The sequence below is a fragment of the Delphinus delphis genome, chromosome 20, assembly GCF_949987515.2.
Source record: "Delphinus delphis chromosome 20, mDelDel1.2, whole genome shotgun sequence".
NCBI classification, from domain to species: Eukaryota; Metazoa; Chordata; class Mammalia; order Artiodactyla; family Delphinidae; genus Delphinus; species Delphinus delphis.
Genome location: NC_082702.1, coordinates 14,759,623 through 14,831,711, shown reverse-complemented (window position 1 = coordinate 14,831,711; position 72,089 = coordinate 14,759,623). Strand labels below are relative to the sequence as shown.

General features: G+C 40.0%; 2 protein-coding genes across 2 annotated transcripts in view; one reads left to right on the top strand and one right to left on the bottom strand.

Moving 5' to 3' along the window:
• The window catches only part of LOC138413845 (zinc finger protein 585A), a 19,243-nt gene extending 13,691 nt beyond the window's left edge, over positions 1-5,552 (bottom strand). Inside the window, exons 1-3 of the mRNA XM_059999348.2 lie at positions 5,482-5,552; positions 3,708-4,085; positions 2,678-2,875 (exon numbers count right to left, since the gene is read on the bottom strand). Of these exons, the coding sequence (XP_059855331.1) occupies positions 2,678-2,755 (78 nt within the window). The 5' untranslated portion in view covers positions 2,756-2,875; positions 3,708-4,085; positions 5,482-5,552. The remainder of the gene's footprint in view (positions 1-2,677; positions 2,876-3,707; positions 4,086-5,481) is intronic.
• A 12,100-nt stretch (positions 5,553-17,652) lies between these two features.
• On the top strand, positions 17,653-57,091 carry LOC132417057 (zinc finger protein 383). Its single transcript, XM_060000661.1, has 11 exons — positions 17,653-17,916; positions 21,872-22,049; positions 23,246-23,334; positions 25,520-25,646; positions 25,955-26,050; positions 30,853-32,046; positions 42,760-42,837; positions 43,114-43,172; positions 45,596-45,722; positions 46,781-46,873; positions 55,285-57,091. Exons 3-11 carry the CDS (start codon positions 23,326-23,328, stop codon positions 56,142-56,144), a joined length of 2,643 nt encoding a protein of 880 aa, XP_059856644.1. The 5' UTR covers positions 17,653-17,916; positions 21,872-22,049; positions 23,246-23,325; the 3' UTR covers positions 56,145-57,091.
• The last annotated feature ends 14,998 nt before the right edge of the window (positions 57,092-72,089 follow it).

Genomic DNA, 72,089 nt, shown 5'->3' with positions numbered 1-72,089 from the left:
TTGAAATGGGCAAGACCAGAAAATAAGTCACGAGAACCACTGCACAATTCAGGTGAGAGAATACAAATTTCTTACTTATCTAAAGTAAGGCTGTAGTAAGGCTATAGAAGAGATTGATACTAATTATCAAGGAGGTAAAAGTGATACCGAGTGTGAAGGTGAGAAAAAAGGACTCAGATAACTCTCAGTCATCAGTTTTGTGTTGCTGTAGATTCTGAGGTCACAGATGAATTTAAGGACTAGAGGAGGGGGCTGGGGGAAAAAGATAAATAATATATTTTGTACATACTAAGGTTTAAGTGATAAAACATATACAAGGATGGACTCTAGGCAGGTGGATAGAGAGCTAGTAGGGAGATGATGATTCAGGAGTTGAATATACAGAGCAGGTCACTGAATTCAGGGTAGGGAATGAGCATGCAGGAAGGACAGGACAGAGAAAGTATTAAGGATAAGTATTAAAGATACTTGTGTTTTTAATGTCTAAAATTTTGATGCTTGAAAGCTATCTTTTTTTTTTTTGCGGTACGCGGGCCTCTCATTTTCGTGGCCTCTCCTGTTGCGGAGCACAGGCTCCGGACGCGCAGGCTCAGCGGCCATGGCTCACAGGCCCAGCCGCTCTGCGGCATGTGGCATCTTCCCCGACTGGGACACGAATCCGTGTCCCCTGCATCAGCAGGCGGACTCTCAACCACTGCAGCACCAGGGAAGCCCAAAAGCTATCTTTTTTATTTCTTCATTTAACTATGTTCAGAGATTACAGTTTGCTTCTTTGTGATGTGTTGATTCTGTTTATGGGGCTTAGAACATTGCCATTTCTTTGAAAATGTTCCTTATATACTTGAAAAGAATACATATACTCTAATTTTTCTCTTTCATACACTTGCATATTCACAACCTACTCACATCAAAACCCTGGCCCCTAAACCCTATGTCATCAAGAATTAAATGGGGAATCAAGAAGATGTCATATTCGTAGCTTTGACTCCGCACCAAATGAGGTTCTTATAAACAATCTGTCCAGGAAAAATCTCCTTACTCAAAAATAACAATAAAAATCTCCTAATGTACAAAGATACTATAAGCAAAAAGAATGAAAAAAAAAGAGAGAGATTAAAAGGAACATGCTAGAAATAAATTGCCACACAATAAAACACATTCACCATGAATTCAAGGAATTCACTAAAACAATCAACTACTTAATGAAATAAATAGGGATATGAGTCCAAAGAAGAAATAATGAAAAAACAGGTTAAGAAAATGGTTATTTGAATTTTTGAAAAAAAAAAAGGCAGAACTCAGTAAAGAAGTAAAAAAGAAAGAAAAAGTAGCACAGAAATGAAGTTCTCTCTGAAAGCAATAAAAACATTCTATGAAAACACAAAAAGTGGCAAGAGCAGATTAAGACAAGTAAGCAACATGAAATGGAAATAAGGACTTTTAAAGTAAAATAGAAAAAAAAACAAAAATAGAGTTTAATAAAAATATCCAACAAACAAAAGAATCCTTTAAGTAGTAGTATAGAACTTTTATCATTATTCACAGTACAAATTTAATAGATATTGTCTAAAAGAGTAAAAGATTTAGTTCAAAAAGTTAATGCGATAAGGGTGACACTAAGAGAACTAACCAAACAAAAAAGAATCTAAACCCTCCTAATTACCAGACTGACACAGAAACAAAAGCAAAAAATACAGAGTATACAGTGAAAGATACATAAAAGAAACATCCACATCAGAAGTGTAACATAAAAAGCATCTTTCCACTGCTGTACAGAGAAATTGCACAAGGACTCCAAAGGCTGACAGTAAAAGGATAAGCAAAAGGCATATTTGGATATGCCAACATAAAGGAAATAACAGCCTCCATCTTAATATCAGACAGAGCTGAATTCTAAGAAAAGATATTAAACAGGACAAGGACACAATCCAAAATGAACTTGAGATGTCATTACTATCACTGCAACAAATTACATAGCATCAAAATTTATAAACAGAAACTATAGGCAATACAGATAGAAATATACTCATGGTGGGAAACTTTAAATAATATCTCTCAGCTCCAGGAGATAAAGAGGAAAAAACAAGCCACATTGTAAAAACCTCCTAACTACATATTTTATTGATAACAAAGTCCATATCTGGAAATATTCTTTTCAAGTGACTCTGTAACATTTAGAAATATTAAACATAAAATTTGCACACATACACAAAGTTAACATTCCAAAAGCAGAATAAAATCAATGCAAACAAATCTCTCCAAAGGTGCAATCCTAATTTTATTAAAAGGAGAATTTTTTAAGTAAAAATCTTAACAACTACAAGTGAAAACATGGTAAATGGTAATTAAAGATTTGATGGGAAATTTAGTATGTTCCTAGAAATCCACCCTTTCATCTAGATTTTAAATTGAGATAAGTTATTTTTCTAGATTATTTTTGAACATTGTTTTGCTGTGAGTAGTTAATACATTTGATGTCTGAATCTATGTTTATAATTTTCAGTTCTTTTACTGTCATCGATGGGTTTAGACATCAAGGTTAATATGGTAAACAAAATAAAACAAACACCAAAAACAACGTTGGGAATAATTTTAGATATCTTTACACAAAACTTTGTTGTAAAGATCAAACTACTCCCAGAATGAATTTCCACCCCCTGGAATTCCTCCTCCTCACCTCACATGAGCTGCCATGTTCCTCTGGAGCCAGGCCCAGGGATTTCTGGTGAGAGGTCCAATTAGCTGGCATGGTCATGCTGGGTCTCAACCTTTATTCTCTCAGGAGCCTAAAGTTTGGTGGACATCTGTAAACTCAAGCAGAGCTGCTAAGAAGAGGTGAGGTGGAATCTGGAGGAAGATCTGACCCAGGGGCTCCCTGGAAAGATAATGTCCACATGGTCAGTCATCATATAAACATCTCCAGTGAACTCCAAGGTATAGTTTCCTGAGCTAGACACCACAGGACAGTGGTTCTCAAGCTTGAGTGTGCATTCGAATCACCTGGAAGATTTGTTAAAATACAGTTAAAAATCCCCACACTCCCACCGTTTCTGATTCAGTAGGTCTAAGGTAGGGTCTGTCTCAGACTATTCGGGTTGCTCTAACAAAATACCACAGACTGGGCAGCTTATAAACAACAGAAATTTATTGCTCACAGCTCTGGAAGCTAGGAAGTCCAAGATCAAGTCCATAATCACGTTTTGATGAAGGCTCTCTTCCTGGTTCATAGCCAGCACCTTCTAGCTGTGTCTTCACATGGTGGAAGGGGCTATGAAGCTTTGTGGGGTATCTTTTATAAGAGCACTAATCCCATTCATCAGGTTTCTACTTTCATGACCTAATCATCCCCCAAAGGCCCCATCTTCTAATACCATACTTTTGGGTATTAGAATTTCAACATATGAATTTGGGGGGAAGAAACATTAAGATCATAGCAGGGCCCAAGAATGTGCATTTCTAACTAGTACCCAGGTGATGCTAATGCTACTGTTCCAGGAACCATACTTTAAGAACCAGTGCTGTGGAGAACATGAAGTTTAACAAAACCTGTGATAGGTTATTAGTCATGGTAAAATATGGGAAAAAAACATGAGATATGGAGTGACATTACTGAAGATCTGAATTGCAGCTCTGCTACTTTTTGGCTATGAGAAAATGAATAAGTTATTTTTAGCTTCAGTTTCAAAAATAAGAATGAAAGTGCCTACCTCATAGAGTTATGAAAATGAAATGAGATGATGCTTACAAAATACTCAACACTTCCCTGGAATACAAAAAGCATCCAATAAATATCTGCAATTACTATGCACTATTAGATATTAAAAGTTAATATAAAAAAAATATAATCAAAGCAAGTAAAACAACAGACAATACTGATTTAGGTATGTGACAAAAGTGACATTCAGGGCTTCCCTGGTGGCGCAGTGGTTGAGAGTCCGCCTGCCGATGCAGGGGACGCGGGATCGTGCCCCGGTCTGGGAGGATCCCACATGCCGCGGAGCGGCTGGGCCTGTGAGCCGTGGCCGCTGAGCCTGCGCGTCCGGAGCCTGTGCTCCGCGACGGGAGAGGCCACAGCAGTGAGAGGCCTGCGTACCGGAAAAAAAAAAAAGTGACATTCAATTGAGTGTACACAAGACATTCATTGCATAAATGCTGCTGACATAACTGGCCTTCCACCTGGAACAAAACAAACTAGATCTCCATTGCACACTATACATTAGACTGAATTCCAACATGAGTAAATATTTTAAGTATATGTATTTTAAAAATCTCAAAGAATATTAAAATAAATTTTAGGAGTATACGTTTGTACAACACTCTGTTGGAGTCAGAGTGATCTTATTGTACATGAGAGAAAACCCAGAAACTATAAAAGAAAAACCAAATATTTCTGATTCGATATTTCCTAATTATATGTTAAAATACACCTAATAAAAATAAAAATGAAGATATATATACACAAAAGTTTCAATATGTGATGACAGGTTATCCTTATTGTTAAAAAAAAAAAAAATCTAGCAATCAAGTGGAAAACAAATAAAAGCCCAGGGGAAAAAAAAGACAAAGGACATGAAAATTCACAGAAAAGTAAATTTAGATGGCAATTAACCCAAAAGGTGCCAACATTACTGACGGGAAAGTGCATTAGACCAATCAGATATAATTTTCCCTCAGAACTGTAAAAACTTTTTTTTAAATGCTGGAAAGCATTTTGGAAAATGAGCTCTTTTATAAATTGCTGGTGGGTGCTTAAATTGCTATAATATCTTTTGAGTTATTTAGTTATATCTATTATTGAAAATACACATAACTGCTCCTAATAATAGTTCCAAATATATAAAGCAGAAACTGGTTGAAGGAAGGGCAAGAGGATAAATAACCTTTCCAGTGTGAGTTTACCTTTCTCGGTAATTAATTAAGCAGACAAAATAATATATATAATGCAATCTATATGAAACAATACAATACAATTAATAAAGAATACAATTATTTTTATGTAATAGATGTGACATTTATGAAAACTGACCCTGAACTGGGCCATAAGCAATTTTTACACTCGAGCGTCACCCAGAGGCATTATTTGAAATAGAGAATGCCCTTCTAAATAATTCATGGGTCAAAGAAAACATTAACTGAAATTCAAAAAACAAAAACCCAAACACTGAAATGGGAGCAATAAAGAAAATGCTTGTATTTAAAAAGCAAGCTCATCACAGACCCCATAGATTCCCCATGCTGACGCCCCAGGCCCTATCACTGACCACAGACTCCCATCACTGGGCCCCCAAATCCCAATCACTCATCTCAAAGATATTCACCATTGCCCAGGACCCCATCACTGACCTCTCTCTGACACCCAATAACGGATGCCACAGACCCCACCCCCCACCACTGAATCCCCAAACCACCATCACTAACTCCACGGACAAGCCTTCCATCATTGACCCCACAGAATTCCTAATTAAGAGCAACCAAAATCACCTCAGAGACCTCTCGGCATTAGCGTATGAAGATGCTCCTGACACAAGCCGCAAAAACGCCTCCGAGAGCCACTTCCGCTTCCAGTCGGGCCTCTAGCACCATACGGACTGTTGGTATTGCGCATGCTCTGAATTACCCTGGAAGCCGCATTCCGCCAACAGTCAACACGGCGAACAGACTTTGTTAGGGACCTTGCGCGGTTTCCCTGAGAGGCGCTGTTGGGCAGGGAACATGGCTGCACCCAGTGTGCTTCTGCGCGCGGGCCGCCATCTTGGAAGCGTATCCGTTCCGTACAGCGAAGGAAGAGGCCTCCTGCGGGTTTTTAGAGCGAGGCAGGGGTTGCCACAGAGCATGTGGGAGTGTGGCCCTGGACTAGGTGGGCTTCCGGGAGGAGGAAGGTATTGGAGATGGGGTCCCGAGCTCCATGTTATGTTTAGAAAAACCTAAATTGCCCCTCAGGAATCAGCACCACGCGGAGAGCAATTACCTGCTTGGAGAAACCACCAGGAATGTGGAGGGCCTGAAAGAAAAATGTCACCAAGGGAGAAGGACAAACGTCTTACGTACCAAGGCTGGATCCTGGGAGAAACCACCAGGAGACGAGGCGGGGAAAGTCAGGGTGCTACAATCCACTTTTCGGAGAATGGAGAGGTCTGCCCCTGGACAAAAACACTTGGCAACAGAGAAATGTCAGAACGGGCAATTAGCTGCAGGAAAGGTGGTACAGCCCTTAACGTGAGAAAGAACTGGGGGAAATAGGGTAGAACTCAGAGTAGTCCTATCCTTTCCAGAGAGATACAGCCGTAGGAAGTTGTCACCTTCTAAAGGGCTGGTGGGGCGAATGGAGACTTGATAAATCCCCATTAATCTTCGTTAGCCTTCACCTTAACTACTGCAAGTAAAACAATAGTAGGCAGCAATAATAAAAAATAATAACGGTTTTTAAGATGGTCAACATGTGACTAAAAGCACTTAAGGAAAACTGCTATTTTTATTTGTAAATTAAAATCTAAGTAATAACAATGTCCTTACTATATAAATGAAGCCTTAAGTCCAGTCTGACTGCTCCCTTAGCTTCTCCTATATGGAAATTCTGGAGCAGCTAACACTCTCCCTGTTACCATAGCACAAGTCGTGTGCTGACGCACCGTGAGGCCACATAATACCAAAACGTCAGAGTTTGGAACAGAGAAAAGGTTACTGCAGGGCCGTGCAAGGAGATAGGTGGCTCATGCCTTTAAAAACACCCCAAACTCTCTAAAAGCTTTCAGCAAAGCCCTTTTATAGGATAGGTGAAGGAGGGGCATGCTTAGTTGTTGGAAGCTTCTTGGTGTCAGATCCTCTATTCTTGAGATGAGGTCAAAGTCAGGTAACGATGTTCCTGTAAATCTCCACCAAACAAATGTTACTCTCTGTTCTGACAAGAAAGGGAAAGGTCCCAAGGCACAACTTTCAGCCTTCGGGGTCCAGGCCTGGCTAAGAGAAGGGGGTCCCTGTGTGTGTGTGGGGGGGGAAATTACCCTGCCCTGGAGTGTTCGTCCAGCACCCAGTCTGGGTCCTCCCGCCAGTGCCCAGGCCTGGCTGAAAAGGCAGTTCTCAGTTGGTGGCTCCGTCAGGGCGAGCTCCTCAGACCCTGTCTAGCTGCTGTCATCGCTGAGGGAGCCAGGCCCCCAGGACCCAGCTGGCCCTCAGGCTCCTCAGGCCGCCCTAACAGTGGGGGCTAGGTCCCACAGACCGTCTCCCATGCAGACTGCCTGTGCCATTAGGTCGCAGAGGCAGGGACGCAGGAGAGGTTCGCCACCACCTCAGGGTCTGGGCCCGGCCAGTGGGTGGTCTTGGCAAGGGCTCTGGAGCCCTGTAGGACACAGCCCCAGCCTGTTCCCTGGGCCCCCAACTCACCCGCCAGCTCGAGGCCGGATGAGCTGGAAGGCGCCCGGCAGAGGACCTGGATTTCCCTCTTACCTCACTCTCCACCTGACGACCCCGACTCCCGCAACGTTTGGCTCAGTGCCCCTCTAATGGTCACCTGTGGACAGTTCCTTGCTTGGGGGAGGGGCCCACTGCGGCGCCGACCAGTGGCTGAGCAGGACCTCTTATGGTGCTCTAACCTTCTGCATTATTGGTCTCGGGGTAACTGTTGCCTGGTAACGGGGTGCGGGGTAACAGAGGGCTGCACACTTCAGCACTGTATTACATCCCCACCCCCATCCCCTGCTTTTGGGGGACCATGGGTGGGAGTTGTAAAGACAGTAGTTAACAATACTGTATCGTATACTTGTAATTTGCTAAGAGAGTAGATCTTAAATATTCTTACCACACACACATTAAAAAAAAGGTAATTATGTGAGGTGATGGATGTGTTAACTAACCTTATCATGGAAATCATTTCTCAATATATCCATGTATCAAATCATCACGTTGTACATCTTAAATTTACACAATGTTATATGTCAATTATATCTCAATAAGGCTGGAAAAAATACATAAATTATCTGAATTATAATAACTCCTATATGGTTTACTTAATTTCAATCCCACCACCTGTGGCAGAGACAGCTACATGCTACCCAATATACTATCTTTTTTATCTTAAATAACAGAATTCAGATTTTAATTGAAGCAGCAATGTGCTCAGCTGAAGGATTATCCTGCCTCTCTTGAAGCTGGGTGTGTCCATGTGATTAAGTTTGGGTCCCTGAGATGGAAGCAAAAGTGTTGTGTACTACTTTCTGTGATATTTCCTGAGAAGACTGCTTGAAGAGAGGGGATCCAAGTGAGAGGTCAACACTTTTTATCCTCTACAACCTTTTTCTTCCTTCCTCCTTCCCAGAATGCGTATGTGTTTGCTGTAGTGGCAGTAGGCATTTCAGATCATGAGGTGACCTTGAGGATGGAAGGGTCAAAGAAAAATTGCACTGAACAATTTAAACAGGCAAGGAAGACTTTATCCAGACTATTGCAATAGGGGTCGAGTCTATTCTAGTAGGAGAGAGAATGAACCCAACTCCAAATACAATAGGGACAGCTTGGGATTTATAGCTAATAGGCAGGTCGAGGGAGTCAGTGGATGGAAAATTACTAAGAGGAACTTGGTTAGGTATCAAGAGTTGGGGAGATTCTTGTTAAACTGGTTTGGCAGTCGGCCAAGGACAGAAGGCCAAGGATAAGGTCTACTCCAGAAGAGGGCTCAGAGAAGCCTCGTTAAATTGTAACAAGGAAGAGTTGGACTACAGGTTGGTTCTGTTTCTTTTGCTTTAATCTTTGCTTTCTGCTGCTTTTGTTCACTAAAAGGATACTGTCTGTGCATAATGGCCTGCCCTGGGGAACACTGCCTTTGTTCAGGGAAACATCCGGAACCTGTTCCACCTGTGGATGGCTGCAAGAAAGAAGAAATTAACACATCCCCTCCCTGAGGCTGGCCATTCTGGGTGATATTTGCAAAACGTATGGCCTTTTTACTTTACTTCCTCATCTCCCCCTCCTCTCTGTGCTATAAAAGAAACTGGCACCCAAACCCCAATAAGATGGTTATTTTGAGACTTTAGTCTGCCACGGGCCTAAAATAGTAATTCTATGTTTAACATTTTGAGTTCTGTCAAACAGATTTCTAAAAAAACTGCCCCACTTGACATACTCACCAGCAGTGTATAAGGTTTCCAACTTTTCCATGTCCTTGCTAACACTTGCTATTATCTTCTTTATTATAGCCATCCTAGTGGGTGTGAAGTGGTGAGGTTTTATTCTTAACAGCAAAAATTTTTTGAGACAATCTCGATGTTTATCATTGGGATTTTGGTTAAATAAATGATAGCAAATCCATACAACAGAATACTATGAAACTAAAAATTTGTGATCCAGACTTATATTTACAAACAAGAAAAGTTGTCCATGATACAGTAAAGTATGCACATTGCAAACCTGCAATTTTCTCTAGTTGGTACAAGTTTGCATTTTCTTATATTTTACTAAGTATTTATTAATTTTAAAAGTAAAAAAGAATAATGCTATAGTATTTCCGTAAAGAACAGGGATTTACTTCTACCAAATTAACTGATGGTAAAAAAGAACAGAATTTTTTTTTGCGGGCAGAGAGGAAAGAGGTAAAAGCTAACAGACCAGAGGAACAGGAAACTTGACTCTGAAAAGTTAATCTGTTTAAGAATAAATGCTTAAAGCACTAGTCCATAATAATGGTAAAGGAAGAATTAGTCTATAAATGTTGCTTGATAAGAAGGTAATTTGTTTTATTTTGCTTTTTTTTTTTTTTTTTTTTTGGCTGCGCTGGGTCTTCGTTGCTGTGCCCCGAGGCAGCGGGATCTTAGTTCCCCGACCAGGGATCGAACTCGTGTCCCCTGCATTGGAAGGTGGATTCTTAACCACTGGACCACCAGGGAAGTCCCAAGAAGGCAATTTGGACTAACCTCATACCGTATGCTATTTCAAGAAAATAATTTATTAAAATTAACTTTCAAACAAATGTGACCATGTTCTAATAAAAATAGAGAATGGCTGGTGAGAGTATCTGAGCACATATGCTAAAAACTTCGTTTTTTTTCAACATGTTTTTTCAAGTTGATAATAAAAGTAAATCCTTGGATAAATGCTTAAAGATTATGAAAAACCCATGACCCTCCTCTGCTGCAGCTGTAGAGAACATCAATAGCCTTTTAAGCCATAAAACAGTCTTGGCCATTGTTAGTTTTCACAAGTGAGTCCTAAAGGACATTGGGTCTTACCTTCTGAGATCATTGCTATATCCTCTGGATGTTACCTATAACCGCTAAAACGTTTATGTTTCTGATTCACTGCTTTAATAATGTTATGCCCTGATAATTATAGTTCCATTCATTCTCTTTAAGCTCTTCTCCCAGAGGCAGGGAGATAAAATAATATTTTAGTTCATAGAAGACTACACTGTTGCAACAGAAAAGCCTCAATTAAATGGAACATGCTTACCACTCATTTGCCTTATCACCAGAAAAGTTATTACAAGCACTAATATTGAGGATTACATAAGTATAGATATGCATAAGTGTGGGTATACAACTAGACTGAGTTGTGGTTGAAATAATTCATCTCTATAAATTGATTCTTGTAAACCTCAGGCAATAGTGCAAATTATATGAATCTATAGAGTTATAGTTACACTATCTATGTATCTAAGTTTTAAAGTGCTATTTTCTTTGATATATTCTTATATCAACAATGACTGTGTTCTTTACTATGATATCCTAAATATATTTTCAAAAATTCCTAATTATCTTTGGGATGTTAGACTAATACAATATTGAGTTCTAGAGAAATTAAAATTCAGAGAGAGGAGATAGTTACCACAAAAACCTCAGCTGCCAGGCTTCCCTGGTGGTGCAGTGGTTGAGAGTCCGCCTGCCGATGCAGGGGACATGGGTTCGTGCCCCGGTCCGGGAGGATCCCACATGCTGCGGAGCGGCTGGATCCATGATCCATGAGCCATGGCCGCAGAGCCTGCGCGCCCGGAGCCTGTGCTCCGCAACGGGAGAGGCCACAACCGTGAGAGGCCGGCGTACCGAAAAAAAAAAAAACACCTCAGCTGTGTCAGTACTTATTTATTTCTATCTATGTATAACTCTACAACCGTGATGGTAAAATAAATATTTACAAATACAAAAATTCAATAAGATGAATTTATTATTAAAAACTAGAGTTTTAAAGCTTTAATTACATTGTCATTGAAACATTGTTTGTACTTAAAAACTTATTTGTAGTGTCTGGAATATGCTTTAAAAATACTACAGAAAAAAAAATTCAGACAGGGCTAGTTGAAACAAGGTTGGCAAAAGTTTGATAACTGTTAAAGCTGAATGGTACATGGGTTGGGTGGGTGAGAGGGGGATGTTCATACTATTCAGTCTACTTTTGTGTATGTCTAAAAATGTTTAAGATAAAAAGTAAATGTTTAAGATAAAAAGTAAAAATGTTTAAGATAAAAAGTATGTTATGTTGCTTGATAAGAAGGCAATTTATTTGTAATAAATGTTTTGTTTGGCTAGATTATATATGGACATGTGTGGAAGACATGGCTGTCTCACCAGAGTGTGAATTTCTATGTCTCAAAAGCCTGCTATTATTCACATGGTCTCTTTTTAGGTCTTGGGGCTCTTCATGTCTATAAGCAACTGAAAAACCAAGATTAGGCTCCAACAAGTACAGAAATTCTGTACTCTTGTCAGTTTCCTCACTTCTGTAGGAGCTAAAAAAATTGAATGGTCCCTGGGTTGCCTTCAACACAGCTAAGGCTGCAGCCATTTGTCATTCTCAGTTATTTTTCCTTGTATTCTTGTCAATTGATCAGTATTCTCTGGGATTTTATTTATTGATTTTTTTTAATGTTTCTTTTCTCCAAGGCTAGATTCCAAATCCATAAACTTTGGGGTCTACAGGGCATCTTTCCACCAGACCATCTTTATTGCTTCCCAGGTGACCACTTGATAACCCCAAAGTCTTGCTCCCTCACTTTCTTGGTATAACTCAGGAGGTAAGGAAAAAAACAAAAAAAAAGAACGCTGAGAATTTATCAGGCATGATTGATGAGTTCCAAAAAGTTCAAGGTGGTTAAGGGATGTCCTAATTGTCAGGTCCACAATGTGGGGAAAAGCTGTTGAAAATGAGAAAAGTTTATTCTTTCTACGTGGGAGCCCTTTTAAAAAATTACATTGTTAATTGATTTGACTCTTCAGATATTCTGTAAACCTTTTCAGGATGGTGGAAGGGTTAAAATGACGACTGGCAACAAAAAGACTTCCAAATACTAGGTTTGATGCTGATGAATCTCTAGAGTTTTACAAACTTTTTATTTTTAGTCCTCTGAGTGTGGGTGAGATACTATCTCATCTTGGTTTTGATTTGCATTTTCCTAATACAAATAACACCTAACGGTGTTGAGCATCTTTTAATGTGGTGATTGGTCATTTGCATGTTTGACTATTCAAATACTTTGACCATTTAAAAATTGGGGTTATTTGTTTTTTTATTGAGTTGTAACTGTTCTTCATATATCATGAATAAAAATTACTTATCAGATATACGATTTGAAAATATTTTCTGTGGGTTGTCTTTTCACTTTCTTACTGGTGTCCTTTGAAGTACAATATTGTTTGAGTTTGATGAAATCAATTTACCTGTTTTTGTTTGTCATGTGTGCTTTTGGTTGCATATAAAAGAAGCCATGTACAACCCAAAGGTGACAAAGATTTAGTCCTATGTTTTCTTCTGGGAGTTTTATAGATTTAGCTCTGACGTTTCGATCTATGATCCATGATCCATTTGAGTCCATTTTTATACATGGTGTGAGGTAAAAGTCTTCATTCTTTTGTGTGTGCCTATCCAGTTGTCCCAGCATCATTTGTTGAAAAGACTATTCTTTCCCCCATTAAATTGTTTTGGCACTCTTGTTGAAAAATCAGTTGACTGTAAATATAAGGGCTTGTTTCTGCATTCTCAATGCTAGATGTCTATATTTTGTGCCAAGAATATGCTGTCTTGATTACTGTAGCTTTGTAGTAAGTTTTGAAATCAGAAAATGTGAGTCCTTCAACTTTGTTTTGCTTTTCTGGGTCCCTTTCAATCCATATGAATGTTAGGGTCAGCTTATCAATTCTTACCAAAATCAGGCTGGGATTTTGATAATGTGCTGAATTTGTATGTCAGTTTGGGGAGTATTGCTTTCTTAACAATATTCAATCTTCCAATATATGAATATGGGAAAGCTTTCTCATTTTAAGGTCTTCTTTAATTTCCTTCAACTAAGTTTTACAGTTTCTAGTAAACACCATCTTGCACTTCTTCTACTAAGTTTATCCGTAACTAATTTTTGAATAAAATGAAATTGTATTCTTAATTTCATTTTTGGATTGTTCATTGTTTGCATATAGAAACACAATTGATTTTTGAATATTGATCGTGTAACCTGAAACCTTGGTGCATTCACTTGTGTGGATCCCTTAAGATTCTCTATGAATAAGACCATGGCATCTGTGAACAGAGTTTTACTTCTTCCTTCCCAATCTGGATCCGTTTTATTTCTTTTTCTTGCCTAATTGCCCTGTCTAAAATCTCCAGTACAACGTTGAGTAGAAATGGGGAGAATGGGGGCTTCCCTGGTGGCACAGTGGTTGAGAGTCCGCCTGCCGATGCAGGTGACACGGGTTCGTGCCCCTGTCCGGGAAGATCCCACATGCCGCAGAGTGGCTGGGCCCGTGAGCCATGGCTGCTGAGCCTGCGCGTCCGGAGCCTGTGCTCCGCAACAGGAGAGGCCACAACAGTGAGAGGCCGCATACTGCAAAAAAAAAAAAAAAAAAGAAAGAAAGAAATGGGGAGAATGGACATTCTTGAACAGGCTTGTTCCTGACTGTCTTAGTCCTTCTGGACTGCTATAACAAAAATACCATAGACTGGGTGACCCAAACAGCAAACATTTATTTCTCACAGTTCTGGAAGCTGGGAAGTCCAAGATTAAGGTGCTGTCAAATTCCACATCTGGTGAGAGCCCACTTCCTGGTTCACAGACAGCTATCTTCTTGCTGTGTCCTCACATGGTAGGGGGGCAAGGGAGATCCCTGAAGTCTCTTTCTTAAGGGCACCAATCCCATTCATGATGGTTCTATTCTCATAATCTAATTAACCCTAAAGGACCCACCTCCACATACCACCACATGAGGATTAGGTTTCAACATATGAATTCTGGGGGGACACATTCAATGTATCGCACTTAGCACAAGAGAAAAATTTCTGCCCTTTACCATCAACTATGATGTTAGCTGTGCATTTTTCACAGGTGTCATTATTAGTTTGAAGAAGTTCTCTTCTATTCCCAGTTTGTTGAGTTGTTTTGTTTTTTATCATGAAATGTTATTGGGTTTATCAAATGCTTTTCTGGATCTACTGAGATGATCATATGGCTTTTGTTTTTATTCTGTTAATATGATGTATTATTTTGATTGGTCTTCATATATTGGACCATCGTTGTATTCTTGGAATAAATCCTAGTTGGTTATTTATGGCATATAATCTTTTAAAAATTAATTTATTTTATTTGGCTGTGTTGGGTCTTTGTTGCTGCACGCAGGCTTTTCTCTAGTTGCAGCGAGCGGGGGCTACTCTTCGTTGTGGTGCGCGGGCTTCTCATTGCGTTGGCTTCTCTTGTTGTAGAACACAGGCTCTAGGTGAGTGGGCTTCAGTAGCTGTGGCATGAGGGCTCTAGAGCACAGGCTCTGTAGTTGTGGCACACGGGCTTAGTTGCTCCGTGGCATGTGGGATCTTCCCAGACCAGGGCTCGAACCTGTGTCCCCTGCATTGGCAGGCAGATTCTTAGCCACTGTGCAACCAGGGAAGCCCTATGGCATATAATCTTTTTTATATGTTGCTAGATTCCATTTACTAGTAATTTTTGAGAATTTTTGTGTCTGTCTTCATAAAGTATATTTGCCTCTAGTTTTCTTTTCTCCTAATTTCTTTGTCTGATTTTGGCATCAGGGCGATACTGGCTTCAAAGAATTAGTTGAGAAGTGTTCAATAGCTTTTGAGCATTTATTTTGTATAAACTAATCCACACGTTTTCCCTGATCCATATGATGTTCATGAGAAAAAGATACTTTTATCAAGATTTTTGATGATGTTGTGCATAGAACACAAGTCATTTGCTCAAGGTCACAAATAGTTAATTTTCAGAACTGGGATTTGAATCTCAGGCCTGTCATAATCTGAAGCATACAATCTTCCTAACAAGCCATTTTTTTTCACATTTTACTCTGTTCCCCACAGTTCTTTTCTTCCCTCACCTCTGTAATTGCTGCATCCATACTCTTCTTTCTTGTCTAAGAATTTCTCCTGCAAACTTTGCTCCATCAGGTCCTACTCATTCTATCTACTTCCTCCATCTTCTTCCACTCATAACATTTTAGTGTCTTTTTTATTCATTTGTTTTGTTTTTAGCTATTTTTACATATTAATCATCATCCTGTTTATTCTACTAAAGTAAACCACCCTATCCTTTATATTACTGTCCCTGGCTCTCAAGCCACCCTAATTCACATCCTCATTTTAGGGTGACCCTAAATTATATCTATACCTGAATTGCAGCTTGTGAACAAAAATAATTGGCATTCACTCTCTTGATTATCCTTTTGGCTTTGTTCCACTGATTTCTGGTGCTAAATATTATTGAGTAGAAACTTGACACTAATCTAAGTTTCTCTCCTTTAAGCAACTGTAGGTTTTCTCTGATACTGGAGTCTTCTTCTAGCTTACAGACCGATAACTTCAGTCAAAACTGAGACATATTTTAGTTTTCTGGATCAATTTCCCTTAAACTTGACTCCTGATCTTGGCACATGGCTTCCATCTGTTACTCTGCTTGCCCTCTACTCTCTTCATGGCAGTTCCCTCTCCAAAGTTTATCTTTCAAGATAAGCACCTAGTCTTCCTGAAATGATTTTTCCCCCTATGTCTGGAGTCTTCTCTAATAGGATTTACTAGCTCCTAAGCATCACTCTCACTTCTGTTCACCAGTCCTCATTCTTTAGCGTGCTTTTACCTAATATCAACTGTATTGGGAAGTGCTCATGTGTATTTTGGAGTTCATGGGCTTTTCCTTTCTCCAAACTTCACAGAAACTGGAGTTTTCTGTTTTGGTCCCTTTTTGTGACTTTTAATTGTTTCCAAGAGGTGAAAGGGATAAGATTCATATCTAAGGGCTTCTCTGGTGGCGCAGTGGTTGAGAGTCCGCCTGCCGATGCAGGGGACGCGGGTTCATGCCCCGGTACGGGAAGATCCCACATGCCGCGGAGCTGCTGGGCCCGTGAGCCATGGCCGCTGAGCCTGCGCGTCCGGAGCCTGTGCTCCGCAATGGGAGAGGCCACAACAGTGAGAGGCCCGCATACCGCAAAAAAAAAAAAAAAAAAAAGATTCATATCTAAGCTGTTGTACTACTGTAATGAACCCTTCCTCCCCCTCTCTCCCGCCCCCCCGAGTTTGGGGAGTCAGGGATCAAACCATGGAAGACTGGAGAGGAATAAAATATAACTCTAAACTCTGCAAAGGGAGGTAGAAATTTGTGAAAGGAAAATCAAAATGGAGTCGGTATTATGAAGAGAGCTCTCTAAAACGTAGCTGGGAGGCCATGGAGGAAGTATGACATGCGTGCCTCAGCCTAGATGGAATCTCAACTTCCAGAAACTCAAGGTGCTTGGAAGACACTTCCCCTAAAATAACTCAGTGACAGCCTATCCCTTAAGGACAAGCATTTCCTTTCCTGCGGTTAGAGTTAATCGTAATTCCTTCCAGACAACTTTAATAACTTTGTGGGGTTTGCCTTCATAAGCCCCTGACTCTCTTCTGGAACACTCTTTCGGTTTTACCCAAATCTGTCTCCAGAAGCGCAATTCCTAACACCCCACCAAATAAACTCTTTTCTTATTTGCAACCTTCTGCGTTGTCTTGGAAGACAAACTGTACCCATGAAAACAAGATCCCTAAGGCATGGAAGGGTGTGGGATCCACAGCCATACAAGGAACAGAGATATGATTTATAAAACACAAGTTTGAAACTGTGTCAGACGAATTGGTTTGCTTTTCCAAAAGGCAAATAAAACTGATGGTACCAGAACATGCACCCTGAAGTACCACTGTTTTCCAGATGAAGAAAATGAGGTAACTCATCCAATTTCACCTATGGACTTAACACAGTGGGGCCATCATCAGAGTCAACACTACCATCCCCAGCAAACACACTGCTGGACGCTCCTGATAACCCGTCCCCATCAGCCCCATTCCAGGCTGTCTGATTACTCTCCTTTAGTTTCTCTGGCGCGGTTCGGGTCTGAGACCCCTAGGTTACCGCTCCCCGATCAGCATAGGTCCCACACCACGGTAATCCACGGAGGAAGGCAAAAATGACGCCTTCCTCAGTCCGGAATATTCTCAGAGTGAGGTACAACTCTTAGAATAGTCCTGGCCGCCACTCTGTCCTTCACTGCGGAAAGCTCTGTGCAAGCAGACAACCAAGACAATCTTCTACGTGGGCGAGCGCCTCACCTTTCCAGCTCTAGACTACATTTCCCAGAAGCTCTTGCGGCTCCAATCAACTTCCGGCGCGAATCCAGCGACATTTTTCTATTTCTCAGGGAATTTATGGCTCCCTGAGATTGGCCGGGCCCTAGGAGGAAGCTTGTCTCCGGGGTGTGGGGACTGTATCTGGATCTCCAGCCTCCTGGCAGCAATTCCGAGAGGCGAGAAGAAGTGTGGCTTGGCCCAGGCTGTGCAGAAAATCCGAGGGTCGAGTGACAACTTGTTCGAGCGGATCTGGCTCCGGACTACATTTCCCAGACACCCTGGCGGGTATAGGGCTGACCCTTCACTCGCCTGCGGGACCCTAGGCCTCCGGGGAAGGGGAAGTGCAAGGTGAGCAACCTAGGTCCCGGGTGCTCGACTAGGTTCCGGAGGTGCACCCCTAGTAGTCTGAAGGGACGGTCCAGGCGGGTCCGGACTCTCGGGCCTGTATGATTTGATAAGACTGGGGGAGGGTGAAGTGTGGGATTCCATGTGTGCGATTGTGACCTTATGTGACTGTGCGCGCTGTGTGCGCGTGTGATTGTATATCCCTGTGGTGGGTGTGTCACTGTGACTGACCATGCGCGCAGAGCTCTGTGTGCAGGTGTGACTGTGGATATCCTCGTTGTGGTGTGTGACTGTGAAAGTGTGCGACTCTGTGTGTGTAGGTGTGACTGTGCCTCCGTAGTGGGACTGAGATTGTGTGTGTCCATACAACTTTGTATCATTGTGTGTGTTGGGGCGGCGGGGAGTGCTGAGAATCTGTGATTATGTTGCTATGGCTGTGTTATCAGAGGGCTGCGTGTGATTGTGGTTTTATGAATGTTAGCAGTACTAAGTGTACTGATGTCTGACTGTGTGAGGATGTGTGAGTGTGATCATGTAACTTTTTGTGGCACTGAGTGTGCGGTTGGAGGGTGCCTGTAATTGTGCCAGGCTAACAGTGTGTATGTCCCAGTGGTTGATGTGTTAGGTCAGGACAGATTTTGGTCGTGGGCCGCAGACTTTTCCCCTTCTGAAACCAGGAATGCTCAGGACAGCCTAGACTCCTCTGACCTTTCTCCATCCTTCCTCTCCATGGGTGGCAGGTGTGGGTCCAGGGTAACCTCTGATCTGATCAGTCTGAGCCACGAGAAGGGCCTGGCATTTCATGATTCCCTTCTCCTTCCTCAGCTCTGCTTTTCTCAGAGAGGTCCCCAGGGAGAAGGAGGAATGGCTGTTGACCAAGCCAAATACAAGGTGCGCTGGGGTTTCCTTGTTGCTTTATAAGTACCCTGGTGCACCTATGCATGCTTTCCTAGGGTATAAACATACCAATGGAATTGCTGGGCCATAAGATACGTGTGTATTTTCAAATTTCCTAGATAATGCCGGACTGATTTTCAATATGGTTGTACCAGTTAAATTCTTACCAGCAGATTATAAGCACAGTCATCCTGTATTCTAATACTTGGTCACTTGGTATTTTAATTTTTGATGACTCTTCTCATATATCACGTGGTTTTAAAAGTATAACATACATTCCAAAAAGTACAGAAATGAAAGTATATGACTTGATGAATTTTAGAAAATGAGCATATTTGCTTAACCAGAGCTCAAATCAGATCAGGAAGTAGAACATTACCAGCATTCTAGAAGCCCGATTCTTGTTCCATCCACTCACTATCCACCTCTCCCAAAGATAACAATTATTCTGTTTTCTATAGCCATAGATTAATTTTACCTGTTCTTGAATTTTATATAAGTAGAATCACACAATATCCACTCTTTTGTGCTTGACTTCTTTTTATTCATCATTACATTTTACATGTAATATGAATGTACTACTTAATAATATTATGTAGTATGAATATGTGAGACTCATCCATGTTGCTTCATGTAGTATAGGTCATTTATTATTGTTGTTGCTTAAAATTCCATTGTATGAACATACCACAATTTATTTATCCTTTCCATTATCTATTGGTATTTAAGCTGTTTTCAGATTGGACCTATTATGAGCAAGGCTGCTATGAACATTCTTGCACATGTCTTTTGGTGCACATATGAATGCATTTCTGTTGGGTATATCCCTAGGAGTAAAATTTCTGTGGCATAGGTTATGCAAATATTCAGCTTTAATATATACTGACAGTTTTTCTAAATAGTTGTATCAATTTACACTCCTGACTCACTCTCATTGTATGGGAATTAGACTGTGGGACAAGAAGCTTTACTAGAGATAAAGAACAATAGTTCATAATAAAAAGGTTAGACTACTAGTAAGATATTACAGTTCTAAATACATAGACCTTCATAAAATGACTTCAAGTATATTTGACGGAAGTAAAAGAAGTAGTAGACAAATCACAATCATAGTGGGGGATTTTTAGCACTTGTTTCAATAGCTGATAGAACAATCAGTAGAAACTGAGTAAAGCTATATAATATTTGGGCAGTGTGATTGACAAACTTGACTTAAATGATATATGTAGAACAGTGTACCTTACAACTACAGTATATATCCTTTTCAGATGCATATGAGACATTTATCCAAATTGATCATGTGCTGGACCATAAAAGAAATCTCAGTAACTTTCAAAGGATTGAAATAATACTGTATGTTTTCTGTCCACAGTGGAATTCAGCAGAAGTCAATAACGGAATGATATTTAGAAATATCCCAATGTTTGGGATTTAAGCAATTGTATTTATAAATAACTGGTGAATCAAAGAAGAAATTGCAATGGAAATTAAAAATATTTTGAACTGAAAGATAATGAAAATATAACATCAAAATGTGGGGTGTTGCTAAAGCTAAACCTAAAGAAAATATATAGCTGTAAATGCATACTGTAGTAAAGAAGAATGTTGAAAAATTAATGATCTATGTTTTCATCTCAAGAAGTTAAGGAAATAAAACTGAATACTAAATTAAACCCAAAGAAAACAAAAAATAGGAAATAATAAGAATAAGAGCTCAATATAAATTTATGTATATTGAAATATAAAGTAAATATATAATTGAGAAAATTAATAACTCCAAAAGTTTATTTTGGGGAATCAATAAAAATTGATAAACCTCTATAAAAACTTAAAGAAAAAAGGGGAGATAAGACACAAATTACCAAATTAGATATGAGGAAAGAAAAAACACTACAGGATAGATTTAAAGCTGAGCTCCCAGTTTTTGGTCAGTACCTGGGACTAGGTTGTACAGTATAAGAGCATTAGAACCTGAGCTGGTGATCGTTAAGCTGAGTACCTTTTCAGCTTCATCAGACGTGTTGATTTCTGTTTTTAGTATAGATTTTTAATTTTGTAACTCAGTTTCTTTTTTTTAAAATTATTTATTTATTTTTGGCTGCATTGGCTCTTCGTTGCTGCACACAGGCTTTTCTCTAGTTGTGGCAAGCGGGGCTACTCTTTGTTGTGGTGTGCGGGCTTCTCATTGCAGTGGCTTCTCTTGTTGTAGATCATGGGCTCTAGGTGCACGGGCTTCAGTAATTGTGACACGTGGGCCCAGTAGTTGTGGCTTGCGGGCTCAGTTGCTCCATGGCATGTGGGATCTTCCTGGACCAGGGATCGAACCCGTGTCCTCTGCATTGGCAGGTGAATTCTTAACTACTGTGCCACCAGGGAAGTCCTGGGATTGACTCTTAATGGGGTTTCTTTTAGGGGAGATGAAAATGTTCTAAAATTGGATTGTGATGATATACTAAAAAACATTGAATTATATACTTTAAATGAGTAACTTACATGGTGTGTGAGGTATATCTCAATAAAAATTAGTGGATTAGAATCTAGATAAGACAATATTGTCTGTGACTTTATAATTGTTGAAGCCAGTTAGTGGGCACATGGAAGGTTTTTTATACTATTTAAATTCTACTTTTATGTATGTTTGGAAATTTCTGTATTAAAAAGTTAAAAAAAAAACTAACCTAATACCTAATAGTGAAATACTAGAAGCCTTCATAGTAATATCAGGGAGAAGGCACTATCAACAGTATTATTTAACATTTTTTTTCCTAAATCTATTAGAAAAGCAGTACTCCATAGGAAACAACTAGAAAACAATTGCTTTGTTCTTTCCCATAACTTCTACTATCAAGCTTCTCTGGGGGCCATTTGATTTCTTGCCCATGGATAAGCTTTTCAGTCAGTGTTAGATAATAAACAGTGTCCATTTCACCGAACTAATCAATACCATAAACTTTAAAGAAAAAGTTTAACCTTCTGACTCCTTGAGCTAGGAGTTTGCAGTGAGATAGCTTTGATGATTGCTTCTCTTTCCTTTTCCTGAACTTTTTCTCCATCCCACTAGGTATTATCAACTCCATATGGTAAGAGTATGTTTGATTTTGTACGAAGCTGCCAAGCTGTCTTCCAAACTGGCTGTACCATTTTGCATTCTCATCAGCAATGAATGAGAGTTCCTGTTGCTCCACATCCTGGCCAGCATTTGGTGTTATCAGTGTTCTGGATTTTGGCCATTCTAATTGGTATGTAGTAGAGGGAGCTTTTATTAAGACATTAAAACATATTTTTAAATTATATAGAGAATGTGGTACTGGCAAAATAATAAAGAGATCACTGAATCAAAATAGAATCACAAATAAATCTAAACATGTATCATCTATGATAAGGGTAGCATTTAAATCAGTAGACAAAATACATTCCATAGTCATCTATTCTAAGGCTCACTTTTTTTCCTCATTTCAACATACCTGAAATCAGGTTATATCTTAAATAGTTTCTTTCTTTATTAGTGGCATATAAAATAATGGTGCATTTTATGTCTTATGAAATATTATTCGCATGTGTTTTAGGTACACCAGGGTAGCCCTCTCTGGGGGGAAATGAAGTAGGATTCTTAACTCATTTCTTATACTAAAATAAAATTATAATTGCTAATCTTATTCCATTGTCTTTTACCAAATAATATTATACCAAAATAAAATAATAATTGATTAAAGATTTAAATGTAACAAATGAAAGCATTAAAATTAAAAAAGAGAAATTTATATAAATATGTATAGGTAAGAAAGATCTTACCCCAGAGCTAGAAAAGTTGACATTTTGACTGTTTTGTGTGGGTAAAACACATAAGCAAAGTTTTTTGTTTGTTTGTTTTGTTTTTTAACAAATCAGAGCTAGAACATAAGGATGAGGAGTGCCTCAGTGTGGGTATGGGTGCAGGGGTGTGGTGGGGGAATTTGACTTTCTCAGGCTTGGGAAATGAGACTTGATTAGGGAAGTCTTTAGTCCTTCTAATTAGATTGAACTGTGTTCCTGGCCAAAAGCACCATTTAGGTGAGTCTGGCTTGGGGACCTGAGGGCTGCAGAGGAGGGATCTGCTCAGGGCAAGTCATAGCAGCGCTGTCTTGGGTTCAGAGCAACAACAGCACTGAAATGGGGCAAGGTCTTGCTTGAATCACTGGCTGAGACAGGAACCTGGGTTGCTTGGGTGAAGGAGAGGCAATAGGATTCTGTGTTTCTTTGGATCGACTAGCCAGGATCCATCTTACTGCAGCTAAAGCCTGGGGTTTCTGGAGCTGAGATAGGAGGGGGATTTATTCCATAGTCCCACTCACTAGAGTTATATACTAAGACCAAGGGAAGTAGAGGTAGTTTTGCCTGGAGAGACTGAAAACTGTAAAACCAGTGTTGTTTCTAGAGCATTTCTTTGCTTCCCCAGGCCTGCCTTCTCAGAACACTATCCTTTTCCAGGAGAACAGCCCCAAGGAGGAGTGATCATCTCCTGTAATACTGAAAGCCATGGCCCAGGTGAGTTAGTTGATGCTCTTTCTTACCTTCCTGACATTCAGTTCTTTCTAAGAAAAAAAAAATTTTTTTTAAAGGGCATGTGAGCATTTGCTTTCTTTCTCCTGACATTTCTGACTATGAGGGTTCCTTCAGGTCCTGGTCCCTATTTCCTCTCATTCTAGTCAGATAATCCTATTATCATTCCTAAGTGCTCCTCTTCTTTTGACTCAGTTTTAATATTTTCATTCAGTAAATAATTGAGCATCTCTTTTCTCAGCCCTTTCCCAGGGACTATGATGGAGAAGAAATGCATTTTCTTAAAGGAAACAAGAGTAGATTTGTAGAATAAACTTGTCCTGTCTGGGCAGTGATTTGACAAGGTGGAGGTATGAGTTGCTTAGCTGAGACAAACATGGAAAAGCCAAGATTATCTCTACAGATCAGTACTCTCCAGTAAAATAGGACGGGAGGTGGTATTGGTAGCTCCAAATATTAGAGTGTTGCAAGGTCTCCTGGTTTATGGGGCTTGGAGGATTGTTGGGTTGGTAGCTGATACAGGCAGATCTCTATGACTCTTTTAGGGTATCCATGAAGAAGTCGAATTTAAGTTTGAACAGGAAGTGTGAGTCATGAGGAATTTCCAAATGAATCACCAATTCTCTTTATCTCAGAAATAAGGATAAGGATGATGGATGATTATAGTGAGTTCAGCCACTTCATAAATTGTTGAGATCGGAGGTCTCAGAAGAACCTTCTTTAGAAAGCTTTGTTATAATAAATTCCAGACACAAAAAAGTAGTCTTGTGAACTACCATATGCTCACCATTAAGTTTCAATTATTATCAACCCACAGTCAATCTTGTTTCATCCATACCTCTACTTGTTTCTTCCATGCACACTCCCTTAACCTCACTCCCACACACAGGATTTTTTTGAAGCAAATTCAAATTGGTATGTATCTCTCAAGGATAAGGTTTATTTTTCTAAAAAAAACAATCATTATGCCATTATTGCATCTGAAAAAGTTAAAAATCATTTGTTAATATCAATATCCAGTCAGTGTTCAAATTTTCATAACTGTCTACTTTTTTAATCATTTATTTGAATTAGAATCCAGAGAAGGACTGTGCACTGCAATTGGTTAATATTGTCTCTCCAGTCTCTTACTTTGTAGGTACCCCTTCCATCTCTTTTCTTTCTGTGCAGTTTTTGTTGGGAAAGAAAAACAGATTCATTTGTCCACTGTTTGGATTTTGCTGATTTCTTCTCTCTGGTATCATTTAAGTGTTTCCTGAGAGTCAGTAGTTAGGTCTAGAAACATGGTCAGGTTCAGTTGGGATTTTTTGGTCAGGAATATTTCCTAGGTGGTGATGTGTGATTCCATTAGGGGGCGTATTATTTCTGGTTCTCTTTCCTTTTGCAATGTTAGCCACCAGTGATGATTATTGTCTAGATTTATTAATTCATTAGAGGTTGCAAAATGATATCTAAATTCTGTCATTCCTTCTTCATAGATTAGGTAGAGTACTATCTGTAAAGTAAAATGTCTCATCAACTGTTTGATTACCCTAAAGGACAGTTTGTATGGAAAAGAATGTTTGATTCTTACCCCTTATTTACCAGTTTTTAAAATAATGAGTTGGTTTCTTAGAATCCTACAAAGATGGCTAGTAATTTTTTGTTCAATATTGTTATGAGCTCATGGATTTAAACATTTTTGATCTCATCAGTCCATTACATTTGATCCTCAAATTATGCTGTCTTTGGCCAATGGGAGGCTTTTCAAGTAGGCTCCTGCGTCCTTTTAACATGATTCTAGTAGTTTTTGATAGCTCTCTTGTTTTCTGATACAACAGAATGTTCAGACTCATCCTGTGCATTTGACTCAATTCTGAAATTGTCTCCTTCCCAACTTTGGTTACTTTTATTTGAATACGATACTTAGAGACTACAATCTAGACACTAGGGATGCTCATCACTACTGGGTTAATTATTGTTTCTAGGCCTTTTCTATGCACTGAGTGAGGAATTTTTTTTTTAATACAAAATAAACTGACAACTCTTGCACCTCTTTCTAGGATCTAAAGATTCTGGTTCTTAGTGACACCCATATAATTGCTCTTTGCTTTACTCCCAAATATAAGCACAGTAGTCTCTGAAATATTTCTTTTTGTTATACAAATAATACACGTGTCTGTTGTTTCAGGGATCAGTGATGTTCAGTGATGTGTCTGTAGACTTCTCTCAAGAGGAGTGGGAATTCCTGGACCCTGCTCAGAGGGACTTGTACAGAGATGTGATGTTGGAGAACTATAGCAATCTGGTGTCAGTGGGTAAGGGCATCTATCCCAGTAATTTTGAGTTCTCTGGAATGTCTGTTTCTTCCACAGTGAATTTCTCAGCTGCTTTTCGAGCTACCCGCTGAATTTCTGCTCCCTGTTCCCAAGTAAATGGTTTGAACTGAAATGAAAAGGAAGAGTGGGAAATGGGCAGCTCCAATTGGCTGTGGCTGAGCTTCATCCTCTTTGTTTGACTGTTCCTGTAGTGGCATCTCTTCCTTGATCATCAAGGGACTGGATCTGACTTCTGGATCAGATTTACCCACAGCATAACCATGTTCCATATCTTTTCTTGTGAGCAGGACTTTACATTCCTAAGCCTCAAGTTATCTCCTTATTGGAACAGGGGAAAGAGCCCTGGATGATTGGCAGAGAGCTGACAAGAGGCCTGTGTTCAGGTGAGTGAGAAATGCTTGGACAGAAGCAGGGCACTACAGGCAATAACTCAGTTGATCAGTGAAGAAACAGCACCTTTGAGATGTTATCTTGGAAGCTCCCATAAAACCATAGGCCTGTGGGAAAAACTAAGTCTTTTTAGCACGAGTTTACAAATGACCTGTTTCATTCCTTCCCTCACTTACTGCTTTCTACTACTCTTCTCCACTCCCCCTCTTAATTTCAAGTAGAAGGTGCCCTTCACATCCCCCACAAAGAAAACTCTTTTACCCATATTTTAGATTCAGTTCCTTGCTAGCTTTTCTTCCTCTTCGACTCATCTAAAGACTTTCTGTTACAACTCCCAAAATAGTATATGTGTGTGTGCGCGCGTGGGCGCATGTCTGCATGTATCTGCACTGCCCCTCCCTTCCAAGTACTAGTCTTCCTTATAGCTGCTGGCCAATGATTTGGGTTCCTTTGGATAGAATTGAAGGAGTTCATGTACTTGGATGAAAAGAAAAAAATGCATCTTTATATTTAGTATCCTCTAATTGAAATTTAGCATTTCTTCCTGTTATGGTATATGCAACAAACCGTAGTAGTGTTAGTAGTTCCTGTGACTTTGACATGAATGGAAATCAGATATTTTCATATCATTTTATTGTTGCTTTGACGTATTGAAATGCCATTTATGCTCATCACTATTTCAGAATTACTATAGTATTAGGCTCACTGCTAGGTCTTACTCTTTAATGTGTTTATAAAGAAGAAAACTCCAGGCAGAGGGAAGAACCCCTGTGAAGGCCCTTCTAGGAGGGGAAAACTTGTGTTTGAAGAACTGAAAGAAAGCTAGCGTTGTTGGGGCCCAAGAGCAAGCATGAGTGGAGTGTGAGTCGAGATTGGAGAGACAAGTAGGAACCACATTATTCAGCCTTTGCCAGTGGTTATGAGGAGTTTGGATTTTGAGCAGTGGAAGGCCAGGCCAAATGTCATTTTTGTGCCTGAAGAGATTAAAGACTGTGCAAACTTGGTGGGGATCTGGGTTAGGAGGCTACTTGAGTGGTCTGAGTAACAGATGATTCTGGTTTGGGATAGGGTATTGGCAGTGGAGATAGAAAAGCTACTGAAGAGCTTAACTAGATGAAAGTTGCTGAAAGATCCTATGGAGGTAGGAGGAAGAAGAACATGCTGAAATGAATTCCCTGTTTCTGGCTTGAGATGTTCTAATAGGCTCCATTTTGATATCTTCACACTGTTTAATTTGCCTAAAATCTCCATTTTGGGTAAGAAATTGCTTTATAATAATAGTTATCAAATACTGAACACTTTACTCAAAGACATTCACTTACACTTTTCCTCACACTCTTAGTAATCATGAATTAAGGATTATCTCCCTTTTACAGGTGAAATGGGGACTAGAAAGGTTAAATAATTGCCTAGGAACCTATAGTAAGTAACTCTCAGTGATGGGACTCAGCTCTCATCAATCTGCTTCTGACTCCTGTCATCTTTCCATGGTAGTATCTTGCACTGTGTCTTATTATTATTATTTTTTACAATCCTTGTATGAAACTCCTGAGAATTATTTTTCCCTTATATTGTTCTTTTTTTAAATTGAAGTATAGTTGATTTACAATGTTGTGTTAGTTTCTGGTATACAGCAAAGTGATTCAGTTATACATATATATATATTTTTTCAGATTCTTTTTCATTATAGTTTATTGTAAGATATTGAATATAGTTCCCTGTGCTATACAGTAGGACCTAGTTGTTTATTTAATGTATAGTAGTTTCTATCTGCTAATCCCAAACTTCTTCCCCCCATATTTCCTCTTTGGTAACCATAAGTTTGTTTTCTAGGTCTGTGAGTCTGTTTCTGTTTTGTAAATAAGTTCATTTGTATCATTTTTTTAAATTCCACATATAAGTGATATCATACAGTATTTGTCTAACTTACTTCACTTAGTATGATCATCTCTGGGTCCATCCATGTTGCTGCAAATGGCATTGTTTCATTCTTTTTTGTGGCTGAGTAATATTCCATTGTGTGTGTATGTATGTATGTGTGTGTGTATATATATATATACCACATCTTCTTTATCCATTCATCTATCAGTGGACATTTAGCTTGCTTCTATGTCTTGGCTATTATAAATAGTGCTGTTATGAACATTGGGGGGCATGTATCTTTTCAAATTATAGTTTTCATCTTTTCTGGATATATGCCTGGAGTGGGATTGCTGGATCATATGGTAACTCTATTTTTAGTTTTTTAAGGAACCACCATACTATTCTCCCTAGTGGCTGCACCAATTTACATTCCCACCAATAGTGTATAAGGGTTCCCTTTCTCCACACCCTCTCTAGTATTTATTATTTGTAGACTTTTGGATGATGGCCATTCTGACAGTTGTGAGGTAATATCTTATTGTGGTTTTGATATGCATTTCCCTGATGATTAGCAATGTTGAGCATCTTTTCATGTGCCTGTTGGTCATCTGAATGTCTTCTTTGTTTTTTTTCTGGCTGTGTTGGGTCTTCATTGCTCTGTATGGGCTTTCTCTCTAGTTATGGCGAGTGGGGGCTACTCTTCATTGAGGTGCACGGGCTTCTCATTGCAGTGGCTTCTCTTGTTGCAGAGCAAGAGCTCTAGGTGCACGGTTTCAGCAGTTGTAGCATGCGGGCTCAGTATTGCAGCACATGGGCTCTGGGGCGTGTGGGCTTCAGTAGTCGCAGCTAATGGGCTCAGTAGTTGTGGCATGCGGACTCTAGGGTGTGCGGGCTTCAGTAGTTGTGGTGCACAGGCTTAGTAGTTGTGGCTTGCAAGCTCTAGAGCACAGGCTCAGTAGTTGTGGAGCACAGGCTTAGTTGCTCCATGGCATGTGAGATCTTCCTGGACCAGGAATCGAACCTGTGTCCCCTGCATTGGCAGGCGGATTCTTAACCACTGCGCCACCAGGGAAGTCCCCTGAATGTCTTCTTTGGAGAAATGTCTATTTAGATCTTCTGCCCATTTTTTGATTGGGTTGATTTTTTTAAAAAGTATTTATCTATTTATTTGGTTGCACAGGGTCTTAGTTGCAGCATGTGGGATCTTCATTGCTGCATGAGAACTCTTAGTTGCAGCATGTGGGATCTAGTTCCCTGACCAGGGATCAAACTCGGGCCCCCTGCATTGGGAGCACAGAGTCTTATCCACTGGACAACGAAGGAAGTCCCGATTGGGTTGATTTTTTGATATTGAGCTGTATGAGCTATTGGTATATTTTGGAAATTAAGCTCTTGTTGGTGGCATTGTTTGCAAATATTTTCACCCATTCCATAGGTTGTCTTTTCATTTTGTTTATTGTTTCCTTTGCTGTTGCACTGTCTTTTTTCTCTCTGTCTGCCTTAAACTTCAGGAGTCTCCCCTCTCAGTCACTGCAGTGGTACATGAGCAAGTCTCTCCCTTGTCCTAAGATCAGCATCACAGAATTCCAAGGCAAACAGTATTTTCACTGAATCCCCAGAACATAGCATGCTCTGAGTCTTCCCTATCTGCCACTCACATCAAATCAGTTCATTGACTTATCTTAGGCTGTTCCCCCATCTGGCTGACCCTCTGTAATCGCTTTTAAGTTGCATCTAGTATGCCCTTTATTATGGACCCTATTCTGTTTTATCCCCAACTGGGTGTACTGCAGTTTAATTCTGACACTAACTACCCAGAGTTAGCTTAGACCCCATAGGTTAACAGCCAGTCTTACACAAGACTGCCCTCACTTCTGACACCAGCTGCAAGTCTCAGGGGTTCCTCAGACCACCCACACTTCTGACCAACTGGCTATAAATTTGGGATTTCCATGGCCCCTGCAGGCTTTGCTAGAATGACTCACAGAACTTAGGAAAGCTCTGTACTTACAATTGCAGTTTTACTGTAAAGGATACATATCAGATGAGTTAGGGTAGGCTTCTGGAGGCAGAGGTTCCATAACCTCTCCCTGTGAAGTCAAAGTGTGTCACCCTCCTGGTGAAGCGCCTCAGTGTGTTCGCCAACCAAAAATCTCCATTGAGCTTCGGTGTCCAGAGTTTTTATCAGGGCTTAATTACATTGGCATGATTGATTAAGGCATTGGCCACTCAATCTCTAGCCTCTCTCTCCACCCCAGAGGTCAAGCAGCTGAAAGTCCCAATCCTCTAATCATATGCTGGGTCTTTCTAGTGACCATTCCCCATCCTAAAACTATCTAGGGGTCCACCATGAGTCACCTCATTAGCATAATGAAAACACTGCTATCACTCAGGAAATTCAAAGCGTTTTTCAAGCTCTGTGTTAGGAACTGGGGACAAAGACCAAATTCATACTTTATTATACTACAGAGCCCAAGAATCTCCCCCTATATGCGTTTATTCCTCTCAGTAGACCTTTAATGGAGGTAACAAATTGTCCACTTTTTGTAATATATATAGTATGATGATGTACTCTGTTTCTTACATACACATACATACAAGCTTATAGAGATGTATATAAAACTAGTCATCTTTTAATATGCCCAAGCATTGTATATTTATCAACTTTTCAGGTGATTCTGATCCACATCAGTATTTGAGAATCATTGTGGTTTCCTATTTCCATAGTCTCCTCCTGCTGCTTCCTGCATTATATCTCCTTAATTTTGTGCATTTCTTGTCCATTTTTCAGATTAAACAGATATACTTGAGAACTCTATGTCATTCACTACCAGATATTATTTTCACTTTAGTTTTTCCACTTCTATTATAAAAGTTTAACTTTTCACAAATGAGGTGGGGGAAGAATATTTACCATTTTATTTTCTTTCAGATCTGGAATCAATGTGTGAAACCAAGTTATTATCACTAAAGAAGGAAGTTTATGAAATAGAATCATGCCAGAGGGAGATGATGGGACTTAAAAAGCATGGCCTTGAATACTCCAGTTTTAGAGATGTTTTGGAATATAGAAACCACTTTGAAAGACAAGTGGGATATCAAAATGGGCATTTCAGCCAAGAAATATTCACTCATGAATACATGCCCACATCTATTCAACAGACATTCTTTACTCTACATCAAATAATTAACAGTGAAGAGAAACCATATGAATGTAAGAAATGTGGAAAGATCTTTAGTCAGAATTCACAATTTCTTCAACATCAGAGAATTCATATTGGCGAAAAATCTTATGAATGTAAGGAGTGTGGGAAATTCTTTAGTTGTGGCTCACATGTTACTCGACATCTGAAAATTCATACTGGTGAAAAACCCTTTGAATGTAAAGAATGTGGAAAGGCCTTCAGCTGTAGCTCATACCTTTCTCAACATCAGAGAATTCATACCGGTAAGAAACCCTATGAATGTAAGGAATGTGGGAAGGCCTTTAGTTATTGCTCAAATCTTATTGACCATCAGAGAATTCACACTGGTGAAAAACCGTATGAATGTAAAGTATGTGGGAAAGCCTTTACTAAGAGCTCACAACTTTTTCAACATGTGAGAATTCATACAGGTGAGAAACCCTATGAATGTAAGGAATGTGGCAAAGCTTTTACTCAGAGCTCAAAGCTTGTACAGCATCAGAGAATTCATACAGGTGAGAAACCCTATGAGTGCAAAGAATGTGGCAAAGCCTTTAGTAGTGGCTCAGCACTTACTAATCATCAGAGAATTCACACTGGGGAGAAACCCTATGATTGTAAGGAATGTGGGAAGGCTTTTACTCAGAGCTCACAACTTCGTCAGCATCAGAGAATTCATGCTGGTGAGAAACCTTTTGAATGTCTTGAATGTGGGAAGGCCTTTACTCAGAACTCACAGCTTTTTCAACACCAGAGAATTCATACAGATGAAAAACCATATGAATGTAATGAATGTGGAAAGGCCTTTAATAAATGCTCAAACCTTACTCGACACCTCAGAATTCATACTGGTGAAAAGCCCTATAACTGTAAGGAATGTGGAAAGGCATTTAGTAGTGGCTCAGATCTCATACGTCATCAGGGAATTCATACTGATGAATAATAAAGACTAAAGCTCTTGTCACCTTCCTGATATTTTAAACAACAACAACAAAAATTCATGTGTGATAGTTACCCTCTTTCACTATTTTTTGTTTCTTAATTTTATTTTATATTTCTTTTTAATCCAAATATATTTTACTCTAAGTTATGAATTTGGATTATAAATTGACATTTGCCTGTCTCTCCCCCTTACTTCCCCAACCCCATCTTGTACTAATAGCAGTTCAACAATTTTTTCCTTTCCTATTATTTTGTTCTACCTTCTTGGAGATAGATTATATTCCTGTTTATATTTGCTTGAGTCTTAAGGCTATGCTTTCTTCTCTGATATATATATTTGTGCTTATACCAACATCACACTGTTTAAATTGTGTGACCTTGTATTTTGTAATTCCTTGTAGAATTAATTACAATATAACCTTTTTTTGAAGTCACTGTTAGTCTTTTTGTTTCATTTCACAAATTTATATTTTTTATTATAAAACAGAATATCAGAAAACTAGAAATTAAAAAAGCCAAGATTAATTGTAATTATACAAACTATAGATGATGACTCTCAAGTTGGTAGAGCAAATCCTACCAGACTTTGTTTTTAAAGAAAATGTAGTCATGGTACACATGTTGCACCTTCACCTGATACACATGTGTTGGCTTTTATAATGCTATAAAATATGATTGCCATTTCAGTAAATATAGATTTTTATCTTTATTGATGTACTTAATGACTTTTTTAAATGACCTTATTTATTATTCATGTTATGGTTGCATCTAATTGTTTTCAGTTATAAAATCATCCCTGACTAATATGACCCAAAATTTATCTTTGGATGCTTGTTTTTTCCCTTTTAAAACATCTATTTTAGTTGCTGAAATTATCCATATTTTCTCCTTTATAAACTGTTTTGTTCCTTTTCATCAACCCTAACCCTAAGCTCATACTAGAAAGGTAATTAACTACTGTTACCGGTATTATTTATGCTTCCAGGTTTTTTAAACTTTTTACTTATATATGTTAGTGACATTTTATTTTTTATGTATTAGTAAATATAATCACGTTCTATGTATTGGTTTGTTGTGAGGATTCAATGCATTAATAAAGTGTTTAGAACTTTTCCTATCATGTAGTAAATGTTTAGTAAAAGTCCACTATTATCATTGATACACCCATTTTCATAATTATCATCATTATTATTTGTGGAAAGGATTTTAACCATGTTGTTTACTTTTGTCTAAATCCAAGAATTAATAATGAAAAAAGAGAAATAAGTGTAATGAACATAGGAAAGCTTTCCCCATCACTCATTATTCTACATGAAATTTCAAAAGGGGAAAAAAAAGTTTGCGTGGGTAATCTACGTTCAGACTTTATTTTCTATGCTGCACAAAGACTAATACCCTGTGGATACAATGATGGGTAGTTGAAAGCACAGTCAAATAAGCAGGAAGAGATAAGAGTATTTTTCCTAATAATTAGTTTCCAAAAAAGAAAATATACAGGGCACATTATTTGACTAGAATGGGGGAGACAGTAACAAAAGGATGGCCAGCAAATATCTGAATATTAATTTAGTGTCCCCTCTTGGTTAACATGGGTTAAGGAACTAAAACTTTAATATACACATTATTTAAACGTGAATGAATATGAGAACACAATTGAAAACCCTGTGGGACTTCCCTGGTGTCCAGTGGGTAAGACTCCGTGCTCCCAATGCAGGGGCCCAGGGTTCAATTCCTGGTCAGGGAACTAGATCCCACATGCATGCTGCAACTAAGAGTCCACATGCCACAACTAAGAGTCTGTGTGCCGCAACTAAAGATCTCGCATACCGCAATGAAGATCCTGTGTGCCACAGCTAAGACCTGGCCCAGCCAAAATAAATAAATATTAAAAAAAAACAAACCTGTGAGTGGCAGCCAAAGTTGTATTGGAAGTTTTATAACCCAGTGTGCATGCATACATTAAAATACTAGACTTTTCCGGGAAGTGGCCTGAGATGACCTGACCTCTAAAAATGGCTCACTATTCACTTGGCCCAGAAGACGCCACAAAATCATGCAAGTCAAGAGGTTCAAATCTTGTGTTCACTTTAAGAACACTCGTGAAACTGCCCAGGCCATTAAGGGTATGCATATCTGAAAAGCCACCAAGTATCTGAAGGATGTCACTTTAAAGAAGCAATGTGTGCTATTCCATCGTTACAAAGGTGGAGGTGGTAGGTGTGCCCAGGCCCAACACTGGGGCTGAATGCAGGGTCGGTGGCCCAAAGAGAGTGCTGAATTTTTACTGCACATGCTCAAAAATGCAGAGAGTAATGCTGAACTTAAGGGCTTAGATGTAGATTCTCTGGTCATTGAGCACATCCAGGTGAACAAAGCCCCCCAAGATGCGGTGCAGGACTTACAGAGCTCATGGTCAGATCAACCCATACATGAGCTCTCCCTGCCACATTGAGGTGATCCTTTCTAGTATTCCAATCTTTACCTTTTCCAGGCTCAGAATTAGAAGCACTATCACTCTCTACTTGTAACAGGGCAAAACAAGAAGCAGTAGTGGAGGACCTTCCCTGGTGGTGCATTGGTTGAGAGTCTGCCTGCCGATGCCGGGGACACGGGTTCGTGCCCCGGGGGAGGATCCCACATGCCGCGGAGCGGCTGGGCGCGTGAGCCATGGCCGCTGGGCCTGCGCGTCCAGAGCTTGTGCTCCGCACCGGGAGAGACCACAGCAGTGAGAGGCCCGCGTACCGCAAAAAGAAGCAGTAGTGGGAACAGAACTAACTACCACTGAGGCTATTGTAAAAGACTTTTCTTTTAAAATACTTGTGTCAAAAATGTAAAGATTTTTCTTTTAAAATACTTGTGTCAAGAATAAGTCCTCATCGATGAATGAAAGCTAGATTTCACCCATAGACTCCTAACTGATGCTCCAAAACATATCCGCACAAAGTACATAGAGAAAGATAGAGTGCTGGGTGAGATCTAACTCAAGCAGAGTAGCAGCTTCAAAAACTGGAGGGTCCCATGAACTGGCAGTGTCTCTAGGTCACAGCCACAGCCCAGGCACATGGGCCTGGGGTCTGGCACTGGTCTCTCATGTTGAATCCCCATCCACATGCCCTGGGCACAGCAGAGTGGCCATATCACTTCAGGGGCTCCAGAGTGGGTGCCCACCTATATTGCCTTTTGTGACCTACCCTTGGAAGTCATATACTATCATTTCCAACCACAGGCTCAACTAGTTCAAGGAGAGGGACCACTGAATTTCCCTTCTTCTCAAAGTCATATTGAAAGAATATGTGAGATAGGGAGATCTTATTGCGACTATTTGAAAAAAAAAAAACCAATCAGTCACAACACTCTTGCCTTGAGTGCACTATATGCGAGATATAGTTTCCCTGCCCTTTATTTCGGATTTGGCCATGTGAGTTGCTTTGGACAATGTGCACATTCTGAGCCTAGGCCTTAAGAGGTTTTGTATATTTCCACTTTCCCTCTTCATTTTTAGCCACTGCCATGAGAAATATGTGCCCTGGCTACCTTACTGTCCAGAGACAATGAGAGCTGCCCCAGTCAAATCACCTCAGCTTAACCCAGCGAGGAAAAGCTAACCCCCAGTCAACCTGCAGATGTGTGAATGACTATAAATGCTTGTTGTTTTAAACCAACTTTCTCACATTTCTTTTTTTTTAATTAATTAATTTATTGTTTGGCTGTGCTTGGTCTTACTTGCGGTACGCGGGATCTTCATTTCCACATGCGGGATCTTTAGTTGTAGCATGTGGTATCTTTAGTTGTGGCATGAGGGATCTAGTTCCCTGACCAGGGATGGAATCCAGGCCCCCTGCATTGGGAGTGCAGAGTCTTAACCACTGGACCACCAGGGAAGTCCCAGATCTCTTTTTCATGGAGAACATAAGGAAGTTCTTTGTGGCTTTTTTGATTGACCCCAGTTAGCCATAATACCCTAATTGTGCAGAATAATCTTTATCAATTATTATCACTTTGGACCCAATACTCAAGAGGCTAAAAAGAAAACAGCTTCATTTTTGTCTCTCATTGTCTCTTTAAACATGCTCAGTGGAGCTAGATCTTCTTTGATCCTCTTAAAATTTAATCATGAGAGATCATGATTTTTCTGATCACTCCTACTTACTACAAATGGCTTCAGCTCAGTAATATAAATATGCGGTCTTTATGGCAGATTGAAAATTAAAACTTCTTCTTCTGCTTTGATCTGCTTGCAGTTTATGGCAAATCGTACTTTCCAAAAATGGCTATGACTATATTTTTGTTTCCACATGGTCTTCCAGAACCTTGCCACTTTCCCATCAGGAAGTGGAGTCCATGTCCCCTCCCTTTGAATCTGGATGGGCTTTTAAATCTGTGAGTAAGTGGAAATGATGTTATGTGATTCTGAGGCTAGACATAAAAGGTGTTACAACTTCCATCTGGATCTTTCTTGGGACTCTTGCCTTGAGAACCTTGAGCTGCAATGTAAGATGTCTGAGGCTACCACGCTATTAAGAAGCTTAAACTAGCCTACACAGAAATACCACCTGGAGAAACCCTGAGATTACATGAAACAAGAGATGTCCAGCCAGCTCCCAGTTGCTCCTGGAACTTCACACTGTTCCACGTTCAGTGGAGCCAGAGCTGTCCAGATAGGCTGTTTCTGAATTCCTGACCCAGAGAAACCATGAAAGATAATAAATGGTTGCTGTTGTTTGAAACCACTAAACTTGAGAGACTGGTTATACAAAAACAATACCAGATCGTATATGACAACAGAACTCTGACCCACAAACTCTGCAGTAAACAACTGGTTTCCAACCAGAAAACCAAACTACAACTTTGGCAGCAATCAGCCCAGAACAGTCAGAACTTGGTCAATACCAGCTTCCCTATTTTTTGCCTCTGCTTCCAACTCAGAACCAACCAGAGAAAGCCAAACCATTACCCCCAAACCAATCACATAAGTTGCACTGCTTGTAGTTGGCCCACCTCCAGCTTCTCTATGCCAATAACCTCCATTCAGAATATACCTGAAGCCTTCTCTTTTTTCACTATGAAGTTTTGCCACTCCCCTGCCTGCCTTTGAGTCTCTGCCAAACACAAGTGACTGTGGCCTGTAATACCAGTCACTGGAAACAACCTAACGATAAAGAGAAACATTAATTACATAAGTGGCATGTAGAATTTACAGAATATTCTGGAAAACCCCTTAATGTTCAATATACATCTGATTTAAAAAGTAGGTTAAGAAAATACAAATATTTATGTGAAAGGATATTAGTTTAAATATAGCTATGCCTAAATACAGAAATTACTGTTTGCTTCTTTATTTATTTATTCATTCCTGGTTATAGACGGTGGGCGAAGGCACCCGTCTGGTTTTGCATGTCCAGTCCTAGCAAGGTGGATGATCCCACGTGAGACCTCCAGTTCACCTGTGACGGCCTCGCCACGCCCCCATCGCGCCTTGGGGAGGGGCTTGGAGAGCGCCCCAACCTGCGCAAGGTCTTCTGGGAGATGTGGTTCCGCCGCCTGGCCGCGTCTTCTGCTTGCGCACGGGCACCACCGGCTGGGCCTTCTGGGTGCGCGGCGCGTGTAGGTCGCGCTGCTTCCGTGAAACAGCGGCTGGTGAAGACCCCGTGGCGACCTCCATGCCCAAGACCTCCGGGCCTAGAGAGGTGAGTCCCCTCGCTGGCTGAGGACAGCAGGAATAGCCAGGGGTCCCCGGGTCCTGCGAAGGGGGAACGTGAAAACCGAAGGTCCGGGAGTCGCGGGGTCCGACAGCCCATGACGGGCATTTTGGTTTGGGAGGCTCCTCTGGTGCATTGCAACCCCAGGTTGGTGGGGACAGGACAGTGAGGCAGGGTCCAGGGATTTGGGGGTGTCGACTGAAAAAAAAAAGCACAGCCTAAAAGTTGAGAATTATGTTTTATTTGGTGAGCTTTCTGAGGACTTAAGACCAGGACCCAGCCTCTTATCTCTAAGGCAGGGGTCCCCAACCCCCCGGCCACCACCGGGTACCGGTCCGCAGCCTGTTAGGAACCAGGCCGCACAGCAGGAGGTGAACAGCCGGCGAGGGAGAGAAGCTTTGTATGCCGCTCCCCATCGCTCCCCATCACTCGCATTACCGCCCGAACCATGTCCGTACCCCCCCCCCACCACCCCGTGGAAAAATTGTCTTCCACGAAAGTGGTCCCTGGTGCCAAAAAGGTTGGGGACCGCTGCTCTGAGGGACTGCTCTGAAGAGGTAAGGGGGGGAGGTTTGCAACAAAAACCAGGCAGTCGGAACATCAAAAGATTACTGTTAATTAGGAAAAAACCAGACATCTCAAGTTAATGAATTTAGCGCTTTTCTATGTATGGGAAGATGCGAGAGTCTGGGCTCATTGAAATCATTCCTTTGATATGCACCTTAGCTATCTAGGGCCAGTATCCTGCTTTTCTCCATCCTGAATCCCTTCAGGGTTCACAGTTGGGGGTGGCTGCAGTGGGTACTGGCTTGCTGGCCACAACATCCTTTGTTTACTGATATGGCAGGCGGCATTCTTAGTCCACTGGGGGAGCATATTGGGGCTGTATGTTATGAGGTGTTTGTCTGGGCAACTAGATCTGTGCATGCTTGGGTTTGGGAGATGTGGGGAGGAATTAGGAATTGGGTGCCCCTGGGTTTGGGATATAGTGAGGATCATGAGTCTTGGTCTTTATGGTGACAATATGTTCTGACATCCCTTAGTTTGGAGGTGATTTGGACTTTGAGGAGGGGGGCCAGAGTCTTGGATCCCCCCTTTTGTTGTAGATGCTCCTGTGAGGCCACCGTCACTTCTGACTCAGAGGGCTTTTTCTATAAGTGAGCCAAGGGGTGTGTTATCAGAGGGATGGACAGATTGTGCTAGCCACCAGGGTGGGCTCTTCCCCCAGCCAGGCCCTCTATGAATTGCCAAAGGCCTGCTGCCACTTTGCATCTGAGAAACCGCAGAGCTTAAAGTGGTCAGCAGCTTCTGTAAGCTTCCCAGGTGCTGTGGAGTTAAATGACCTCCCCCTGGGTACTTGCCTCTGGGGTAGCAAAGCCAGGAGTATCACACCTATAATCACCTCCACAGTTATCTGCAAAAGAGAATTCTCCACACTGTTGGCCAGTGAGGGCTGTAGGGGAGTTGTATTTCCTTTGTTGTCTCTTTGGAAGTTATAGTTCCAGGTTTTAAAGGTGGAGGTGTCCCAGTTGTGAATTTGGTATCACAGGTGACTCGTACGTTACAGGCCTGGCTGTAACTCTGCAAAGCCTCTCTGAGTGCAGAGGTTGCGGGATGAACATGCTCTACATTTTCCTTGGTCTTTCAGGTCAAGGTTGGCTCATGGCTCTTTTATTTTCCTTTAGGTAAGGGTGGATCTGCAGAGACTAAGTATGAAGATTTCTGGCATGTGACTCAGTCCTCATTGCTCCTGGCTCCCCATTCTGCCCCCTTTGGAATCTGCTGGCCCTGAGAGATCTGTGAAAAGAGGAGAAAATGGCCCCAGGATTCCTGGCAGCAAGACCCTCAGTGAGTGATTTTTAACCTCTTTCATGCAGTAATCCCTGTCCCCAGTTAGATGACATGTTTGTTCACTGCCTCGAAGTGCCCACCAAGGCTCTAAGACAAACATGAAACGTGGCACAGCTTTGGGAAACTCTAGAGGAAAGCCCACTCTCTCTCCTCAATTTACCTCCCCCTTTGACCCCATCGGTATCAGAGCTCTTGGCACACCTTAACCTTTGCCCCTACTTTCCATTAATTTAGTCCACAAATGGTTCACCCTCTCTTCCACATGCCCTGGTGTGCACTGTGTACATTGGGAAGTATTGTCTTTTCTTGAGGACTTGTAGGCCTTGTTGAGGTGGTTGGTTTGTTTGTTTTCCTTACTGCAATGGATTTTAAAATTTAAGTGGTATTAAATTAACAAGAATTGCAAGAATAGCACAAATTACACCTGTATACCCTTCATTCACATTCATCAATTGTCAGCATTTTGCCAGTTACTTTATCATTCCATCTCTATATGTGTATTTGTCATTTTCTGAATCATTTGAGAGTAAGTTGCAGACATCGTCTTTTACCCCTAATTATTTCAGCATGCATCTCCTAAAGACAAAGACAGTCCCTTAAATAGCCATAGTATAATTCAGGGAATTTAACATTGATACAGTACCATTGTCTAATCTCCAATTTATAATAATAAACATTTGCCAGTTGTCCTAATAAGTTTCTTTATGCCCCACACCCCCTGCCCTTACATGTCTTTAGTCTTCTTTAATCTGGAATACTTTCTTAACATTTCTGTCTTTATTGATCTTGACATTTTTGAAAAGTACAGGCTTGTTATTTTAAATGTTCCTCAAATTGGATTTGTCTTTTGGTTCTTCATGATTAGATTAAGATTACACACTTCTGGCAGGAGTAACACAGAAGTGATGTGTCCTCAATTTGTCATATCAGTTGGCACAGAATATTGATTTGTTTCATTATGATACTAACTTTGATCACTTAATTAATATTGAGTCTGCCAGGTTTCTCCACTGTAACTTTTCTATTTGAGGATTGGAGAGGAAGGGAACAGATCTCTTAAGCTGGATGTCACTATCATGTGGAAGGCATATCAAAATGGGGACAGGGAGGGAATAGAATCTTATATAGAAGATGGCCACAGTGGTCCAGATAAGAGCTGATTGTGTCCTGGATCGGGGTGATCACAGTGAAGATGGAATGAAACAAAAATATTCAAGGGCTTCCCTGGTGGTGCAGTGGTTGAGAGTCTGCCTGCCGATGCAGGGGACACGGGTTCGTGCCCCGGTCCTGGAAGATCCCACATGCCGCAGAGTGGCTAGGCCCGTGAGCCATGGCCGCTGAGCCTGCGCGTCTGGAGCCTGTGCTCCACAACGGGAGAGGCCGCAACAGTGAGAGTCCCGTGTACCACAAAAAACAAAAAAAAACAACAAAAAACTGGGTGTTATTGCATGACTTTGCTAATTAGAGTTTTTTAGAATCACCATACCTTATTAAATTTTTGCAAAAACTTTAAAAAGTGAGATGTAAATTACATGCAATAAATTGCACAAATCTTAAGTACATCTTGGTGAATTTTTACATATATATATACACAGCAGTGAAATCACCACCCAAGTAAATATACAGAATATGTCTGTCACCTTATAAAGTTCCCTTTGTGCTCCCTCCCAGTTTCCCCCATAGGCAACCACTATTTCTGATTAGTTTTGCCAGTTCTATAACTGCATAAATACAGTTTGTACTCCCTTCACTCAGCGTAATATCTCTGAAATTCATCCAGCTGTCACCTTAACATTTTGTTATGTCACTTCTTATTCCGTAGTTTATATTTGTTTAAAAAGAAAATAGCTTAATATTTTGCTTGTTAAACATATTGCTTGTTGTAAATAGAAGAGTACAATTGGATATAGAGTTGAACGTGGAATTATCCTGTGTCCAATTTCCCATCCAATGCATTGAGAATCATTTACATCGATGTAAAATACTCATACTTTAAAAAAAAAATTTACAAAAGTAAATCTTAACACAGTTTGGCTGCTTTCTCTGTAAAGTTACACTAAAGTTGCCTTTCTTTGTCAGTATATACAGAGCTGCCTCATTCTTCAGCAGATATTCAGTATTGTGTGGTCCAGTGTGGGTGTACTTTCAGATAACTGAAAGTTCTTCAATATTACAAATGTAACTACAATAAATATCTCTGCACTCATATCTTCATGCTCTTGTGCAAGTCTGACATTTAGAATTGCAAGTGTGGGACCAAAGGTGTTCTGTACATTAAAAAACTTTTTTTTAGTGAACTGAATTTTTTGTATTGAGGATTAATTGACGCATGATAAACTGCACATAAAGTGTTCAATTTTATATTCATATATATATATTCATGAATATATATGAATATATTCAATTTTGACATTTTTATACACTCATAAAACCATCATCTCAATCAAGATAATCAATGTATCTTATCACCTCCCAAAGTTTCCTGGTTCACTTTTGTAACTCCTGCTTCCTGACCCTCCCTGCCCCCTCAATTTGAAGGATACAATCAAATTGCTCCCCCCCAGAAGACTGTACCTATTTATGTTCTAACAGCATATGAGACTGATCATTTTCCTACAGCCTCACTAGTGTTAAGGTTTTCAAATTTTAAAACATTTACTGATCTGATAGCTAAAAAGAGAAATTCAAGTATTTCACCAGTTCACCTTTTGAGAATTGTGGATTTGTATCCCCAAAGTGGGAGGTTTCCAGGAAATCTTCACAGAGGAGGCAGAATTTGCTGCCCTGTGACTTGATCAACCTGTGAAGCTACAGTCCTGAGAAAGTCAGAGCTGGGTACCCCTAGGAAGTAGGGTTATGCCTTGTACACAGTGGATGCTTAGTAAACGTTTATCACCTTAACTGTGCTTTAGTTTATTAACTGTGCTCTCACTTAAATAGAGAAGTCCAGGACCCAGCCTGAAGTCCGGGCTGCTGGGACATCTCCTCTCCTGCCTACAGGAACAAAACAGCTACCTGAGCATGAAGGCTGCAGGAGGTTCCCCACATGCAGGAGTTCCATCTTTGGTGGAGACAACATCTCCTGAAACTCCCTCTGGATGTTCCAGGTGGAGTTTGGAGAGGCTGAAGAGAGATTCCCTCAGCAGAGCTGCTGGTACTGAGGGGATTCCCCTCCTAACAGGGAGGGCAAGATGTGGGACCATGTAGAAGCTGGTGTGACCTCAAAGAGTAAGGAGAAAGGTGAGAGTTAAATCATTACCAAGGCACACAGTAGGTATTCAGTAGGTTTTTGCAAGGAGGGAGGGAGAAAGTGTCTGGGTCGAAGGGCCATCTGTAAAAGTAGAAAGAGAGGAAAAGACTTTCTAGGGGAGGGCCTAGAAAAGTCAGGTAATGGTAAACAAGGACCAGTGTTACCAGCTGAATACAATGTGCCCCTTCTCCCTTCTTGGTAACTAAGATACTGGTCTGCTTCAGTGAGCCAAGTTCATTTTTCACTGCTTCTTTCTTCTTACCCAGCACTGCCTTCTGAGGTTTCTGCCCTTCTTCAGGAAGAGGAGGAAATGCCCAAATTACAGGTAAATTAGAGTCCACCTTCTCTCCCTCAAAATATCACCCACATACCTCATTTTGGGGATTGGGGAAGGAGAGCAATATAACATGTATATTGTGCTGGCCCTGGGCTAGACATATGTTACTCCAGTTTCTCAACAAAGTCTGAACATTGCTGGTAGGAGTGACAAAATGGTGCAATATACTTTGGAAAACAGTTTTAGAGTTTCTTATATAATTAAGCACACACTTACCATTGACCCAGAAATCCCACTGTATTTACCCAGAAGAAATGAAAATAGATGTCCACACAAAAATATGTATGTGACTATTAGCAGCTTTGTTTATAATAGCCCTGAACTAAAAACAACCCAAATGTCCATCCACTGATAAATGGATAAAATGTGTTAATCCATATAATTAAGAACTACTCATTAAAAAAAAAAAGGAAACAACTGCTGATACATATAACAACGTGAATGAATCTCAAAAGCATTATGCTGAGAAAAAATAAGCCAGACACAAAAGAGTATATACTATGTGACTGAGACAGGCTGGGCCCTCGACCTTTTGCTGCAGTGCTTGTACCTGGACAAACGTCTCCTTGAGCAACAAAATACAAAGAACTATAAGGGACTAAAAATAACTGCATGCATGTGCAGTTGGGGCAAATTCTGGACAAAAGATACAAAAAGACCAAAAAAACTCATCTGCCACTTCTGAAGAGCTGGGAGCAAAAGCTGGGTACTGCACATGTGCCCTGCACTCAGCACCACCAAAGGGTTGGGCAAAACACCTAAGCCACCCCTCTGGCCCGACCCCTGGACACACCCTTACCCTCACCCCATATAAGGAACCAGCTCGCCTTCCCCCGCTCTGGGAGCAAGGGAAACTGTTGTTTGTTTTTGCTCCTCCTTGCTGCAGCAGGGACCCCAATAAAGCCTAGCCTGAATTTCTTATCTGGCCTCTAGTCAATTTCTGTTGATTGGGGAAGAACCCCAGTTGGTATCAATTCCATTAATATGAAGCTCTAGAACAGGCTAAATTAATCTATAGCTGTTCTGTGCCTTCTCCTCTCGCTTCAGCTCTGAACAAACCCCTCCTAGTAGAGAACCCCGTCATCCCCACAATGGTAGCCACTATTCTGACTTCTAGTACTGTAGATTAGTTTAGTCTGATTTTGAACTTTTTAAATAGAATCAAGAGTACATACAGTACTCTTTTGTGCTTGTTTTTTTTCAATATTATGTTGTGAGATTGAAGTATATTGTTTCATGTATATGTAGTTTGTTTACTTTCATTTCAGTATAGCAGTAGTTTCTAAAACTTTTTGTTTCAGGACCCCTTTACACTTTAAAAAATGGCTTTCATTATGTGTGTTATCAATATTACCAGATTGGCGGTTCAAGCTAACAAAAATTTAAAATATTTATTAATCCATTCAAAAATTAATCCATTACAGTTAATGTCACATTTTATGAAAAATACTTAATTTTCCAAAACAAAAGAAAGATAAAAAAGAAGAATGGAAATGTTTTATATTTTTGCTAATCTCTTTAATGTCTGGCCTAATAGAAAACAGCTGGAATCTCACATCTGCTTCAACATTTTCTCAGTTGCAAGATCACACGACATGTAGCCTCCATACTGTTGTAAGAGAATGAGAGTGTATAAGCCTTGAGAATTATTATGAAAATGATATTGACTTTACAGACCCCCCTGACAGGGTCTTGGGGAACCTCATGGGTCCCTGAACCACAGTTTGGGAATTGGTACTGAATATTAGTCCTTCATGTGATTCTGCCAGTGTTCATATATCCTTTCTATTGTGAATGTGTGAGTGGGGATTTGGGGCCCATAATAAACATTGTTAATATATAATTATCAGAGGGATGTTTCCTATATAGCATTTCTTATTAACCAGAGTCCTTATTGTTGATCTATGTCTTGTTCCTTCCCACACAACTATCCACTCACTTTTCTTGCCAACTGGAATTCCCCACCTCCCTTCCCTCTATTCACATTTTAACCATCCCACAAGGCTGGTACCTGGCTTTCTCCATGGTACCTGCCCTCATGGCCCCAACCCACCTTGGAGTCCTTCTCTGGACCCTTCCCCAAGTAAATCTCAAGCTTATTCTGATTCATAGAATGTTGTGTGGATGACACCTCTGAAATTGTGTAGCTTTTGGTGTACTGTGGTTGAAGTTTGAGTCTTATCACCCAAAGAGACTTTAAGGGCTGAAGCGTTAAAAAAAAATGTACCTCGTGCATCTTTTCAATCTTCTACATGATATGACACAATCAAGTGCATGGATGTGTGCCTAAGTTAGTCTAACTCAGGACCCTGGAAACTCTCAGGACCACTTATGGATGTCACTGTTGCTTGTCAGCTGCATTCCTCTGTGGGAATGGGTATGTGTGAGGGTGACTTTGTTTGTTGTTTTAGGAGCTGGTGACGTTCCAGGATGTGGCTGTGGACTTTACCCAGGAGGAGTGGGAGCATCTGGATCCCTCTCAGAGGCACCTGTACAGAGAAGTGATGTTGGAGAACTATGGGAATCTCATCTCCTTGGGTGAGAACAGCATCTTCCTGAACCCACCTGCTTTCTCTCGGGTTCAGTTGTATAGAGTAAATCCTGAGGGGATTTGCATTTGGGGGTCCACATATTCCAGATCCCTTAATGGTAGTGGGTATCAGATTTGAGAGTGCATAGAAATACCTGAGGTGAAGGCAAGAAATGCCAGTTCCTGTCCAAATTAAAGGAGACTAAAGAGATAAGACAACTAAATGCAGTGTCTTATTCTAGATAGAAAATATCTAGGAAAATAGTGCTAAACGGAACATATTTGAGACAATTGGCATCATTTACAAATTAACTGTGAACTAGATACTAATACTGCATCAATGTTAAGTTTCCTGATTTTGATGGCTGTACTGTGGTTATGGAAAAAAATGTCCCTGTTCTTAGGAAATGTGTACTGAAAGAATTTAGTCATAGAGAGCCATGGGGCCTGTAACTTTCTCTTAAGTGGTTTAAAAAAGAATTGTGTGAGAGAGAATAACAAAGTAAATGGGCCAAATATTAACAATTGGTGACTATGGGTTAGGGTTCTACAGGCATTCTGTTCTGTGTATCACTCTTGCTATCTTTCTCTAAAATAAAATGTTATCCAAAAAACCTACGTCCCTACGTTCTATCACCAGGGCTGCTGATTCAGTGGATTTGGGATGGAGTCTGCATTTTTGATAAGTCTCTTCAAACCACACTTTGGGCAGTGCTTCTCTGGTGGACACACAATCATTACTGCCTGCTCACCCCACTGAGAATTATTACTGTTGTATATTGCAAATAGGCCTCTTCACTGAAATTCCTGGAACCATTTTTTTCTCTGGGGAAGAAAATATTTGTTTTTTTATTTATGTGTGTGTGTGTGTGTGTGTGTGTGTGTGTGTGTGTGTGTGTGTCTACATATATATAAATATAAAATGTGATTTTGATGTGCAGTGGTTTTATTCACCTTTCCCAGTCTTCATAGGACCTTCACGAATACCAAGTGATAAGATTGACTTGTGGCAGGGTCCTTGTCCACATCATATTGCCCTAATCCACCAGTCTTTCCCCTCAAGCAGGACATCTGCTGTCCAAACCAGAAATGATTTCCCATTTTGAACAAGAAGATGATGTGTGGATGGAGAAAAAAATACCAAGAAGCTCCTATTCAGGTGAGAACCAGTCAGCCAGGAGAAAATGCCATTAATAACCCTATGAATCCATGAAGGGATGGGTAGCAACTTCAAAAATATATATTATTTGACTTTTTATGCTGATAATTTAATTGAAAATATTTAAATATTTATTTGATTGGAGGCAAATATCTTTTTTCTTTTTTTTTTTAACATCTTCATTGGAGTGTAATTGCATTACAATGTTGTGTTAGTTTCTGCCATATAACAAAGTGAATCAGCTGTATGTATACATATATCCCCATAGTCCCTCCCTCTTGTGTCTCCCTCCCACCCTCCCTATCCCACCCCTCTAGGTGGTCACAAAGCACTGAGCTGATCTCCCTGTGTGATGCAGCTGCTTCCCACTAGCTATCTATTTTACATTTGGTAGGGTATATATGTCAATGCTGCTCTCTCACTTTGTCCCAGCTTACCCTTCCCTCTCCCTGTGTCCTCAGGTCCATTCTCTATGTCTGTGTCTTTATTCCTGTCCTGCCCCTAGGTTCATGAGAACCATTTTTTTTTTTTTTAGATTCCATATATATGTGTTAGCATACAGTATTTGTTTTTCTCTTTCTGACTTACTTCACTCTGTATGACAGACTCTAGGTCCATCCACCTAACTACAAATAACTCAGTTTTGTTTCTTTTTATGGCTGAGTAGTATTCCACTGTATACATGTGCCACATCTTCTTTATCCATTCATCTGTCAGTGGACACTTAGGTTGCTTCCATGTCATGGCTATTGTAAACAGTGCTGCAATGAACATTGTGGTACATGATTCTTTTTTTAAAAATTTATTTTATTTCTTTACTTTTGGCTGTGTTGGGTCTTTGTTGCTGCGTGTGGGCTTTCTCTAGTTGCAGTGAGTGGGGGCTACTCTTCGTTGACGTGCACAGGCTTCTCATTGTGGTGGCTTCTCTTGTTGCGGAGCACGGGCTCTAGGTGCGCAGGCTTCAGTAGTTGTGGTACATGGGTTCAGTAGTTGTGGCTTGCGGGTTCTAGAAGGCAGGCTTTGTAGTTGTGGCGCATGGGCTTAGTTGCTCTGCAGCACGTGGGATCTTCCTGGATCTGTGTCCCCTGCATTAGCAGGCAGATTCTTAACCACTGCGCCACCAGGGAAGCCCCATGACTCTTTTTGAATTACGGTTTTCTCAGGGTAAATGCCAGTAATGGGATTGCTGGGTCATATGGTAGTTCTATTTTTAGTTTCTTAAGGAACATCCATACTGTTCTCCATAGTGGCTGTATCAATTTACATTCCCACCAACAGTGCAAAAGGGTTCCCTTTTCTCCACACCCTCTCCAGCAGTTATTGTTTGTAGATTTTTTGATGATAGCCATTCTGACCGGTATGAGGTGGTACCTCATTGTAGTTTTGATTTGCATTTCTCTAATGGTTAGTGATGTTGAGCATCCTTTCATGTGTTTGTTGGCAGTCTGTATATCTTCTTTGGAGAAATGTCTATTTAGATCTTCTACCCATTTTTGGATTGAGTTGTTTGTTTTTTTGATATTGAGCTGCATGAGCTGCTTGTATATTTTGGAGATTAATCTTTGTCAGTTTCTTCATTTGCAAATATTTTCTCCCATTCTGGGGGTTCTCTTTTCATCTTGTTTATGGTTTCCTTTGCTGTGCAAAAGGTTTTAAGTTTCATTAGGTCCCATTTGTTTATTTTTGTTTTTATTTCCATTTCTCTAGGAGGTGGGTCAAAAAGGATCTTGCTGTGATTTATGTCAAAGAGTGTTCTTCCTATGTTTTCCTCTAAGTTTTATAGTGTCTGGCCTTATATTTAGGTCTTTAATCCATTTTGAGTTTATTTTTGTGTATGGTGTTAGGGAGTGTCTTAATTTCATTCCTTTACATGTAGCTGTCCAGTTTTCCTGGAACCAATTATTGAAGAGGCTGTCTTTTCTCCATTGTATATTCTTGCATCCTTTATCAAAGATAAGGTGGCCATATATGTGTGGGTTTATCTCTGGGCTTTCTATCCTGTTCCATTGATCTATATTTCTGTTTTTGTGCCAGTACCATGCTGTCTTGATTACTGTAGCTTTGTAGTATAGTTTGAAGTCAGGGAGCCTGATTCCTCCAGCTCCATTTTTCTTTCTCAAGATTGCTTTGGCTATTCAGGGTCTTTTGTGTTTCCATACAAATTGTGAAATTTTTTGTTCTAGTTCTGTGAAAAGTGCCATTGGTAGTTTGATAGGGATTGCATTGAATCTGTAGATTGCTTTGGGTAGTATAGTCATTTTCACAATGTTGATTCTTCCAATCCAAGAACATAGTATGTTTCTCCATCTCTTTGCATCATCTTTAATTTCTTTCATCAGTGTCTTATAGTTTTCTGCATAAAGGTCTTTTGTCTCCTTGGGTAGGTTTATTCCTATATATTTTATTATTTTTGTTGCAGTGGTAAATGGGAGTGTTTCCTTAATTTCTCTTTCAGATTTTTCATCATTAGTGTATAGGAATGCAAAAGATTTCTGTGCATTAATTTTGTATCCTGCTACTTTACCAAATTCATTGATTAGCTCTAGTTTTCTGGTGGCATCTTAAGGATTCTCTATATATGGTGTCATGTCATCTGCAAACAGTGACAGTTGTACTTCTTTTCCGATTTAGATTCCTTTTATTTTTTTTTCTTCTCTGATTGTTGTGGCTAAAACTTCCAAAACTATGTTGAATAATAGTAGTGAGAGTGGGGATCCTTGTCTTTTTCCTGATGTTAGAAGAAATGGTTTCAGTTTTTCACCATTGAGAACGATGTTGGCTGTGGGTTTGTCATATATGGTCTTTATTACGTTGAGGTAAGTTCCCTCTATGCCTACTTTCTGGAGAGTTTTTATCATAAATGGTTGTTGAATTTTGTTGAAAGCTTTTTCTGCATCTATTGAGATTATCATATGTTTTTTATCCTTCCGTTTGTTAATATGGTGTATTAACAAACTGATTGACTGATTTGTGTATATTGAAGAATCCTTGTATTCCTGTGATAAACCCCACTTGATCATGGCGTATGATCCTTTTAATGTGCTCTTGGATTCTGTTTGCTAGTATTTTGTTGAGGATTTTTGCATCTGTGTTCTTCAGTGATAATGGTCTGTAGTTTTCTTTTTTTGTGACGTCTTTGTCTGGTTTTGGCATCAGGGTGATGGTGGCCTCGCAGAATGAGTTTGGGAGTGTTCCTCCCTCTGCTATACTTTAGAAGAATTTGAGAAGGATAGGTGTTAGGTCTTCTCTAAATGTTTGATAGAATTTGCCTGTGCAGCCATCTGGTCCTGGGCTTTTGTTTTTTGGAAGATTTTTAATCACAGTTTCAATTTCAGTGCTTGTGATTGGTCTGTTTATATTTTCCATTTCTTCCTGGTTCAGTCTTGGAGGTTGTGCTTTTCTAAGAATTTGTCCATTTCTTCCAGGTTGTCCATTTTATTGGCATAGAGTTGCTTGTAGTAATCTCTCATGATCCTTTGTATTTCTGCAGTGTCAGTTGTTACTTCTCCTTTTTCATTTCTAATTCTGTTGATTTGAGTCTTCTCCCTTTTTTTCTTGGTGAGTCTGGCTAGTGGTTTATCAATTTTGTTTATCTTCTCAAACAACCAGCTTTTAGTTTTATTGATCTTTGCCCTTGTTTCCTTCATTTCTTTTTCATTTATTTCTGATCTGATCTTTATGATTTCTTTCCTTCTGCTAACTTTGGGGTTTTTTGGTTCATCTTTCTCTAACTGCTTTAGGTGTAAGTTTAGGTTGTTTATTTGAGATGTTTCTTGTTTCTTGAGGTAGGATTGTATTGCTATAAACTTTCCTCTTAGAACTGCTTTTGCTGCATCCCATAGGTTTTGGGTCATCGTGTTTTCATTGTCATTTGTTTCTAGGTAGTTTTTGATTTCCTCTTTGATTTCTTCAGTGATATCTTGGTTATTTAGCAGCATATTGTTTAGCCTCCACATGTTTGTATTTTTTACAGTTTTTTTCCTGTAATTGATACCTAGTCTCATAGCGTTGTGGTCGGAAAAGATACTTGATATGATTTCAGTTTTCTTAAATTTACCAAGGCTTGATTTGTGGCCCAAGATATGATCTATCCTGGAGAGTGTTCCATCAGCACTTGAGAAGAAAGTGTATTCTGTTGTTTTTGGATGGAATGTCCTATAAATATCAGTTAACTCCATCTTGTTTAATGTGTCATTTAAAGCTTGTGTTTCCTTATTTATGTTCATTTTGGCTGATGTGTCCATTGGTGAAAGCAGGGTGTTAAAGTCCACTACTATTATTTACTGTCGATTTCCCCTTTTATGGCTGTCAGCATTTGCCTTTTGTATTGAGGTGCTCCTATGTTGGGTGCATAAATATTTACAATTGTTATATCTTCTTCTTGGATTGATCCTTTGATCATTATGTAGTGTATTTCTTTGTCTCTTATAGTAATCTTTATTTTAAAGTCTATTTTGTCTGATATGAGAATTGCTACTCCAGCTTTCTTTTGATTTCCATTTGCATGGAATATCTTCTTCCATCCCCTCACTGTCAGTCTGTATGTGCCCCTAGATCTGAAGTGGGTCTCTTGTAGACGGCATATATACGGGTCTTGTTTTTGTATGCGTTCAGCCAGTCTTTCAGTTGGAGCATTTAATCCATTCACATTTAAGGCAATTTTTTTTTTTTTTTGTGGTACGTGGGCCTCTCATTGTTGTGGCCTCTCCCGCTGTGGAGCACAGGCCCTGGACGCGCAGGCCCAGCGGCCATGGCTTATGGGCCCAGCCGCTCCGCGGCATGCGGGATCCTCCCAGACCGGGGCACGAACCTGTGTCCCCTGCGTCAGCAGGTGGACTCTCAACCACTGCGCCACCAGGGAAGCCCCTAAGGCAATTATTGATATGTATGTTCCTATTACCATTTTCTTAGTTGTTTTGGGCTTGTTTTTGTAGGTCTTTTCCTTCTCTTGTGTTTCCTGCCTAGAGAAATTCCTTTAGCATTTGTTGTAAAGCTGGTTTGGTAGTGTTGAATTCTCTTAATTTTTGCTTGTCTGTAAAGGTTTTAATTCCTCCTTCGAATTTGAATGAGATCCGTGCTGGGTAGAGTAATCTTGGTTGTAGGTTTTTCCCTTTCTTCACTTTAAATATGTCCTGCCACTCCCTTCTGGCTTGCAGAGTTTCTGCTGATAGATCAGCTGTTAACCTTATGGGGATTCCCTTGTATGTTATTTGTTGCTTTTCCCTTGCTACTTTTAATATTATTTCTTTGTATTTAATTTTTGGCAGTTGGATTAATATGTGTCTTGGCATGTTTCTCCTTGGATTTATCCTGTTTGGGAGTCTCTGCGCTTCCTGGACTTGATTGACTGTTTCCTTTCCCATGTTAGGGAAGTTTTCAACTATAATCTCTTCAAATATTTTCTCAGACCCTTTCTTTTTCTCTTCTTCTTCTGGGACCCCTATAATTCGAATATTGGTGCATTTAATGTTGTCTCAGACTTCTCTGAGACTATCCTCAATTCTTTTCATTCTTTTTTCTTTATTCTGCTGTGCAGTAGTTATTTCCATTATTTTATCTTCCAGGTCACTTATCCGTTCTTCTGCCTCAGTTATTTTGCTATTGATTCCTTCTAGAGAATTTTAAATTTCATTTATTGTGTTGTTCATCATTGTTTGTTTGCTCGTTAGTTCTTCTAGGTCCTTGTTAAACGTTTCTTATATTTTCTCCATTCTTTTTCCAAGATTTTGGATCATCTTCACTATCATTACTCTGAATTCGTTTTCAGGTAGACTGCCTATTTCCTCTTCATTTGTTCAGTCTGGTGAGTTTTTACCTTCTTCGTCTGCTTCATATTTCTCTGTCTTCTCATTTTGCTTAACTTTCTGTGTTTGGGGTCTCCTTTTCACAGGCTGCATGTTCGTAGTTCCTGTTGTTTTTGGTGTCTGCCCCCTGTGGGTAAGGTTGGTTCAGTGGCTTGTGTAGGCTTCCTGGTGGAGGGGACTGGTGCCTGTGTTCTGGTGGGTGGGGCTGTATCTTGTCTTTCTGGTGGGCAGGGCTGTGTCTGCTGGTGTGTTTTGGGGTGTCTGTGAACTTAGTATGAGTTTAGGCAGCCTCTCTGCTAATGGATGGGGTTGTGTTCCTGTCTTGATAGTTGTTTGGTATGGGGCGTCCAGCACTGGAGCTTGCTGGCCGTTGGGTGGAGCTGGGTCTTAGCATTGAGACGGAAATCTCTAGGAGAGCTCTCACTGATTGATATTATGTGGGGCCAGAAGGTCTCTGGTGGTCCAGTGTTCTGAACTCGGGTCTCCCACCTCAGAGGCTCAGGCCTGACACCCGACCGGGACATCAAGACCCTGTCAGCCACACGGCTCAGAAGAAAAGGGAGAAAAAAAGAAAGAAAATTAAATAAAATATTTAATTTTTTAAATTATTAAAATTAAAAAATAAAAAGAGTAATAAAAAAAAGAGAGAGCAGCCAAACCGGTAAACAAATCCACCGATTATAAGAAGTGCTAAAAACTATACTAAGATAAACGTGAAAATCAGAAACAAGTCAGTCGTAGACCGCAAACCCCAAGTCTACAGTTGCTCCCAAAGTCTGCCGCCTCAAGTTTGGGTTGATTTGCTGTCTATTCAGGTATTCCACAGATGCAGGGTACCTCAAGTTGACTGTGGGGATTTAATCCACTGCTTCTGAGGCTGCACAGAGAAATTTCCCTTTCTCTTCTTTGTTTGCACAGCTGCTGGGGTTCAGCTTTGGTTTTGGCCCCACCTCTGTGTGTAGGTTGCCCTCAGGCATCTGTTCCCGCCCAGACAGGATGCATGCGGTTAAAGCAACAGCTGATTAGGGGGCTCTGGCTCACTCATGCTGGGGAGGGGGAGGGCAGGGGGCAAGGGGTGGGGAGGGAGGGGTACGGTAGTTATAATTGGAATTGACAGTGCAGCAGCTTGGCAGTGGCGGGCTGCACAGGCTCCCAGGGGGTTGTGGATAGTGACCTGTGCTTGCACACAGGATTCTTGGTGGCTACAGTAGCAGCGTTAGCATTTCATGCCCGTCTTTGGTGTCCGAGCTGTTAGCCGCGGCTCGCACCCATCTCTGGAGCTTGTTTAGGCAGTTTTCTGCCTTCTGTGGGCAGACAAGGAAGGAATCTCCTCTCCTTGCACACCCTGAAACAATGGTTTCTTTCCTCTTAGCCAGGTCCAGAGTTTTTCCCGGACCCCCTCCCGGCTAGCTGTGGCGCACTAGCCCCCTTCAGGCTGTGTTCACGCAGCCAACCCCAGTCCTCTCCCTGGGGTCTGACCTCTGAAGCCTGAGCCTCAGTTCCCAGCCCCCACCTGCCCCAGTGGGTGAGCAGACAAGCCTCTTGGGCTGGTGAGTGCTTTTCGGAACCAATCCTCTGTGCGAGAATCTCTCTGCTTTGCCCTCTACACCCCTGTTGGTGCGCTCTCCTCTGTGGCTCCGAAGGTTCCCCCCCATGCCCACCCCCCATCTCCACCAGTGAAGGGGCTTCCTAGTGTGTGGAAACTTTTCCTCCTTCACAGCTCCCTTCCAGAGGTGCAGGTCCCATCCCTATTCTTTTGTCTCTGGTTTTGCTTTTTTTCTTTTGGCCTGCCCGGGTACATGAGGATTTTCTTGCCTTTTGGGAAGCCTGAGGTCTTCTGCCAGTGTTCAGTAGGTGTTTTGTAGGAGTTGTTCCACATGTAGATGTATTTTTGATGTATTTGTGGAGAGGAAGGTGATCTCCACGTCTTACTCCTCCGCCATCTTGAAGGTCCCCCCACATATCTTTTTTTATGAAAGCATTAAATGCCCAAGCTTCTCAAATTCACTTGGAACCAGCATTACCATTTTCTTAGTTCCTCATTAAAATTTTGACAGTTGTTCACTCCATAATTGTATGAAAGTTATATTTTTAACTTTTTGATAATCATACTTTGACAACATTAACCCATTTGTAGCTCATAGAATTTGACTTGGTGTTTCTAGTAACATTTAGTTTCCTTGACTAAGGAAAAGGTCCCCAGTATCGTCCCATTCCCCTTGAAGCAAAAATGAAAAACCTAATGTCAGGAGGACAGAGACCAGCAACAACACTTCTTCACTCAGTGAAGCTTCTTTGCTTTACCAGTACTGCCGAAGTATGTCCAGGAGTACCGTGCAGCCTCAGACAAAACCTCTGCTCACTTTTGTCATCTAATTTTCTTTGTCCCAGGAGTCAGGGATGAGAATGATGGGATTCTCTCTTGGCCAGTATCTCCAGGAGAAAAATCCTATAGCTATCCCCAGTGTGGCCAAGACTTCAGCCAGCTCAGAAACCTTCTAATTCACCCGTGAACCCGTAAGGGAGAGAAGTCCTCTCCATATGATGGGAGTGGAAGAGCCTTCAGTGAAAGGACAACAGACCTTAACCTTCCTGTGCTCCTTCCAGGAGGCAAGCCCTACCGCTGCATGGAGTGTTCCAGAGTCTTCAACTCAGAATGTGCTCTGAGAAGGCACAGGAAGGACCACATGGGAAAGAAACCTCACACATGTGAGGAATGTGGGAAGGACTTCAGCCGTAGCTCCAACCTGTCCATCCATCGGCGAATACACACAGGCGAGAAGCCCTACAGATGTGGTGTGTGCGGGAAGGACTTCAGCCGCAGCTCCAACCTCTCTATCCACGAGCGCATCCACACAGGTGAGAAACCCTTCAGGTGCTCTGACTGTGGCAAGGACTTCAGCCGCAGGGCAGCCCTGCAGATCCACCAGAGTGTCCACACAGGAAGGAAGCCCCATGCCTGTAAGGTATGTGACCGGGGCTTCACCTCTCGCTCTATGCTGGCACGACACCAGCAGGACCACGCAGGAGACAAGGCCTATGTGTGTGACACATGTGGCCGGGGCTTCAGCCAGAGAGCCAGCCTCTACCTGCACCAGCGTGTTCACACTGGGGAGAGGCCATTCCGGTGCGAGGCCTGTGGGAAGTGCTTCAGCTGGAGCAAGGACCTGGGTATCCACCAGAGGGTCCACACAGGAGAGCGGCCCTACAGGTGTGAGGCTTGTGGGAGGGACTTCAGGCATCGCTCGGCCCTCAAGAGGCACCAGAGGGTGCACACAGGGGAGAAGCCCTACCCCTGTGCTGTGTGTGGGAAGGGCTTCAGTCAGAGAGTCCACCTGCAGACGCACCAGAAAGTGCACTGTAGGGAGAGGCTTCCAGGATTGGGCTCTGCACATGCAGGTGCCTTCCACAGCCAGGGAGAGTGCCAGGGCACGGGTGCTGAGGTGCACAACATGGATCAGGCTTAATGATGTATGGCATTTATTAGTATTTATATAGAAAAGAGGACAGATCAACAGCACTTAGATGGAGAAATAGAACATTTTCAGCCCTCCCAAAAGACCTCTGCATGCTTCTTTCCACTCACTACCCCACAAAGGGAGTCACTATCCTGACTTCTAAAACCATAGATTGATTTTGCAAGCTATAGAATATCATATAAGTGGAATTACGCAATATGTAATCTTTCATATAGAACTTTATTCACTCAATGTCTGCATCCATGTTGTTGCATGTATTCAGAGGTTCATTCATTTTATTACTGAGTAGTATTCCATTATTTGAATGAACCACAGTTTGTCCATTCACCTGTTGATGGACGTTTACATTTGGGTTATTTCCAGGTTTTCCAGGTTTTGTTCGTTATGAATAAAGCTGCTGTGAGCATTTGGGTACACACCTTTGTGTGGACATATCCTTTAATTTCTCTTGGGTATATACTTTGGAGAAGAATTGATGGGTATTTTTTTTAATTATTTATTTTTTAAGATTTTTTCAATGTGGACCATTTTTTTAAAAGTCTTTATTGAATTTATTACAAAATTGCTTCTGTTTTATGTTTTGGTTTTTTGGCCACGAGACATGTGGGATCTTAGTTCCCCAACCAGGGATTGAACCTGCACCCCCTGCATTGGAAGGCAAAGTTTTAACCACTGGACCACCAGGAAAGTCCCTTGATGAGTATTTTAAAACTTGTAAAACACTGGGCTTAATTGTCTTGTACTTTGGATTTTTACATGTACTTGGAAAATTTCAAACAAATACAGAAATGGAACAGTGTAACAAACACTCATGTCCCCATCATCTAGCTTCAGTAATCAATTCATGATGAATTTTGTTTATTCTCTTCCACCCTGCTCCCTCACACACAGTCCTGAAGTATTTTAAAGTAAATCCTAGACTAGGATATTGTGTCATCTTTATACCTTCAAAAAATAAAGATTTGTTTAAAATGTTTTTCCAAAGAATCACTCTGTTTAAAAATTTTTTTTATTAAGGTAAAATTCAGAAAACAAAATTCACCATTTTAACCATTTCAGAGTATAGTATTCAATAGTTTTTAATATATTCACAATGTTGTACAATCATCACCACTGTCTGAATCTAGAATATTTTCATCAGGCCAGAAAGAAACCCCATTACTATTAAGCAGTCACTTTTCATTTTCCCCCTCCCCCAGCCTCTGGCAACCACTAATGTACTTTCTGTTGCTATAGATTTGCCTATTCTGGACACTTCATATAAAAGGAGTCAGACAATGTGTGCCCTTTTATGTCTGGCTTCTTTCACTTAGAATAATGTTTTCAAGGTTCATTTATGTTGTAGCATATGTTAGTACTTCATTCTTTTTATGGCCAAATAATATTTCATTGTATGGATATACAACATTTTAAAATCCATTTTTAAGTTGACGGACATTTGGATTTTTTCCAGTTTTGGGGTTTTATGAATAATGCTACCATAAACATTCATATACGAGTTTTTCATTGAGCATATGCTTTTAATTCTTTTGGGTATATATGGAGGAGTAGAATTAGTGGGTCATATGATCATTCTGTTTTACTGTTTGAGGAACTGCTGAACTGTTTTCCACAGATCCATTTAATCTTGCCATCAGCAATGTATTTGGGTCCCACTTGCTCCACTTGCTCCACATCCTCAGCAACACTTGTCATTTCCCATATTTTGTTTGTTTGTTTATTTTGTTTTTAATCATAGCCATGCTAGTGGCTGTGAAGTGGTATCTTACTGTGATTTTGATTTACGTTTCCCTAATTACTAATGATGTTGAACTTCTCTTTATGTGTTTACTGGCCATTTGTATATCTTCTTTAGAGAAATGTCTATTCAAGTGCTTTGCCCATTTTTAAATTGGATTGTTTATCTTCTTGCGTTTGAGTTGCAATAGTTATTTATATAATCCCAGGCCCTTATGAATATATTATTTGGAAAGATTTTGTCCCATTCTTTGGATTGTGTTTTCGTTTTCTTGTTGGTGTCCTTTGATGTGTAAAAGTTTTTAATTTTGATGAAGTCCAATTTATTCTTTTCTCTTGATGCTTGTGCTTTTGCTGTCATATTTAAGAAATAGTTACATAATGCAAAGTCACAAAAAGTTATACCTATTTTTCCTTTTAAGAGTTTTATAGTTTTAGCTCCTACATTTATGTTTGATCCATTTTAATCAATTTTTGTATATAGTATGAGGTAGAAGTCCATATTAGTTCTTTTCCATGTTGATACCCATTGTCCCAGCACCATTTGTTGAAAAGACTATTCTTTCCCCATTGACTAGCCTTGAACCCTTCCTGAAAATCAGTTGACCATATGTATGGGTTTATTTCTGAACTCTAAAGTCAATTCCACTAAGCTGGGACTTCCCTGGCAGTCCAGTGGTTGGGACTCTGCACTTCCACAGCAGGGGCCGGGTTCAATCCCTGGTCAGGGAACTAGGATCCTGCCTGCCATACACCATGGCCAAAAAAAAAAAAAACCAACATCAATTCCATTGATCTATATGTCTGTCTTTGTGCCAGTACCATACTGGTTTGATTACTGTAGCATTGTAGTAAGTTTTGAAAACAAGAAATGTGAGTCCTCCAATTTTGTTCTTCAAGAAAAAAGATATTTTTGGCTATTCCTTTGCAATAACAATATGACTTTTAGAGTCAGCTTGTCCATTTCTGCAAAAAAGGCTATTGGGATTATGATATGGATTGCACTGACTCTGCAGTAACTTTGGGGAGTATTGCCATCTTACCAACATTAAGTCTTCCAGTCCATGAACACAGGATGCTTTTCTGTTTATTTGGTTTTCTTTAATTTCTTTCAACAATATGTTTTGTAGTTTTCAGTGTACAAGTCTTATACCTCATTAGTTCAACTTATTCTTAAGTACCTTATTAATGTTATTGTAAATGGAATTGTTTTCTTAATTTCATTTTTGGGTTCATTGCTGGTGTATGGAAATACAACTCAGTTTTGTATATCAATTTTGTATCCTGCAATTTTGCTGAACTCGTTTATTAGCTCTAATGGTTTTTTAGTGGATTCTTTAGAGTTTTCTATAAGATCATATTATCTGTGAATAGATAGTTTTATTTTTTCCTTTTCAATTTGGATACCATTTATTTCTTTTTCTTGCCCAGTTGCCCTGGCTAGAACTTCCAGGACAATGTTTAAGAGACCTGTTGAGAGCAGATATTCTTGTATTGTTTCTTGTCTTAGAAGGGAAAGCTTTCACCATTAAGTGTGATATTAGTTATAGGTATTTCCATACATGCCCTTTTTCCTTCATTCTGTTAATATAATGTATTCCATTAATGGATTTTCCAGTATTGAACCAGCCTTGCATTTCTGGGATACATTCCATTTAGTCATGGTGCATACAGTAATTCTTTTAATAAGCTGCTTGATTCAATTTGCTAGTATTTTGTTGAGGATTTTTGCATCTATATTCATAAACAATATTGGTCTGTAGTTTTTCTCTTCTGTGATGTATATAAGTGGCTTTGATATGAGGGTAATATTGGCCTCATAGAATGAGTTAGGAAGTGTTCCCTCCTTATCTTTTTGAGGGGAAAATCTGAGAAGTATTGTTAATTTTTCTTTAAATGTTTGGTAGAATTCACTGGCGAAGCCATCTGATTCTTAACTTTTCTTTGTTAGAAGTTGTCTCAGTCAATTCAAGGTGCTATAACAAAATACCATAAACTGGGTGGCTTAAACAAAAAACATTTACTTCTCACAGTTCTGGAAGCTGGGGAGTCCAAGATCAAGGGGCCAGCAGATATGGTGTCTGTTCTTGCTGTATCCTCACATGGCAGAGAAGAGAGACAGAGAGAGAGAGAGAGAGGGAGAGACAGGGTGCACTCTCTGGTTTCTTCTTCTAACTAGTCCAATCATGGGCACCCTGCCATCATGACTTCATCTAAACCTAATTATCTCCCAAAGACTCCACATCCAAATATCATCCATCATGTTGGAGGTTAGGGCTTCAATATTAATTTTGTGGGAGACACAAACGTTTAGTCCATAACAGAAGTTATTTGTTTACTGATTCAATCTCTTGTCATAGAAAGGCATACTTCTCTTGAATAGGTTTTGATAGTTTGTGTGTTTCTAGGAATTTTCCCATTTCATCTAGGTCATCTAATTTGTTACCATAAAATTGTTCATAATATTATTTTATAATCCTTTTTATTTCTGTAAGTTCAGTAGTAATGTCTCCTCTTTCATTCATGATATTAGTAACTTGAATCTTCTCCCTTTTTTTCTTAGTCTGTGATTACCAATTTTGTTGATATTTTCAAGGAACTAACTTTTGATTTTGTTGATTCTCTACTGTTTTTCTATTTTTTGTTTATATCCTTTCTGATATTTATCATTGCCTTCCTTCTGCTTCCTACTTTACATTTCTTTGCTCTTCTTTTTCTAGTTCCTTAAGGTGGAAGTTTAGGTTATTGATTTGAAATTTTTCTTCCTTTTAATGTAGCAGTTTATAGGTATGAATTTCCCTCTGAGTACTGCATTAGCTGTAGCCCATAAATTTTAGTGTGTTGTGTTTTTGTCTTCATTTACCTCAAAGTATTTTCTAAATTTGTTGTGATTTTTTTCTTTGATTAAGAATGTGAATTAATTTCCATGTATTGTGAATATTCATATTTTCTTCTGCTGTTGATTTCTAATTTCATTCCATTTTGGTCAGAGAAGATACTATGTATGGTTTCAGAGTTTATACATTTATTGAAGCTTGTTTTGTGATATAATGTATTGTCTGTCCTGAAGAATATTTCATGTACACTTGAGAAAACTGTTTATTCTGATGTTGGATGGAGTGTTTTATATATGTCTGTTCAGTCTAGTTGGTTTATAGTGTTATTCAATTCTTCTATTTCCTTGTTGATCTTCTATCTCGTGTGTCCATTAAAGGATGTGGGGTATTGAAGTCTTCAGCCATTATTATTGAACTATTTCTCCTTTCAATCTTGTCAGTTTTACTTCATATATTTTGGGGTTCTGTTGTTAGTTGCATGTATGTTTGCAATTGTTATATCTTTTGATAGGTTGACACTTTAATTAATATATAATGTCCTTGTCTTTTGTAATGTTTTCTGGTTAAAAGTCTATTTTGTCTAATATTATAACAATTCCGAATCTCTTTGAATTATTAATTGCATAAAATGTCTTTTTCCATCTTTTCACTTTGAAACTGTCATTGCATCTAAAGTGAGTCTTTTGTAGACAGCATATAAGTAGATCTTTTAAAAAATCTTGTCTGCCAATCTCTGCCTTTTAATTGGAGAGTTTAATCTGTTTTCATTTAAATAATTACTGATAAGACAGGACTTCTGCCAATTTGCTATTTGTTTCATATGTTATACATGTTTTGTTCCTCAAATTCCTTCATTATTGCCATTTTTTATTTTTAATCGAATTTTTTTGTAGTGTACCATTCTGATTCCCTCTTCATTTCTCTTTCTGTATATATATATTTTTTTTTCTTAGTGATTTCTTGGGATTACAATTGACATTTTATTTTATTTACTATTATTATTTTTTGGCCGTGCAGTGTGGCTTGCAGGCTCTTAGTTCCCCAGCTATGGTTGAACCTGGGCCCCAGCAGTGAAAGTGCTGAGTTCTAACCACTAGACCACCAGGGAATTCCCTACAATTGACATTTTAAACTTATAACAATCTAGTTTGAATTAATACCAACTTTGCCTCGGTAGTATACAAAAACTCTGCTCCTTTACAGCTCTATGCCCTCTTTTTATTATTGTCACAAATTACATCTTTTTACAGGTGTGCCCATCAATATAGATTTATAATTATTTTTCATGCAGTTGGCTTTTTAAAAAACTATTTATTTATTTATTTGGCTGTGCCAGGTCTTAGTTGTGGCACACGGGATCCTTGATGCTGCGTGTGGGACCTTTGTTGCAGCATGTGGGATCTTTAGTTGCGGCATGTGAGCTCTTAGTTACAGCATGCAGGATCTAGTTCCCTGACCAGGGATTGAACCCAGGCCACCTGTGTTGGGAGCATGGAGTCTTAACCACTGAACCACCAGGGAAGTCCCCACGCAGTTGTCTTTTAATTCATATAGGGGTCAAAATGAGTTATAGACCAAATATACACTAATACTGACTTCTGTATTTACCTATGTAGTTATTTTACTGGCATTCTTTATTTCTTCATGTGGATTTGGGTTATTGTCTAGTGTCATTTTGTTTCAGCCTGAGGGGCTCTCTTTAGCATTCCCTGAAGGGCAGGTCAATACTGATGAACTTTCATCTGGGACCATCTTAATTTCTTCTTTATTTCTGATGGATAGTTTAACTGGTTATAGAAATCTTGAATGACAATTTTGGTTTTTCTTTTTCAGCAGTTTGAATATGTCATCTTATTGCCTCTGGCCTTCATGGTTTCTAATGAGAAATCAGCTGTTAATTTTGTTAATGATTCCGTATACATGATGAATGGCTTCTCTCTTACTGCTTTAAGTATTCTCTCTTTATCTTTGGCTTTCAACAATTTGATTATAACGTGTCTGCCTGTGAATCTTTTTCAATTTGTCCTATTTCGAGTTTCTTGAGCTTCTTAGATGTATAGATCCATGTTTTTCATCAAATTTGGAAAGTTTTTGGCCATTACTTTCCAATATTCTTTCTTCCTCTCCCCTACCCAGTTTGAGACTACCATTTTATGTATGTTTGTATGCTTGAAAACGTCCCACAGTTCTCTTATTCATTTTTCTTTTTCTTTTTGCTCCTCAGACTGGATAATTTCATTTGATTTATCTTCAAGTTTGTCAGTTGTTTCTTCTGCCTGTTCAAATCCGCTATTGAATCTTCTAGTGAATTTTTCATACCAATTATTGTACTTTTCTGCTCCAGAATTTCTATGTAGTTCATTTTTGTAAATTCTTTTTCTTTATTGATATTTTCTATTTGGTGAAACATTGTTCTTGTGGTTTCCTTTCACTCTTTGAACATATATAAAGTAATTGATTTAAAGTCTTTGCCTATTAGGTCTTTGTCTAGAAAGTCTTTGTCTGTCTGAGCTTTTCCAGGGACAGTTTCTATTAATTTCCTTCCCACCTTCCCCGGTGGATGAACTGTACTTTCTTTTTATTCATTTATTTTATTTATTTATTTATTTATTTATGGCTGTGTTGGGTCTTCGTTGCTGCGCATGGGTTTTTCTCTAGTTGTGGTGAGCGGGGACTACTCTTTATTGTGCATGGGCTTCTCATTGTGGTGGCTTCTCTTGTTGCGGAGCACAGGCTTTAGGCACGCGAGCTTTGGTAGTCGTGGCACTCGGGCTCATTAGTTGTGGCTCACGGGCTCTAGAGCGCAGGCTCAGTAGTTGTGGCACATGCATGGGCTTAGTTGCTCCTTGGCATGTGGGATCTTCCCGGACCAAGGCTCAAACCCATGTCCCCTGCATTGGCAGGCACATTCTTAACCACTGCGCCACGAGGGAAGCCCAATATTCAATATTTGAACTGGGTCGGAGGATGTAGCTTGAGGGGGAATACTGACTTTTCCATATAGAATTAAATAAATGGAGGAAGAAAACTGATCAAAAATGCCTGAAGGTATAGGGAAAAAGAAAAGCAGAATTTTTAAAAAATGAGTCCAAAAGTAGCAATATATCACAGTGACTAAGCTTGTGGACTTGGAAGCCAGTCTTTGTGGGTACAAATTCTTGCTTTCCACTTTCTGTGTAACATTGGGCAAAGCTTTCTAGTACCTTTTCTGGTCTTACTTTTCACATCTAAAAAATATGAATAATTGTACATTTCTTAGGATGAAATGGTATAATCCATTGTTATAACCAATGTAAAATACTACACATAGGCCTGGCACATCATAATTGTTCAAATTAATGTTATTATTAATTCAATAAAATAATGTGTTGAGTTATTGGATGGAAAGACAAAGATTCTAAGATTGGAAAAGAAATTTTGAGCTACATGCTGTTTTTAAGGAACAACTAAAACAGACTTGTACAGGTTGCAAATACAGGGATTTTTTAAAAAGACATCACAGGAAGATGTTAAAAGATTCAGGTACAGCAATATTAAAATATCAAACAAATAGAAAGCAAGGAATAATATTAAATATGGCATAGGTGATTCACTTTGTTATAAAGCAGAAACTAACAGACCACTGTAATGCAATTATCCTCCAAGAAAGATGTTAATAAATAAATAAATAAATAAATAGGGCAAAAGGAGATTAAAATTCTTTACCACTAGAGGAGAAAAAAACTAAACAAATGAGTAGAACCAAAGGCAGGAAAGAAAAGAAGAGGAAAACAAAATAGATAGGATCCTTGAAAATGAAGGGAGTAGTGAGTTTAAATCATAAGCACACAGATATGTTAAGTATAAATATCCTATTAGGAGAAAACCACTTCGTATTGTATAATGTTAATTTTTTGGTTTTGATAATTGTGCTATAATTATTTCTGATGTTAACATTTGGGGGAAGGTGTTAACACACAGAAACTCTCTGTACTATTTTTGCAACATTCAGGGTAGCTTGTAGTCAAAAAGTTAAACAATTATAGAACCAGGGGATAGGGCTAATAAAGCAAATAGGGCAGAATGTTAGAATGAGTCTAATTACTCAGAGAGATGTGAGAGGTTATTACTTCTTTAAAACTGATCAGCAAAATAACTTGGAAATAAAAAGTGAAATCACTGAAATAAAAACAGTATAGTAAGTGGGCTGGATGGAAGAATAAATACAGTTTAAGTTGGACATGTTAAACAGGAAGATAGATCTGAGGAATTTGCCAGGATGCAGTGCAAATGGCAAGTATGAAGCAACAGCTGAAGGTCATGGAGGAATCTGAAGGTCTATTGTATTCTCATCTCATAGAAATTCTAAAAGGAAAGAGCAGCCAAGAAGAAGGGGAGGAAAACATAGTCTATACCCTGAAGCTGCAGACTAATGGTCCAAGGGGCCACAAATGGTTCTGAGTGGTCATGTGTTGGCAGCTGTGGTAGAAAAAGGCACCCTCATGGGTGGCTTCTGGGAAAGAACATTTATCCAGACAGTCTCAGTGCCCATTAAAAGCTGAAATTCACAGACTCTTCAGTGAGCAATTCCACCTAGAACAAATGCTCAGTACAGTGTTTTCAGTGAAAACAAAGCATTGAAAATAATTTAAATATCCACCAGTACAGGAATGGGTAAATAACCATGGCTCATTTTTTTTTCCTAACAAAAAATATTTTAATATAGGTATCAACATGTGAACATTATATTTAGGTGATAAAATTCAGGTTACAAATATAAGATAAATATCAAATAATATCATACTTCTGATTTAATGGAGAACAGTTGTGACAGTCATGCTTAACACCTTGGTTAAGTAATGAGAGAAATGGGTTGGGGTGTCATAGAGGTATGCAAAAATTTAACAGTTCAAATGATCCTTAGCCCTTCTGAGAAAATATAGGTGGCAGATATTTCTGTAATATGGTGGTTTCAGTCCATTAGTGAGTGTTCTGTTCATGCATTTAAAGTAAAGGCAGATGTTTCTGAGCACTGAAAATTAGATTCAAAGTTAAGTCTTTGCTCAACAAGTTAATGATACTATGAATCCCTTGTATTTAAAAATATAGTTTATGGAATCTTAAAAAAAAAAAAAAGGTTCTGAAGAACCCAGGGGCAGGACAGGAACAAAGACAGACGTAGAGAATGGACCTGAGGACACGGGGAGGGGGAAGGGCAAGCTAGGACAAAGTGAGAGAGTGGCATGGACACACATACACTACCAAACGTAAAACAGATAGTTAGTGGGAAGCAGCCGCATAGCACAGGGAGATCAGCTTGGTGCTCTGTGTCCACCCAGAGGGGTGGGATAGGGAGGGTGGGAGGGAGATGCAAGAGGGAGGAGATACGGGGCCACATGTTTATGTATAGATGATTCACCTTGCCATACAGCAGAAACCAACACACCATTGCAAAGCAAATACACTCCAATAAAGATGTTAAAAAACAACAACAACAAAATATGTAGTTTAAATTTGTAAAGTTTAAGGTAAAGCATACTTGTTTTCATAGTTATTTTTAGATATAATTGAGACTACACTACCATATATAATCAGCTATACTGCTGTGCACAGTTAATTCCAGTTACCGTATTTTATATTTGCTGATCATCAACAGCACACAATTCATGCTCCCAAAGAAATATATCAAAATGGTTACTTTTATTTTAAAGACAGATTAATTAAATTTAAGGAAGAATTGGCTTTTCTTGATAGCTCATTTTCAAATTACTGATACGAACTTACCAGAGAGTAATTATTTATTTTGCCTAACATCAAACGATCTGCAAATAGTTTCCAAGATAGAGGCATTCCTTGTTCCATTTCCAAAAATAAAGGTTTTCTAACTGAAAGCATTTACATTCCTAGCTCTCTAAAGTAAACATTAAAAACAAAGTACAAAAAATGATCTCTTGGCTTCTGAATAGCCCACTTAGTTACATAAAGTATTTTCTGTCCCAACACTTTCTCAAATTCAAAAGATATCTACTTCCTAAGAACATGACAGTCTTCATTTCAAACCATTCAGTCCGTTTCCATGGCAACACTGTGGATTCCTTGGCCACCATAAGTTGCATTAGTTGACTGTGGAATTTCTCAATCTTCTTTACATCTTGAGCTTGGCCTGTTCTATACACCAAACTAAATCATCTGTTACTTTAATATACAAACTCCCATCAGAATGCCTATATTTGAGAACCACACGTGCCTTCGTAGGGTCTGCGAGGTAGAGCTTCTCCACTGCGCGACTGAACCCCTCCCAGGTCTGGTACTGCGGCATCGTGGGCCCGCGGCAGAACAGGAGAGGGAGGCAAAGCTACCGACTGGAGGTGGAGGCGGCGCGATGCGGCCCACCTACCTCCCTACCTCTCGGAGCTACCTACCACGGCAGAGGCCCAGCCAATCCCATGGCTCATTTTTACTATGAAACAATATGCAGCTTAAAAGAAACCAGAAATATAATATCTATATATACCAAGATGGAAAAATTCCCAAGAGATAATGTTAACTAATCAAACCAGATATAAAACAATATGTATAATTTATATACACAAAACGAAACTATTTCTATATATGTTTTATATTCTTAAAACAAATAAGATGAACACTAGGGACTTCTCTGGTGGTCCAGCAGCTAAGACTATGAGCTCCCAAAGCAGGGGGTCCAGTTCAATCCCTGGTCAGGGAACTAGACCCCACATGCCACAACTAAGAGTTAGCATGCCACAACTGAGAGTCCACATGCATGCCGCAACTAAAGATCCCACACGCGCAACTAAGGATCCTGCATGCCGCAACGAAGATCCCGCATGCTGCAGCCGAGACCCAGCACAGCCAAATAAATAAATAAAAATTAATTTTAAAAAAGATCAACACTAAAAAATACACACAGGTAACAATTACTTAGAAAATGTAATAATCACAATATATATCATTATAAAACTAAATAAAAACTTAGGATAGTTCTAAGAATAGGTCTTAGAATAAAGCTTCAGAATAGGTCTAAAAAGAATTATGGAAGATCTACTTGAATAAAAGTATAAGATTTTACTGAAAGACATAGAAGACTTGAATAAAAGGAAACAGATACCAGAATTCCCAATAGGAGATTTAATGTTAAAATGTCAGTTCTTTCTAAAATATTCTATAAATTCTAGGCCATTTCAATCAGAATCCCAGCATCGTTTCTTTAGTAGAATTTGAGTAGCCCATCCTGATACTCATTTGCAAGACAAAATGGGCCAGAAGAGCCAGAAAAGTTTTGGAAGATAATTACATAATGGAAGGACTTGCCCTGTCAGAAGTCAGATAGTCTGCAGAACTTCATTGTGTTATAGAGACAGTAACAAACATGGAAGAGAGGGGGAAAAGATGACTCTTCAGTAAATGGTGTTTGGACAATTGTTTATCCATCTGGGAAAAAAATAGTTACATCTCTATCTTACACCGTACCCCAAAATAAATTCCAAGGGAAATTAAAAAATCAAAACTATAACAGAATTAGGTGAACATAAAGTTTTTTTTTTAAATCTAAGCACGAGGATATCTTTGCATATAAGAAACAGAACCCAGGATCCATAAAGGAAGAGACTGATAAATGTAACTATGCAAAAACTGAATATTTAAAAGTCGAAAGACACTATCCCCTCCACCCAGGATGTGTACGTTGAGATTGAAGCCTCTGGGACCAAATTCCAGTCCAGCCCAGGGGAGCAGAGACTTGGGACTGACTTCCCCTCAGAGCCCTGCGGGTCAGCGGTGCACCTGGTACAGACTGGGAAACCTGAGCAGGCAAATATAGGGTGCCAGGAATAATGATACCGACTCACATTGACACATCTCCCACCGTTCCAATCCCCAACTTTGCCATGCTGCAACTCTGCCCTCTCCCCAAGTGCCTCAGATTTAAAACCCTGCGAAAAGATGATTCTCCTGTCACAGACAGGGGAATCTAAGTGGGCTACGGTGTGGTAAAGGACTCTGTTCTCTTCCCCTCCCCCAACCCCACCCCGCCATAGCTACCCCGCACCTGCCCCCTTCCCCCAAATCCCAACTGCTCTCTTGGGTAGAGCGAGAGAGGGCATGTCTAGCAACACGCGGCAAATGCCTGGGGTAGGAGACGAGTGAGACTCGCGCAGTGACGTAGGAAAACACATAGCCCCCAGATTAGAGAAAACGGCAGGAGACGGCACACTGGACCCTCATGGGGACGCGCTGGACGAAAGTTCGCCAGTTAGACAAAGAGAAATCGTCAGAGAGAGGATCTGATCCTGGACCTGAAAGGCCCTTTGTTCCCATAGCAATGTCTCAGTGTCCGCTGGTTCACAGATTTCTTTCCCAGGGGCCCTCTGTTTTGGGGAGGGCTTGTCCCTGCCGGTCACTCACAGCAATGGCCTAGCATCCCAGGCCTCCAATTGGCTCCTTTGTTGTTGAGAGGCCCCGCCTTCACCAGTTATTTACAGCCCGGCAGTACCTCCCACCAGGTCTCCCATTGGACCCTGATGCGACCCAGACAAAAACTGCTTCCTAAAAGCCTCCGGTGTTCGGATGTCTGCCGTCTCTGAAAAACCACCACCAACCCCGCCCTTCACTCCGAGGTGTCACTGTCCTTCCAGACCGCACCCAGTGGTGGGTGGTATCGGTGCACTTGGCCGGACCCCGAACACATACTGACTCACTGACCTTACACAATCCCCATCACTGACACACACATCCTGATCAATAACCCCACAGGTCTGGCCTTCACGTAGCCCCTTCACTGATTTCACAGACACCCCATCACTGATAATGCGTATTCTCCCATCCCTGACTCCGTAGAACACCATCTCTTACTCCACGGACCTATTAATAAGGGGTTATATTCAAGGAGACTGTGTTGATCATTTTATACATCCATTTAGTGTGTGTGTGCTGAATAACTGACTTAGGTAGATTTTAGCATCTTGTTGGCCAATGCAGTTTCTCTGCCTTTTCTTTTTCTTTTTTCTTACTGTAGTAGCATCTTTAAAGACCTCACCCCAGTAAGTATGGAGTACAGTTTATTAGTGCCTATCCTTTATTGAATCCTTGTCATACGCATTTATTTTTAATCATAGAAGTCACAATTCTTGTATATAATTCAAGGACACTAAAGATGCAGATATAAGAATGAGGGTTTTAAAAATATTATCTGTTTTTGGCTTCTGCAGATCATAAGTTCATTCACTTGTCTCAGATCACTAAATATATACTTTGTTTCCTTAAGAAAATTCTGATGAAACCTTAAAAAGAGTAAAATTCTTTAGGAACTAGTGGGAAAACTCCACGGAGATGTTTTAGAAATAATGGTAGAATAAAATGGTCCTAGGGCATCTGAAATGACACGAACTAAATCTTCATTTCTTTGTCAATTACAAAAAAAAATTGTGGACTTTGGAGGAAATACTATATAAAAAGATAGACACTGTTTTATTGAGATATAATTCACATACCGTACAAATCAGCCACTGAAAGTGTAAAATTAAATGGCTTTTAGGGCGCTCTTGCTCGGTTGCGGTGCTCCGTGGGGCGGCCTCTGGGGCACCCGGCCCTTCCCGGACTCGGCTTTGGGTTGACAATGCCCCGCGGCCAAGTTAGGGCTTCCCTCTGCCATTTAGGGAGGGGCACCGGTACCCTCAGCTGCCTCTCATGGACACGAAGGTAGACCTTCTTGTCTTGACCACGAAACCAAGAATAACCACGTGACATGAGTTAGTCCCTCCTTTCAGAGGAGTGAACTGCCATCGCTAGAAACCGCAGGACGGTTCCTACAGTAATGTGGACCCACCCCCAGGAGACACTGAGTGAAAGAAAGCAAAGTGAGGAAAAACACACTGACAAGCTGATCCTAATATTCACTAGGAAATGCAAGGGACCCAGAATAATCAAAACAACCTTGGAATAAGGACAAAGTTGGAGGACCTCACACTCCCCAATTTCAGAACTTACTGCAAAGTAACAGTAATCCAGGCAATGTGGTACTGGCATCAGGATAGACATGTGGATTCATGGAACAGATTAGAGAGTCCAGAAATAAACCCATACACCTACAGGCAATTGATTTCAATTAGGGTGACAAGCTCATTTAATGGGATCAGAATATTCTTTTCAACAAATGGTACTGGGACCACTGCAAAAGAATGAAGTTGGATCCCTAACAATACCATATACAAAAGTTAATTCAAATTGATCAAAGACCCAAATGTAACCTGTAAAACTTTTAGAAGAAAATGTGAGAATTCCCTGGCAGTCCAGTGGTTGGGACTCCACGCTTTCACTGCTGAGGGCCTGGGGTTCAGTCCCTGGTCGGGGAGCTGGGATCCTGCAAGCTGCACAGCCAACAAAACAAAACAAAGAAGAAAACATAGATGTAAATATTTATGACCTTAGAGTACACAGTGATTTCTTAGCTATGACATCTAAACCACAAGCAACCAAGGAAAAAAATTAATGGGACTTCATCAAATTTTAAAACTTTCATGTGTCAAAGAACACTCTCAAGAAAGTGAAAAAATCCACAGAATGGAAGGAAATATTTGCAAGTCATATATCTGCTAAGTATGTATTAACCAGAATATATAAAAAAACACTTACAACTCAATAATAAGAAGACAACCCAATTGAAAAATGGACAAAGGATTTGAACGGATGTTTCTCCAGAGAGGGTATACAAAAGTTCAATAAGCACGTGAAAATATACACAATTTCATTAGTCACTAGGAAAATGCAAATCAAACCCACAATGCGAAACCACTTCACACCCACTAGGATGAGTACAGGAAAAGAAAAATGGGCAATAACAAGCATTGTCCAGGATATCAAGAAATCAGAACTCTCATACACTGCCGGTGGGAATGTAAAATGATGCAGCAGCTTTGGAAAATAGTTTGGCAGTTCCTCAAAAAAGTAAACGTAGAGTTACCGTATGACCAGCCAGGTTTATACCCAAGAGAGCTGAAAACATATGTTCACAAAAATGTGTACCTGAATATTAAGAGCAGCATGATTCCTAACAGACAAAAAAGAGAACAAATATCCGTCAACTGATGAATGGATAAACAATATGTGTCTCTCCATACAGTGGAATCTTTCTTGGCCATAGAGAGGAATGAGCACTGACGACACACTACAACATGGATGAACCTTGAAAACATTATTGCTCAGAAGCCAAAACACAAGGCTGCATATGTATGCAAATCATATGCATGCATATATGTAATATCCAGATACTGCATATATGCATTTATATGCAGTGTTCAGAATAGGCAAATCCATAGAGACAGAAGGTAGATCACTGGTCTCCAGGGCTAGGAAAAAGGGAATG

What these genes read in the sequence shown, in the direction of transcription:
- LOC132417057 (XM_060000661.1), top strand. An exon ending in GGGAATTCATACTGATGAAT is followed by an intron (nt 32,047 to 42,759) that starts AATAAAGACTAA and finishes GCTGGTACTGAG; the next exon opens with GGGATTCCCCTCCTAACAGG. An exon ending in CTCAAAGAGTAAGGAGAAAG is followed by an intron (nt 42,838 to 43,113) that starts GTGAGAGTTAAA and finishes CTTCTTACCCAG; the next exon opens with CACTGCCTTCTGAGGTTTCT.